The sequence below is a fragment of the Borostomias antarcticus genome, assembly GCF_949987555.1.
Source record: "Borostomias antarcticus genome assembly, chromosome: 16".
Lineage (NCBI taxonomy): Eukaryota > Metazoa > Chordata > Actinopteri > Stomiiformes > Stomiidae > Borostomias > Borostomias antarcticus.
This window is the reverse complement of record NC_140249.1, coordinates 428,349-500,437: the sequence shown is the minus strand read 5'-3', so window position 1 is coordinate 500,437 and position 72,089 is coordinate 428,349. Positions and strand designations below refer to the sequence as shown.

Below are 72,089 nucleotides of genomic sequence, written 5' to 3'. Positions count from 1 at the left end.
CTGGATTCACTGCTAGGCTGTGAGAACAAGGGCTGTAAATGAAGGACCTTTTTCTGAATAGCTGGCGAAAAGTTGCTGGCAGCGGCACTTGTCTACGTGATGAACGAAAATTTGTGGTGGACAGCAAGCTGCCCCATGACTGCCGAAACCAGGGATCGAACCAGGGACCTTTAGATCTTCAGTCTAACGCTCTCCCAACTGAGCTATTTTGGCCCTGACAGGCACCTGTGTTGCCCCATTGCAGGCGTAAAAAGCCTCTGCCAAAACAGGTATTGGCAGAGTTTCCAGATAAAGCACCTTCTTAAGGAACCCTTCTTAAGCAACCCTTTGCATGGGAGCTAAGAAGTACTTTGGAGTTAAGAAGCTCCTTAATTCAGTTAGATTCAGATGACGACTGGCTCCTGGATTCACTGCTAGGCTGTGAGAACAAGGGCTGTAAATGAAGGACCTTTTTCTGAATAGCTGGCGAAAAGTTGCTGGCAGCGGCACTTGTCTACGTGATGAAGGAAAATTAGTGGTGGACAGCAAGCTGCCCCATGACTGCCGAAACCAGGGATCGAACCAGGGATCGAACCAGGGACCTTTAGATCTTCAGTCTAACGCTCTCCCAACTGAGCTATTTCGGCCCTGACAGGCACCTGTGTTGCCCCATTGCAGGCGTAAAAAGCATCTGCCAAAACAGGTATTGGCAGAGTTTCCAGATAAAGCACCTTCTTAAGGAACCCTTCTTAAGCAACCCTTTGCATGGGAGCTAAGAAGTACTTTGGAGTTAAGAAGCTCCTTAATTCAGTTAGATTCAGATGACGACTGGCTCCTGGATTCACTGCTAGGCTGTGAGAACAAGGGCTGTAAATGAAGGACCTTTTTCTGAATAGCTGGCGAAAAGTTGCTGGCAGCGGCACTTGTCTACGTGATGAAGGAAAATTTGTGGTGGACAGCAAGCTGCCCCATGACTGCCGAAACCAGGGATCGAACCAGGGACCTTTAGATCTTCAGTCTAACGCTCTCCCAACTGAGCTATTTCGGCCCTGACAGGCACCTGTGTTGCCCCATTGCAGGCGTAAAAAGCCTCTGCCAAAACAGGTATTGGCAGAGTTTCCAACTAAAGCACCTTCTTAAGGAACCCTTCTTAAGCAACCCTTTGCATGGGAGCTAAGAAGTACTTTGGAGTTAAGAAGCTCCTTAATTCAGTTAGATTCAGATGACGACTGGCTCCTGGATTCACTGCTAGGCTGTGAGAACAAGGGCTGTAAATGAAGGACCTTTTTCTGAATAGCTGGCGAAAAGTTGCTGGCAGCGGCACTTGTCTACGTGATGAAGGAAAATTTGGGGTGGACAGCAAGCTGCCCCATGACTGCCGAAACCAGGGATCGAACAAGGGACCTTTAGATCTTCAGTCTAACGCTCTCCCAACTGAGCTATTTCGGCCCTGACAGGCACCTGTGTTGCCCCATTGCAGGCGTAAAGAGCCTCTGCCAAAACAGGTATTGGCAGAGTTTCCAACTAAAGCACCTTCTTAAGGAACCCTTCTTAAGCAACCCTTTGCATGGGAGCTAAGAAGTACTTTGGAGTTAAGAAGCTCCTTAATTCAGTTAGATTCAGATGACGACTGGCTCCTGGATTCACTGCTAGGCTGTGAGAACAAGGGCTGTAAATGAAGGACCTTTTTCTGAATAGCTGGCGAAAAGTTGCTGGCAGCGGCACTTGTCTACGTGATGAACGAAAATTAGTGGTGGACAGCAAGCTGCCCCATGACTGCCGAAACCAGGGATCGAACCAGGGACCTTTAGATCTTCAGTCTAACGCTCTCCCAACTGAGCTATTTCGGCCCTGACAGGCACCTGTGTTGTCCCATTGCAGGCGTAAAAAGCCTCTGCCAAAACAGGTATTGGCAGAGTTTCCAGATAAAGCACCTTCTTAAGGAACCCTTCTTAAGCAACCCTTTGCATGGGAGCTAAGAAGTACTTTGGAGTTAAGTAGCTCCTTAATTCAGTTTGATTCAGATGACGACTGGCTCCTGGATTCACTGCTAGGCTGTGAGAACAAGGGCTGTAAATGAAGGACCTTTTTCTGAATAGCTGGCGAAAAGTTGCTGGCAGCGGCACTTGTCTACGTGATGAAGGAAAATTTGTGGTGGACAGCAAGCTGCCCCATGACTGCCGAAACCAGGGATCGAACCACGGACCTTTAGATCTTCAGTCTAACGCTCTCCCAACTGAGCTATTTCGGCCCTGACAGGCACCTGTGTTGCCCCATTGCAGGCGTAAAAAGCCTCTGCCAAAACAGGTATTGGCAGAGTTTCCAACTAAAGCACCTTCTTAAGGAACCCTTCTTAAGCAACCCTTTGCATGGGAGCTAAGAAGTACTTTGGAGTTAAGAAGCTCCTTAATTCAGTTAGATTCAGATGACGACTGGCTCCTGGATTCACTGCTAGGCTGTGAGAACAAGGGCTGTAAATGAAGGACCTTTTTCTGAATAGCTGGCGAAAAGTTGCTGGCAGCGGCACTTGTCTACGTGATGAAGGAAAATTTGTGGTGGACAGCAAGCTGCCCCATGACTGCCGAAACCAGGGATCGAACCAGGGACCTTTAGATCTTCAGTCTAACGCTCTCCCAACTGAGCTATTTCGGCCCTGACAGGCACCTGTGTTGCCCCATTGCAGGCGTAAAAAGCCTCTGCCAAAACAGGTATTGGCAGAGTTTCCAACTAAAGCACCTTCTTAAGGAACCCTTCTTAAGCAACCCTTTGCATGGGAGCTAAGAAGTACTTTGGAGTTAAGAAGCTCCTTAATTCAGTTAGATTCAGATGACGACTGGCTCCTGGATTCACTGCTAGGCTGTGAGAACAAGGGCTGTAAATGAAGGACCTTTTTCTGAATAGCTGGCGAAAAGTTGCTGGCAGCGGCACTTGTCTACGTGATGAAGGAAAATTTGGGGTGGACAGCAAGCTGCCCCATGACTGCCGAAACCAGGGATCGAACAAGGGACCTTTAGATCTTCAGTCTAACGCTCTCCCAACTGAGCTATTTCGGCCCTGACAGGCACCTGTGTTGCCCCATTGCAGGCGTAAAGAGCCTCTGCCAAAACAGGTATTGGCAGAGTTTCCAACTAAAGCACCTTCTTAAGGAACCCTTCTTAAGCAACCCTTTGCATGGGAGCTAAGAAGTACTTTGGAGTTAAGAAGCTCCTTAATTCAGTTAGATTCAGATGACGACTGGCTCCTGGATTCACTGCTAGGCTGTGAGAACAAGGGCTGTAAATGAAGGACCTTTTTCTGAATAGCTGGCGAAAAGTTGCTGGCAGCGGCACTTGTCTACGTGATGAACGAAAATTAGTGGTGGACAGCAAGCTGCCCCATGACTGCCGAAACCAGGGATCGAACCAGGGACCTTTAGATCTTCAGTCTAACGCTCTCCCAACTGAGCTATTTCGGCCCTGACAGGCACCTGTGTTGTCCCATTGCAGGCGTAAAAAGCCTCTGCCAAAACAGGTATTGGCAGAGTTTCCAGATAAAGCACCTTCTTAAGGAACCCTTCTTAAGCAACCCTTTGCATGGGAGCTAAGAAGTACTTTGGAGTTAAGTAGCTCCTTAATTCAGTTTGATTCAGATGACGACTGGCTCCTGGATTCACTGCTAGGCTGTGAGAACAAGGGCTGTAAATGAAGGACCTTTTTCTGAATAGCTGGCGAAAAGTTGCTGGCAGCGGCACTTGTCTACGTGATGAAGGAAAATTTGTGGTGGACAGCAAGCTGCCCCATGACTGCCGAAACCAGGGATCGAACCACGGACCTTTAGATCTTCAGTCTAACGCTCTCCCAACTGAGCTATTTCGGCCCTGACAGGCACCTGTGTTGCCCCATTGCAGGCGTAAAAAGCCTCTGCCAAAACAGGTATTGGCAGAGTTTCCAACTAAAGCACCTTCTTAAGGAACCCTTCTTAAGCAACCCTTTGCATGGGAGCTAAGAAGTACTTTGGAGTTAAGAAGCTCCTTAATTCAGTTAGATTCAGATGACGACTGGCTCCTGGATTCACTGCTAGGCTGTGAGAACAAGGGCTGTAAATGAAGGACCTTTTTCTGAATAGCTGGCGAAAAGTTGCTGGCAGCGGCACTTGTCTACGTGATGAACGAAAATTAGTGGTGGACAGCAAGCTGCCCCATGACTGCCGAAACCAGGGATCGAACCAGGGACCTTTAGATCTTCAGTCTAACGCTCTCCCAACTGAGCTATTTCGGCCCTGACAGGCACCTGTGTTGTCCCATTGCAGGCGTAAAAAGCCTCTGCCAAAACAGGTATTGGCAGAGTTTCCAGATAAAGCACCTTCTTAAGGAACCCTTCTTAAGCAACCCTTTGCATGGGAGCTAAGAAGTACTTTGGAGTTAAGTAGCTCCTTAATTCAGTTTGATTCAGATGACGACTGGCTCCTGGATTCACTGCTAGGCTGTGAGAACAAGGGCTGTAAATGAAGGACCTTTTTCTGAATAGCTGGCGAAAAGTTGCTGGCAGCGGCACTTGTCTACGTGATGAAGGAAAATTTGTGGTGGACAGCAAGCTGCCCCATGACTGCCGAAACCAGGGATCGAACCACGGACCTTTAGATCTTCAGTCTAACGCTCTCCCAACTGAGCTATTTCGGCCCTGACAGGCACCTGTGTTGCCCCATTGCAGGCGTAAAAAGCCTCTGCCAAAACAGGTATTGGCAGAGTTTCCAACTAAAGCACCTTCTTAAGGAACCCTTCTTAAGCAACCCTTTGCATGGGAGCTAAGAAGTACTTTGGAGTTAAGAAGCTCCTTAATTCAGTTAGATTCAGATGACGACTGGCTCCTGGATTCACTGCTAGGCTGTGAGAACAAGGGCTGTAAATGAAGGACCTTTTTCTGAATAGCTGGCGAAAAGTTGCTGGCAGCGGCACTTGTCTACGTGATGAAGGAAAATTTGGGGTGGACAGCAAGCTGCCCCATGACTGCCGAAACCAGGGATCGAACCAGGGACCTTTAGATCTTCAGTCTAACGCTCTCCCAACTGAGCTATTTCGGCCCTGACAGGCACCTGTGTTGCCCCATTGCAGGCGTAAAAAGCCTCTGCCAAAACAGGTATTGGCAGAGTTTCCAGATAAAGCACCTTCTTAAGGAACCCTTCTTAAGCAACCCTTTGCATGGGAGCTAAGAAGTACTTTGGAGTTAAGTAGCTCCTTAATTCAGTTTGATTCAGATGACGACTGGCTCCTGGATTCACTGCTAGGCTGTGAGAACAAGGGCTGTAAATGAAGGACCTTTTTCTGAATAGCTGGCGAAAAGTTGCTGGCAGCGGCACTTGTCTACGTGATGAACGAAAATTTGTGGTGGACAGCAAGCTGCCCCATGACTGCCGAAACCAGGGATCGAACCAGGGACCTTTAGATCTTCAGTCTAACGCTCTCCCAACTGAGCTATTTCGGCCCTGACAGGCACCTGTGTTGTCCCATTGCAGGCGTAAAAAGCCTCTGCCAAAACAGGTATTGGCAGAGTTTCCAACTAAAGCACCTTCTTAAGGAACCCTTCTTAAGCAACCCTTTGCATGGGAGCTAAGAAGTACTTTGGAGTTAAGAAGCTCCTTAATTCAGTTAGATTCAGATGACGACTGGCTCCTGGATTCACTGCTAGGCTGTGAGAACAAGGGCTGTAAATGAAGGACCTTTTTCTGAATAGCTGGCGAAAAGTTGCTGGCAGCGGCACTTGTCTACGTGATGAACGAAAATTAGTGGTGGACAGCAAGCTGCCCCATGACTGCCGAAACCAGGGATCGAACCAGGGACCTTTAGATCTTCAGTCTAACGCTCTCCCAACTGAGCTATTTCGGCCCTGACAGGCACCTGTGTTGTCCCATTGCAGGCGTAAAAAGCCTCTGCCAAAACAGGTATTGGCAGAGTTTCCAGATAAAGCACCTTCTTAAGGAACCCTTCTTAAGCAACCCTTTGCATGGGAGCTAAGAAGTACTTTGGAGTTAAGTAGCTCCTTAATTCAGTTTGATTCAGATGACGACTGGCTCCTGGATTCACTGCTAGGCTGTGAGAACAAGGGCTGTAAATGAAGGACCTTTTTCTGAATAGCTGGCGAAAAGTTGCTGGCAGCGGCACTTGTCTACGTGATGAAGGAAAATTTGTGGTGGACAGCAAGCTGCCCCATGACTGCCGAAACCAGGGATCGAACCACGGACCTTTAGATCTTCAGTCTAACGCTCTCCCAACTGAGCTATTTCGGCCCTGACAGGCACCTGTGTTGCCCCATTGCAGGCGTAAAAAGCCTCTGCCAAAACAGGTATTGGCAGAGTTTCCAACTAAAGCACCTTCTTAAGGAACCCTTCTTAAGCAACCCTTTGCATGGGAGCTAAGAAGTACTTTGGAGTTAAGAAGCTCCTTAATTCAGTTAGATTCAGATGACGACTGGCTCCTGGATTCACTGCTAGGCTGTGAGAACAAGGGCTGTAAATGAAGGACCTTTTTCTGAATAGCTGGCGAAAAGTTGCTGGCAGCGGCACTTGTCTACGTGATGAAGGAAAATTTGGGGTGGACAGCAAGCTGCCCCATGACTGCCGAAACCAGGGATCGAACCAGGGACCTTTAGATCTTCAGTCTAACGCTCTCCCAACTGAGCTATTTCGGCCCTGACAGGCACCTGTGTTGCCCCATTGCAGGCGTAAAAAGCCTCTGCCAAAACAGGTATTGGCAGAGTTTCCAGATAAAGCACCTTCTTAAGGAACCCTTCTTAAGCAACCCTTTGCATGGGAGCTAAGAAGTACTTTGGAGTTAAGTAGCTCCTTAATTCAGTTTGATTCAGATGACGACTGGCTCCTGGATTCACTGCTAGGCTGTGAGAACAAGGGCTGTAAATGAAGGACCTTTTTCTGAATAGCTGGCGAAAAGTTGCTGGCAGCGGCACTTGTCTACGTGATGAACGAAAATTTGTGGTGGACAGCAAGCTGCCCCATGACTGCCGAAACCAGGGATCGAACCAGGGACCTTTAGATCTTCAGTCTAACGCTCTCCCAACTGAGCTATTTCGGCCCTGACAGGCACCTGTGTTGCCCCATTGCAGGCGTAAAAAGCCTCTGCCAAAACAGGTATTGGCAGAGTTTCCAACTAAAGCACCTTCTTAAGGAACCCTTCTTAAGCAACCCTTTGCATGGGAGCTAAGAAGTACTTTGGAGTTAAGAAGCTCCTTAATTCAGTTAGATTCAGATGACGACTGGCTCCTGGATTCACTGCTAGGCTGTGAGAACAAGGGCTGTAAATGAAGGACCTTTTTCTGAATAGCTGGTGAAAAGTTGCTGGCAGCGGCACTTGTCTACGTGATGAAGGAAAATTTGGGGTGGACAGCAAGCTGCCCCATGACTGCCGAAACCAGGGATCGAACCAGGGACCTTTAGATCTTCAGTCTAACGCTCTCCCAACTGAGCTATTTCGGCCCTGACAGGCACCTGTGTTGCCCCATTGCAGGCGTAAAAAGCCTCTGCCAAAACAGGTATTGGCAGAGTTTCCAACTAAAGCACCTTCTTAAGGAACCCTTCTTAAGCAACCCTTTGCATGGGAGCTAAGAAGTACTTTGGAGTTAAGAAGCTCCTTAATTCAGTTAGATTCAGATGACGACTGGCTCCTGGATTCACTGCTAGGCTGTGAGAACAAGGGCTGTAAATGAAGGACCTTTTTCTGAATAGCTGGCGAAAAGTTGCTGGCAGCGGCACTTGTCTACGTGATGAAGGAAAATTTGGGGTGGACAGCAAGCTGCCCCATGACTGCCGAAACCAGGGATCGAACCAGGGACCTTTAGATCTTCAGTCTAACGCTCTCCCAACTGAGCTATTTCGGCCCTGACAGGCACCTGTGTTGCCCCATTGCAGGCGTAAAAAGCCTCTGCCAAAACAGGTATTGGCAGAGTTTCCAGATAAAGCACCTTCTTAAGGAACCCTTCTTAAGCAACCCTTTGCATGGGAGCTAAGAAGTACTTTGGAGTTAAGTAGCTCCTTAATTCAGTTTGATTCAGATGACGACTGGCTCCTGGATTCACTGCTAGGCTGTGAGAACAAGGGCTGTAAATGAAGGACCTTTTTCTGAATAGCTGGCGAAAAGTTGCTGGCAGCGGCACTTGTCTACGTGATGAACGAAAATTTGTGGTGGACAGCAAGCTGCCCCATGACTGCCGAAACCAGGGATCGAACCAGGGACCTTTAGATCTTCAGTCTAACGCTCTCCCAACTGAGCTATTTCGGCCCTGACAGGCACCTGTGTTGCCCCATTGCAGGCGTAAAAAGCCTCTGCCAAAACAGGTATTGGCAGAGTTTCCAACTAAAGCACCTTCTTAAGGAACCCTTCTTAAGCAACCCTTTGCATGGGAGCTAAGAAGTACTTTGGAGTTAAGAAGCTCCTTAATTCAGTTAGATTCAGATGACGACTGGCTCCTGGATTCACTGCTAGGCTGTGAGAACAAGGGCTGTAAATGAAGGACCTTTTTCTGAATAGCTGGTGAAAAGTTGCTGGCAGCGGCACTTGTCTACGTGATGAAGGAAAATTTGGGGTGGACAGCAAGCTGCCCCATGACTGCCGAAACCAGGGATCGAACCAGGGACCTTTAGATCTTCAGTCTAACGCTCTCCCAACTGAGCTATTTCGGCCCTGACAGGCACCTGTGTTGCCCCATTGCAGGCGTAAAAAGCCTCTGCCAAAACAGGTATTGGCAGAGTTTCCAGATAAAGCACCTTCTTAAGGAACCCTTCTTAAGCAACCCTTTGCATGGGAGCTAAGAAGTACTTTGGAGTTAAGTAGCTCCTTAATTCAGTTTGATTCAGATGACGACTGGCTCCTGGATTCACTGCTAGGCTGTGAGAACAAGGGCTGTAAATGAAGGACCTTTTTCTGAATAGCTGGCGAAAAGTTGCTGGCAGCGGCACTTGTCTACGTGATGAACGAAAATTTGTGGTGGACAGCAAGCTGCCCCATGACTGCCGAAACCAGGGATCGAACCAGGGACCTTTAGATCTTCAGTCTAACGCTCTCCCAACTGAGCTATTTCGGCCCTGACAGGCACCTGTGTTGCCCCATTGCAGGCGTAAAAAGCCTCTGCCAAAACAGGTATTGGCAGAGTTTCCAACTAAAGCACCTTCTTAAGGAACCCTTCTTAAGCAACCCTTTGCATGGGAGCTAAGAAGTACTTTGGAGTTAAGAAGCTCCTTAATTCAGTTAGATTCAGATGACGACTGGCTCCTGGATTCACAGCCAGTAGGTTCTATTCACAGGCAATCAAAAGCCAGCTAGTGGCCAGTACGGGGATCGAACCCGCGACCTTGGCGTTATTAGCACCACGCTCTAACCAACTGAGCTAACCGGCCTGCATGTGCCAGGGGCTGGCACGTCAATCTCCGGTGGTGGGATTGGATGGTTGCCCCATTGCAGGTGTAAAAAACCTCTGCCAAAACAGGTATTGGCCGAGTTTCCAGATAAAGCACCTTCTTAAGGAACCCTTCTTAAGCAACCCTTTGCACACCTCGTCGGAGGTTTGCAAACTAACCTGACAAGCCAGGTGCAACAGCTGAAAGTGAGCTATTCAATAATAGTCTAAGTCCCTTGCTGTTTGGCCACAAACCATGGGATTCCATGTTCCATGTTTATCATGTTGTCCTTTCTCGTCTTGCCATGTCACCTTTATGTGTTTCTGTTTTTTAGAGTTCGCGCCCAGGGCGCCCTAAACTGGTGTAATTTGGTGCATGTTTAAATAAAAGTGACTACGACTATGACTAGAGTCGCGAGCATTGCTGCTTTCGCAGTCGTTACTTAGGTTTTAACTCTCGGTCAGTTCAAGCCATGCTTTCGTGAACTGTTTGGGAAATTGACTACGCAGCTGGAGAAAAGTTGCTGGCAGGGGCATTTGTCCATTTGGGGCAGCCGAAGAAAAGTTGCTGGCAGGGACATTTGGGGTCACATGTGTACATTCTGGCAGATCACAAATGAGACTGGATAGTTGGAACTGCCCTGTTGCCATATCTGTTCTGGAGATGCAGAGGATGGAACTCGGGGCCTCATACATGCGTTCTTCCACTGACCTTCATCCCCCAGGCACTGCTGTAAAGGTACTCCAAGAGCACAAGTGGAAGCAGGTCAAGGAACACTTCACTACTTGTAGATAGATAGATAGGTGAACAGGTACAGAGCCAGCAGAGTCCCCTACGGACCACCAGTGCTACTCACCACTGTTCCAGAGACACAGCTCCCCAAGAGAGCGTGGTACACTGACGAGAGACGTCCGCCTCATCAACAGACGGACAATGCTGGCACGTCAATCTCCGGTGGTGGGATTGGGTGCTTTCAACGTCTCTGCCTCGGTTCCATTCCCGTTCAGCGAAGGCTTTTCAGCAGTGTCTGATCGTGTGGGGAATTAGCTCAAATGGTAGAGCGCTCGCTTAGCATGCGAGAGGTAGCGGGATCGATGCCCGCATTCTCCAAACACGTTCCCTTTCATCATTTTCTTCGGACCACACAGGTAATCCCCTCCATAACAGTCCTTCTCATAATGACCGCGCTTCAGTCTGGCATAGCTGCTAGGCTGTGAGAACAAGGGCTGTAAATGAAGGACCTATTTCTGAATAGCTGGCGAAAAGTTGCTGGCAGCGGCACTTGTCTACGTGATGAAGGAAAAATTGTGGTGGACAGCAAGCTGCCCCATGACTGCCGAAACCAGGGATCGAACCAGGGACCTTTAGATCTTCAGTCTAACGCTCTCCCAACTGAGCTATTTCGGCCCTGACAGGCACCTGTGTTGCCCCATTGCAGGCGTAAAAAGCCTCTGCCAAAACAGGTATTGGCAGAGTTTCCAGATAAAGCACCTTCTTAAGGAACCCTTCTTAAGCAACCCTTTGCATGGGAGCTAAGAAGTACTTTGGAGTTAAGTAGCTCCTTAATTCAGTTTGATTCAGATGACGACTGGCTCCTGGATTCACTGCTAGGCTGTGAGAACAAGGGCTGTAAATGAAGGACCTTTTTCTGAATAGCTGGCGAAAAGTTGCTGGCAGCGGCACTTGTCTACGTGATGAAGGAAAATTTGTGGTGGACAGCAAGCTGCCCCATGACTGCCGAAACCAGGGATCGAACCAGGGACCTTTAGATCTTCAGTCTAACGCTCTCCCAACTGAGCTATTTCGGCCCTGACAGGCACCTGTGTTGCCCCATTGCAGGCGTAAAAAGCCTCTGCCAAAACAGGTATTGACAGAGTTTCCAGATAAAGCACCTTCTTAAGGAACCCTTCTTAAGCAACCCTTTGCATGGGAGCTAAGAAGTACTTTGGAGTTAAGAAGCTCCTTAATTCAGTTAGATTCAGATGACGACTGGCTCCTGGATTCACTGCTAGGCTGTGAGAACAAGGGCTGTAAATGAAGGACCTTTTTCTGAATAGCTGGCGAAAAGTTGCTGGCAGCGGCACTTGTCTACGTGATGAAGGAAAATTTGTGGTGGACAGCAAGCTGCCCCATGACTGCCGAAACCAGGGATCGAACCAGGGACCTTTAGATCTTCAGTCTAACGCTCTCCCAACTGAGCTATTTCGGCCCTGACAGGCACCTGTGTTGCCCCATTGCAGGCGTAAAAAGCCTCTGCCAAAACAGGTATTGGCCGAGTTTCCAGATAAAGCACCTTCTTAAGGAACCCTTCTTAAGCAACCCTTTGCACACCTCGTCGGAGGTTTGCAAACTAACCTGACAAGCCAGGTGCAACAGCTGAAAGTGAGCTATTCAATAATAGTCTAAGTCCCTTGCTGTTTGGCCACAAACCATGGGATTCCATGTTCCATGTTTATTAATGTTGTCCTTTCTCGTCTTGCCATGTCACCTTTATGTGTTTCTGTTTTTTAGAGTCCGCGCCCAGGGCGCCCTAAACTGGTGTAATTTGGTGCATGTTTAAATAAAAGTGACTACGACTATGACTAGAGTCGCGAGCATTGCTGCTTTCGCAGTCGTTACTTAGGTTTTAACTCTCTGTCAGTTCAAGCCATGCCTTCGTGAACTGTTTGGGAAATTGACTACGCAGCTGGAGAAAAGTTGCTGGCAGGGGCATTTGTCCATTTGGGGCAGCCGAAGAAAAGTTGCTGGCAGGGACATTTGGGGTCACACGTGTACATTCTGGCAGATCACAAATGAGACTAGATAGTTGGAAATGCCCTGTTGCCATATCTGTTCTGGAGATGCAGAGGATTGAACTCGGGGCCTGGCAGAGTTTCCAGATAAAGCACCTTCTTAAGGAACCCTTCTTAAGCAACCCTTTGCATGGGAGCTAAGCAGTACTTTGGAGTTAAGAAGCTCCTTAATTCAGTTAGATTCAGATGACGACTGGCTCCTGGATTCACAGCCAGTAGGTTCAGTAGGCTTTCAACGCCTCTGCCTCGGTTCCATTCCCGGTCAGCGAAGGCTTTTCAGGAGTGCCTGATCGTGTGGGGAATTAGCTCAAATGGTAGAGCGCTCGCTTAGCATGCGAGAGGTAGTGGGATCGATGCCCGCATTCTCCAAACATGTTCCCTTTCATCATTTTCCTCGGACCAGCGGCACTTGTCTACGTGATAAAATCATTTTCCTCGGACCAGCGGCAGTAGGTTCTATTCACAGGCAATCAAAAGCCAGCTAGTGGCCAGTACGTGGATCGAACCTGCGGCCTTGGCGTTATTAGCACCACGCTCTAACCAACTGAGCTAACCGGCCTGCATGTGCCAAGGGCTGGCACGTCAATCTTCGGTGGTGGGATTGGATGGTTGCCCCATTGCAGGTGTAAAAAGCCTCTGCCAAAACAGGTATTGGCCGAGTTTCCAGATAAAGCACCTTCTTAAGGAACCCTTCTTAAGCAACCCTTTGCACACCTCGTCGGAGGTTTGCAAACTAACCTGACAAGCCAGGTGCAACAGCTGAAAGTGAGCTATTCAATAATAGTCTAAGTCCCTTGCTGTTTGGCCACAAACCATGGGATTCCATGTTCCATGTTTATCATGTTGTCCTTTCTCGTCTTGCCATGTCACCTTTATGTGTTTCTGTTTTTTAGAGTTCGCGCCCAGGGTGCCCTAAACTGGTGTAATTTGGTGCATGTTTAAATAAAAGTGACTACGACTATGACTAGAGTCGCGAGCATTGCTGCTTTCGCAGTCGTTACTTAGTTTTTAACTCTCGGTCAGTTCAAGCCATGCTTTCGTGAACTGTTTGGGAAATTGACTACGCAGCTGGAGAAAAGTTGCTGGCAGGGGCATTTGTCCATTTGGGGCAGCCGAAGAAAAGTTGCTGGCAGGGACATTTGGGGTCACACGTGTACATTCTGGCAGATCACAAATGAGACTGGATAGTTGGAACTGCCCTGTTGCCATGTCTGTTCTGGAGATGCAGAGGATTGAACTCAGGGCCTCATACATGCGCTCTTCCACTGACCTACATCCCCCAGGCACTGCTGTAAAGGTTATCCAAGAGCACAAGTGGAAGCAGGTCAAGGAACACTTCACTACTTGTAGATAGATAGATAGGTGAACAGGTACAGAGCCAGCAGAGTCCCCTACGGACCACCAGTGCTACTCACCACTGTTCCAGAGACACAGCTCCCCAAGAGAGCGTGGTACACTGACGAGAGACGTCCGCCTCATCAACAGACGGACAATGCTGGCACGTCAATCTCCGGTGGTGGGATTGGGTGCTTTCAACGCCTCTGCCTCGGTTCCATTCCCGGTCAGCAAAGGCTTTTCAGCAGTGTCTGATCGTGTGGGGAATTAGCTCAAATGGTAGAGCGCTCGCTTAGCATGCGAGAGGTAGCGGGATCGATGCCCGCATTCTCCAAACACGTTCCCTTTCATAATTTTCTTCGGACCACACAGGTAATCCCCTCCATAACAGTCCTTCTCATAATGACCGCGCTTCAGTCTGGCATAGCTGCTAGGCTGTGAGAACAAGGGCTGTAAATGAAGGACCTTTTTCTGAATAGCTGGCGAAAAGTTGCTGGCAGCGGCACTTGTCTACGTGATGAAGGAAAAATTCTGGTGGACAGCAAGCTGCCCCATGACTGCCGAAACCAGGGATCGAACCAGGGACCTTTAGATCTTCAGTCTAACGCTCTCCCAACTGAGCTATTTCGGCCCTGACAGGCACCTGTGTTGCCCCATTGCAGGCGTAAAAAGCCTCTGCCAAAACAGGTATTGGCAGAGTTTCCAGATAAAGCACCTTCTTAAGGAACCCTTCTTAAGCAACCCTTTGCATGGGAGCTAAGAAGTACTTTGGAGTTAAGAAGCTCCTTAATTCAGTTAGATTCAGATGACGACTGGCTCCTGGATTCACAGCCAGTAGGTTCTATTCACAGGCAATCAAAAGCCAGCTAGTGGCCAGTACATGGATCGAACCTGCGACCTTGGCGTTATTAGCACCACGCTCTAACCAACTGAGCTAACCGGCCTGCATGTGCCAGGGGCTGGCACGTCAATCTCCGGTGGTGGGATTGGATGGTTGCCCCATTGCAGGTGTAAAAAGCCTCTGCCAAAACAGGTATTGGCCGAGTTTCCAGATAAAGCACCTTCTTAAGGAACCCTTCTTAAGCAACCCTTTGCACACCTCGTCGGAGGTTTGCAAACTAACCTGACAAGCCAGGTGCAACAGCTGAAAGTGAGCTATTCAATAATAGTCTAAGTCCCTTGCTGTTTGGCCACAAACCATGGGATTCCATGTTCCATGTTTATTATGTTGTCCTTTCTCGTCTTGCCATGTCACCTTTATGTGTTTCTGTTTTTTAGAGTCCGCGCCCAGGGCGCCCTAAACTGGTGTAATTTGGTGCATGTTTAAATAAAAGTGACTACGACTATGACTAGAGTCGCGAGCATTGCTGCTTTCGCAGTCGTTACTTAGGTTTTAACTCTCGGTCAGTTCAAGCCATGCCTTCGTGAACTGTTTGGGAAATTGACTACGCAGCTGGAGAAAAGTTGCTGGCAGGGGCATTTGTCCATTTGGGGCAGCCGAAGAAAAGTTGCTGGCAGGGACATTTGGGGTCACACGTGTACATTCTGGCAGATCACAAATGTGACTGGATAGTTGGAACTGCCCTGTTGCCATATCTGTTCTGGAGATGCAGAGGATTGAACTCGGGGCCTCATACATGCGCTCTTCCACTGACCTACATCCCCCAGGCACTGCTGTAAAGGTACTCCAAGAGCACAAGTGGAAGCAGGTCAAGGAACACTTCACTACTTGTAGATAGATAGATAGGTGAACAGGTACAGAGCCAGCAGAGTCCCCTACGGACCACCAGTGCTACTCACCACTGTTCCAGAGACACAGCTCCCCAAGAGAGCGTGGTACACTGACGAGAGACGTCCACCTCATCAACAGACGGACAATGCTGGCACGTCAATCTCCGGTGGTGGGATTGGGTGCTTTCAACGCCTCTGCCTCGGTTCCATTCCCGGCGAAGTGAATGGAGCTGGAAAGGACTGTTGTCTGGCATGAGCGAGCGTAATGCGACAACAGGACTGAGAAGGGCTAGCTCAGTAGCTGTCTTTTCAATGCTAGCTAACGTCAGCTAATGATCAGACTAATGATTAAGATGATCAGAATGATTATATTACGAATGTGTTCGATAGCTAGCTAAATTATATGAAGTAGCTACTGGCAGTAGATAGCTAAACTTATAAGCTAGTGTTAGCTATGTAGCTAGCTAGCGCTAACGTTACCTAGACAGCTACTAGCACGCCAGACTAATGGGTTTAAAAGCTTCAAGCATCCACGGGAAAAGCATATAAAAGATCGGTCGGGATTTATTAATTTATTATCTTAATTCAAAGGAAGAACAATTTTAAAGCATAACATTTTTTTTTCCAACCGAGCCCTAACATGGGTGCTAGCTAACGTTAGCCTAGTAGTTAGCTAAATTAATGCCATAAACGAGGTAATGTTAGCCGGAAACAAATAATTTGTTAAAGAAATAAATGAACTTAAGCGTAAAACATTGAAATACATATATGTAAGGGTTAGGGTTAGGTTGCATTAAGTGTATTACCTCTCCATTCACCAGACTGCATGATGGTACAGTAGGTAGCTGGGCCCGCCGGTTTTCAAAAGCGCAACGTCTGCCTAACGATCATGCACGCGCACTTGAACTGTTTAACAGTCTGAACGCCAAAGGGATAAAGGATTTGCTAGAACGGTTTGTTCTTCGATAGCCTGAGGAGCTGTGGTGCTGGTCTGAGGTGCTGGAGCTGAGGAGTTGTGGTGCTGGTCTGAGGAGTTGTGGTGCTAAGCAGTGGAGCATGTTATTAATTAATACAAATCTAAGGATATAATGTTTACACTGAGAAGCGTTTTAAAATGTTAGATTATATTTATTCAGAGATATCAGTACTTACCAATGCCTGAGCTGTGATGGGTGAAGGCTCGGTAGGACAGCAGGTGGTGCACGGCTGTGGACCTGGACAACCGCTGCTGGATGACCGGAGCTGGACAGCTGTGGTTGTGGACATGCAGCCATAAATGACACTGCACTGCTTGTTGCTAGACACAGATATCAACCAATATATATGATATATCAATCAATATTAGTCTCTCATTAGTATGATCGAGTATGATAACTAGCAAACTTAGAAACATGACAACCAGGTAACGTTAACTATTCAGAAACAAGTCTCTCATCACAAAATCCGATCGCTAGCTTCCTTTTCTCAGTGTGCAAATCGTGATTGTATATACATAACATTACATACTTGTATGGCAACTAGGTAGTAAACTTCGAAAATATATTAAATGAGAAGTGATATCACCAGATTATGAACGTAGCGAGAGCAAGTTAACTTTGCTTACCATGAAGTGGAATGGAGTGAATGCAGGCGACAATGACAAAAGACCAGTGGCGAAAAGAAGACAGTTGAGCCCACACGAATGCCGCGCGGAACGACGTTAGCTGAAGGGAGAAGCGGTGACCAATCATAGCACTCGAATGCCGCGCATGCGCAGTTACGGGGACTTTCTCAGCAACGCCTGTCATTATGAAAAGAGTCAACATGAAATAAATAAATGTGACATTATGAAATGAAGTGTCCTTCGGAAAAGTACCATTATGAAATAAATAAAAAGTGCAATTTGAAAATAAAATGTGAAATATGAAATAAAACATACATTATGAAATAATAGGCCCTGGTCATCTCCCGCCTGGACTACTGCAACTCCCTCCTCGCGGGGGCACCGGCGTCAGCCATTAAACCTCTGGAACTTGTCCAGAAAGCTGCTGCTCGCCTGGTGTTCAACCACCCCAAGTTCTCCCACACAACTTCCCTTCTCCGTTCCCTACACTGGCTCCCTGTAGCGGCTCGCATCCAGTTTAAAACTCTGGCGCTAACCTACAGGGCAATGAAAGGAACAGCCCCCTCCTACCTCCAGGCCATGGTCAAACCCTACATCCCCTCCCGACCGCTACGCTCTGCTACCTCGGGGCGACTGGTTGCCCCGTCACTCCGAGGCTCCTGCGGTCGATCGACACGGTCACGGCTCTTCTCTGTCCTGGCCCCGCAGTGGTGGAATGAGCTGCCCACTGATGTCAGGACAGCAGAGTCGCTGCCCATCTTTCGTCGCAGGCTCAAAACTCATCTCTTCTAGAAGTACTACAACAATCCTCCCTCCTGAGCACTTATTATATTATATTGCACTGTACTTTAGATTGTGATTCTTGCACTTTGCTTCAGCACTAGATCATGCTCTTAGTCACTTGTTTGTTTTAGAAAGAAGATGCACTTGTGAGTTCTGGCAAGTAGTAGTACATTGGCTCTTCCTACGTTAAATGCAATTATTGTTAGTCGCTTTGGATAAAAGCGTCTGCTAAATGACTGTAATGTAATGTAATGTAATGTAATATTTAATATTAATTGTTTGCATTTTTTTTTTTTATTTAGCAATTTCACAATGTATCTATTTATTTATTTATATTCCTGTATTTATACATATGATTATTTATATAATGAAGGGATATTTATTTATTTAATATTGGCACATTTGGTATTACATACATTGTGGGCCTATAGTAATAATCTAAATGATAACATGTAGCCTAGGCCTACGTAATGGCATGACAAATACGCTCTGCATTCCCAAAATCCAGCCAATGAAGAGTAGCCTACAAAGGATTACAAGGACAATATGAAGCCTATTTTTAACCTTTAGGATAGGCATTGTGGGACTTAGTTCATAAAACAATGACCTGTCCAGCAATCAAAGTCAGCCCTACATCTGACTTCATCGCGTTTGTCCCCTACTATTTTCACGGCCGTACAAACTAGTTGCCGTCTTCCTGCGCTGCGCTGTGCAAAGATGGGTGCACTGGAAAAGAAATACCTTTTTTAACCCATAAAATGGTACAGTTCCCGTGATTCTTTCGAATGATGTTTACACCAGAAATGGACCGCTCCTTGACAGCAGACCGAGACCACCTCGTCCAGGTAGACCAGAGTGTTTGTTTGGTCCGCACCAGAGTTCGATTCCTGCGTTCACACCGCCCAAACGAACCGCAAAAATGTGTAGGCCTACATGTTTGCATTGTTATGGATGTCATTGTAAATTGACCCGTTTATACGTTGATAAGTTAGGCATTTTATTCATGGGCCACCCTGTGAAGCATTAGATTACGTGCAATATAGATCCAAACCCCATTACCCATGCAACAACACTATAGGCTTATAATGATTATCAGTTTGGATATACAGTAAGCAGCCACCTAATAAGGCCTACCGCACTAAACAAATGCCAATATAGCCTGCATGATAGATAATTCATTATAATCTAAATGGGACCACTCAGGCCTAACAGGTGCTCTTATCAGTCGTGCACATGTGAAATCATCGTTCCGAAAAGATCCTTTTGCGGCGTCTCTACCTCGTTGACCAATACCTCCACCTCGCATCGGTAAAATGTATCTTTCTCTTTCTGCCTTTTGCACTCGGCTCCATTGTCATTGCATATGTATAGGCGTATCACTGACCATTTATAGGCAATTGTGGGCGTTAATTGGGGTGTGATCAGAACGCGCGTTCACGTGCGCCAAGTTAAGTGTTGATTGTGATTTATAAAGGGCAGCTGGCGTAGGCATGCCTGAGTGAACATGGGTTGTGATACGCAGCGTTTTATAAATCGGAGATTTTTTGTGCGTATATTTTCGTACTTACTTAGCTAAGCAAACTTAGTTACGTGGATTCTACGCAATGTTTATAAATGAGGCCCCAGGAGAGGAGGGACTGGAGTGACGTGAGACTAGTGAGGGGACAGGTGTCTAGAGCTGGGAGGACACAAACCAACATAGAAGACAAGACAACAGACAAGACAACGAACACAAGACCAAACAAACAAGGAGGCAGAACAAACCCAAGTGACAATGTGACCAAAGTGTACAACAGTCTCTGGGGGGTAGTGCAGGGGCAGTCACTGGGAGGGGAGGTGCTCAGGGTCCAGGAGGGTCCAGGGGGCACAGGAGCTCAGGGTGAGGAAACCAGGCCGAGAACAGGGGGTGAGCAGGGCGAACCAGGGGTCCGGGGCAGGGGCGAGGGTCTGGACCGGGAGCAGGGTGTGAGCAGGGCGAACCAGGAGTCCGGGGCAGGGGCGAGGGTCTGGACCGGGAGCGAGCAGAGTGGACCAGGGGTCCTGGGCGAACCAGGGGTCCGGGGCAGGGACGCGGGTCCAGACTGGGAGCAGGGGGTGAGCCGGGGCGGACCCGGCCCGACACTCATAAAGTCATCTCCACCGAGTCTTGAACCCCAGTCTCCCGGGTGGGAGTCCAATGCTCTCACCACTACTCTGCCAACAGAGAAATGCAGGCCAACATTGTCCGGAGTGACGGAGTAAGGGAGGGAGGGAGTGATAACCGCACAAACGCTTTACTAGGTGTGCTGGCTTACCGCCACGCACAAAAATAGGAGAACATCACCTTATCCCTAGATCGCTTGACTTGTAGCAAACTCTTAAAAGCCTGTATTCATAGCTGACATAAAATAAATCTAAACAGGCCTAGGTCTACGTCAAATGTACATCATATATTCCATTATTTACAGGGACAATGGAACAGACAAAGCAGCTGATTAGGCTGCGACATGCAAATGCCTCTTCACAAAAAAAGGAACGCTGGCACACAGGCATGGGAGTAAGTTATTTAATGATTGATTTATTTGTCTTGGGACAGTGTTATAGTATTCATTTAGTTAGAGTGCATTTGCAAAAACATATTTCCGTTTGGAATTTTGACCATTTCTCATCATACATGTATTTAATTATAGTGATATATTTTTTATTATAAATCATAAACATTTTTCCCATAAATCACCTGAACATGCCATGGTGACGGCCCTGTTCCGGTGGAGTGGGGAGTTCGTCCCACATTTGGCTTTCCATTTATACACCTTCCCCCTCGATTGAGAGTCCCCTCCATAGCTGCGAGTGACACTCGGTGGCGGAGTGGGAGTGGGTAGGGGCTGGTTTGGGATTGGGCCTGAGGCTCCGTTCGCCTCCTCCCGATAGCTCGGTTTCGCGCAATGCATGCTGGTCGATTGAGTCTTTCAAAAATAACAGTGTAACCACCACATTCAGTTTATTGAACTTATTACAAAAAATAATGACATTTTCTGGTTTGGTTTAAGTTCATTGTAAACAAGACACATTAGAGCTTACAAAATCATATACTTCAATTCTCCTTCAATACTTACCCACCAGTACCATCCTCTTTTGATGCTAAAATAATTGATGGAGTTGCTATCGCACACTCCCTGCCTGTTGATATAATCTACCATTGGGGAATATACAGTACCAGTGTCTTCCTGCCGTGGATAGAGGGGGGAAGGGGAAGGGGGGAATTTGGGTGTTTCGGTTTGTTTTTCTCCCCAAACCTGGTGCTGCCTCCCCAGCAGGCAACGGCAAAGAACAGTGTGCTGCTACCACAGACTGGTAGAACATCCGCAGCAGCCTGCTACACACATCAAAGGACCTGGGCCTCCTGAGGAAGAACAGTCTGCTCTGTCCTTTCCTATAGAGGGCCTCAGTGTTGTCCATTCAGTCCACTTTGTTTGTCAAAGGCACGCTTGAACTTTGAAACACTGTCAAAAACACAGTTTCAAAAAGAAGATCAAAACTCATATTTTCCTCCTGCCTTTATCTAGGGTGACTGCTTTAGAGAGTCCTTGGTTTTGTGGTTCTACATTTTATGTTTTTCTTTTCTATTCCTTGTTTTATAAAACAAGGAATAGAAAAGAAAATATATATGTTATGTTGAAATATACAAAGTCCAGTAGGCTGCTGCACCCACAGATGTTTTCAACATTTGCTGAGGCACTGTGGGTAGCCTACATGAAAACAGCGATCAAGCTATATAACTATATATAACTATATATAACTATATAAATATATATATATATATATATATATAAGCTATATAACAATATATAAGTTATATAACAGAAAAGATGGGCTTTACTACAAATGATATGAGTTTCAAATTGATTTTCTGTTATATTATGTAAAGCACAGTGTAAAACTTTGTTAATTTGTTTGAATATTATTATTATTATTATTATTATTATTATAGTAGGCTACCAGTATGTATGTTGAATGAATATGCTTGAAACATACTGTATACATCAAATACATGTGAAGTGTGCAATAGAAGTGAAGTGTCCCACGGGTCACAGGACACAACAAGATGAATCAACACGTGAGAAACACTCAGCCAAACACCACCAGCAACTTGAGATGAGCCTATTTAAAGGATAGCAGGTCAGCAGTGTACACTTAAGTGTCTCTTGACAACATGCTGTATACTCGAGAGCCTATAGAAAGTGGTTTCCGTTTGTGAATTGACCTGTGTCAATTCACAAAAAGCTTGATCGCTGTTGTCATGTAGGCTACCCACAGTGCCTCAGCAAATGTTGAAAACATGGGAAAACATCTGTGGGTGCAGCAGCCTACTGGACTTCGTATATTTCCACTGAGTGTTTACAGCTGTCTTATCTAGCGTTATCTCAGGGAGAGACAGGGTTAATTTAAAGGGTGGTGTCTGGGGGCAGTTATCTCTGATGAATTTCACAAGTAGACCTATTGGTTATTTTTGCGGCGAAGGTGTTGTCGGCTACCCAGGTTGTTGTCACGTGACCAACATCTACAGCGTTTGGATGGAAAGGATAGCCTGAAGTCAAGATGTTAAATTGATTCAGTCTACAATGTATACGAAAAAACAGGCTTCGTGTCCTGCGTGATTCTCCTAATGCCTCACTTCCATCGTTGGCTACAGAGCGCTATGATTTTCCAGAAGAAAAGTTAACTGTGTGTGAACGTGTCGATACAAAAGTGTCCAACTTAAATCCAAGAATCTGATTGGTTCTGGGCATTTGCTGACGTCATGACCTCGGGTAGTCCAGCGCGGAGCCGTGGGCTCTGTCCGGAGGAGAAGATAAACGCCAATTTGAAAGTTTATTTGGGGCGATAGTCGTCCTTGTAACATAATCTGACCATACGTGTCCGGCGAGTCGATAAGGCGCAGAGCAGAAAGCCGCTACTTTCTATTTGTGAACATCATCGGTGGAGACCATGTCAAAACAGAGGGACTTGGCCGCGGCATCAAACTGTTTTCATCTAGATGAGTTCATCGCAGGGTGGATTGGTGGTGAGTGATTTTAGAGTTAACTAAAAGTTATTCCACATCGTCTAGGCCCTTTTCTTTATGCTTCTGAATATTTTAATTTAGCATGAATGCTATTGGGGATTATTTGCGATAATATTGTTTTCTCCTTTTTTTCCTTTGCATTTCACTATCACCAAAACAAGGCCGGCTGTGTGCATGGACATTTACCAAAAAAACACACTCCAATCCGATAAATATACAAATCAAGCACTGATGGCCTGTTATTTTTCGCATGCCGGCTTAAACAAATGTGATGTTGAATTGATTTGATCATGGTGTTGTTGTATTTTTAATGCAAAAGCTCTGCATGCTGGTGGGACGTCCTGTAGAGGCGTAGGCTACTGCTACACTTTTTGTTTGTGGAAAGATGGCAAATATTTAAGTGCCCTATGGTGCTAATGCAACTGAGTAAATATACCTTTCCATGTGCAGAGGTTTTGTGTCAGAGTGCCAATGGCACATTATTCTGTCCAGCCCGAGGTTAAATTAGATTAAATTAAATGTGCTCCCAATTTGCTTCTCTCTTTTTACTTTAAAGGAGTAATAAAGGGAAAATGCATGTTTAGCCCTGTTTTAAGGGTACTTGATACATATACATTGTATCATATACAATGGTTCAGATCAAAACGTTGACAAAACTATCACTTTTGAGAAAGTCTGATAATTGCTCTACCACCGTTTTGGTAATACAATGGATGTGGGTGGGCACCTTGAAAAATCTTTCAAAAACATGTTAAACTCTCGATTTCAGTTATGTGCTATTGACTTTGTCTCACAATGCTGAAATAAAGAAAGCTATTGTTTAGTAGGAAGTAACACAAAGGTACCAGTAGGCCCACTGTTGTTAACTTAAATTACTCTATATCTGTAGGAGCTTCCAGTGTTGTTGTTGGTCATCCGCTGGACACAGTCAAGGTACACTGTTGCCTTTTCTATGTTTCAATACAGCTCACAGCATCAGCTCACAGAACACATGTGTATAAATAACGCAAAGATTGCTTGACCCTCAGCGAAGCTTACTGTGGTTGTCACATTGTTGCCAACGATGGGATTCTTTTATTAGCCAAATACCATGCAATGACCTACAAAACATGTTTTGTTTGGTCTGACAGACTCGATTACAAGCAGGAAAAGGATACAAGAACCCTCTCCATTGTGTTCTCACCATCTACAGAAAGGAATCGGTAAGTGATCTTTACTTAATGTGGGGTCATGCATGTCACGTCAGCCGGCCATCACACCCACCATCCCTGGGGATTCTAATGTTTGTAGTTAAAACATTTTCTGCAATATCACGTTCAAGTTTTGATACCCACATACTGTAGGACTCAAATGCCAACTGAAATCCATGGGCATTACAGGGTCCTTAACATAAAAACAAGACTTGGCAAGCTTAGCTTAGCCGGACCCGACTCCACATAATGTTACTCACAGTCTGCCGTTCATACACATCCACGCCTTTCACCGTCTCTTCATACAAATTCCTTGTTGATTTCATGAAGCATTTCCAGTGCAAAGTTAGCTAAAGCTAGCATGGTAATATGATTTTAGTGTAACGGTAGTACTCTGGTCTGCGTTGTGTTCTTTTCAGTGCCCAGGGCGGGATTTGAACCCATGCTCTTACAGCTCTTCCACTTGTGAGGTAGACACACCGACAGTTGCGCCAATAGGGACGCCCCTCTGGAGGGACTGTCAGCGCTGCTATTGAGCAGTGAGTTTACCAGCTACTCGCTACCACCTCGACTCACTCCACAAGGGTTTATGAGAACTCATGATTCACTCGGTTGCACTCGCCCCTCTGAACTCACTCCACACCACTGGGCCTACGGGTCACGGCACCACTGTTCAGGTTCAGTAGTACTCTGGTCTGAGTTGGTTCTTTTCAGTTCGACCCATGTTAAGGGCTTGCCCAGGGCAGGATTCAAACTCTCTCCCGTTTGCGAGGCGGACGGGTTGACAATTGCGCCAATAGGGACGCCCCTCTTGGAGAGACTGTCAGCGCTGCTTTTGAGGAGTGAGTTTTATTTTACATTCTTTTTTAAGAGTCTCCTGCATCCTGTTAAGGTTACAAAGTCATCATAACAGTTCCCTTCTATTAGTCAAAATAAACATTACAAGACATGTAATTCAAGCTTTACGGTGGTTCAGTCCTATTCCATGAGCTTGCCGTTGGCCGGCCCCAGTGCTGGTTGTAGTCCAGTGCTGAGAGGAGGGTCCAGGCCTCGTGAACAGGTGCTGAGAATGAGAATCGTTTGCTGGCGTACATCAAGACGGGATTCTGGAATGATTTGAGGTCTGCAGTTGATCTATGAAAAACAAAAGTATGTTCATATAAATGTTTGACACTTCTTGTTTGTGTTGTCAACACATTTTTACACACGCCTGAAGGTCAGGTTCTTGTGTACCATCTTCAACCATCGCCTGTTCATGACAATGTCAGTGAGAGGCACATGAGCCATTGACTCTCTCTCCTGCCACTCCTTGGTGGAGCAGCTCTCGGGCGCCTCGTGGTGGCGTTGTCCCATCACCCAGCTATGCTCGTTGGCCCCATGGTGGAGGAGCCCAAGCCACAGTTCCTGATAAAAATGACTATGTTTTATGAAATGAGAAACAAACAAAATGCACTGAAAGAGCAGTAATCTACTCAAATCAGTAACATTATACTCTGGTTATTCAGCTACTTTACATCAATAAACTACTATAAAAATAATTTACTATTATGTGTTAATGTTGAATATTCTGTCTGATTTAAGAGTTTATTGTTCACGTATGGTTGAAACTTTATGGTTTGACTTTTACTGTACATGTGAACTATTCCAATGTATTACAGTAGAAGTATGTAGAATTGAATAGTACTACAGTGCAGACATAGGTTGTACCTGTTTTTAAACTTTGACCCCACTACGGTCACACCCATTTCCTTTTACCTTTGTATATACACCCTGCCCCCTCACATGTTCAGTATTGCTCCTGAAGAAGGCCATTTGTGCCGAAACGTTGTGCCCTATTTATTAAACCCACCGTGGGAGCTACTTGCAGTGTGCGGACATTCTCCCTGCTCTAAATGTTGAACATGCTATGAATTTGTCGAAGGTGGGAGTCTTGTTACACGCCCACCAACAATGATTGACTACGTCTCGGAGCCAAACAAGCAAGCCAGGCTGTTCTTTGATCTGTGCTGCCTGAAGAGTAGATACACAGAAATCACACAACACAGTTTTAGTAATGACACGTTTAGTCACAATTTCTGTTTTCCAAGATAGGTAATACAAAAATATGCAAAAATATATTTTTGGTGAGATTCTTCGACACCTGCCACAAACATGTTTTCTCCAAACGGTCACATTTGAGCAGCTTTTAATGAACGTTCCAAATAGTTCGCAGAAACGCAACAATCCCCATCTGGGAGCACATCTCCAGTAAGCCTAGGTCCATTGTGATCCTCGAACCCCGCGAAAATAGTTCGCTAACGTTCGCTATGTTTGCTGAATTTGAATGCACCCTGACATAGATGCCACACTGACTGCTTGGGTGAATACATGTTTTATGGTTTTCAGACGCTAACATGTATGCTGTACTGTAGATCTGAACAGTGACCAGCTCAACAGTTGTCTCCTCATGTATGCTGTTCTGTAGATCTGAACAGTGACCAGCTCAACAGTTGTCGTCTCATGTATGCTGTTCTGTAGATCTGAACAGTGACCAGCTCAACGGTTGTCTCCTCATGTATGCTGTTCTGTAGATCTGAACAGTGACCAGCTCAACAGTTGTCTCCTCATGTATGCTGTTCTGTAGATCTGAACAGTGACCAGCTCAACGGTTGTCTCCTCATGTATGCTGTTCTGTAGATCTGAACAGTGACCAGCTCAACGGTTGTCTCCTCAGTGTTTCCTCTCTACAGTGGTGTAGTAGGCTGCAGGGTACAGGTCTGTGGGAATACTCATGAAAAGCTGGTTGCTATTTCTATGGGTGGGGGCTAATAGTTTAAAATCAGGACACAGCACACTACCAGTTACCACTCAAGCGGTGTGAAATTAAATTTACCGGTAGCGTTCTTTCAAGGACTTTCAAAATAAAAGTAAGGGAAAACAAATCTACTTTTTTTTACTCACTTGGCATTGGTCCGAATGATATACTGTATACTGAGGTATGAAGTATATTGAATCTGATAGGCCTACCGGTCAAAATAATGATCTAAATGGTTTTGATTTGATTTCGCCTGAAGAGTAGAGACATTTCTAAATCCAGGACAGTTGGGGCTAACTACCAGTCTCACACTAGTTTGCCAGGTTCAGGTTTCTGAAAACGCATACTGCAAGAATAGCCTACATAGATCATCCATCTTTCACTATAGAAACTATATTAGAATATGGCTTTTTACCAGTTATGTCACCTTACTTCATGAGTTGTGGATCATCAGTTTGGCCTGATAATTACATCAGGTTATTTTGTACCTGCCATCTTGTTCCATGTGCATGTGGCAGGCAATTGTAGACATTCATCATTGTTTTCAAAACGACCACATCAGTGGCATTATCAGTCATCAACTGATGTTTTCTGAAGGGTCTGGACAGCTGTGATTGTGCTTCAGGTCCTAGACTGTAGGAAAACATACTGTTTCATTTGACTCTGTGTAAAATAAATAAATAAATAAAATAATTAAAAATAAAAAAAGACCCATACCAGAAGCCAAATCACTGGAACATTGTGTCCTAACTCAAGTGTTGCACTGTTTATTTTCTCCATCCTAATTGTAGTTTTTCATTGGTGCTACTATAGGTTGCCGGCTTCTTCAAGGGCCTCTCGTTCCCTCTGGCCAGCATCACCCTCTATAACTCTGTGGTGTTCGGCTTCTTCAGTAACTCACAGAGACTCATAAGCAATCTGCGCCATGGAGACGGCAGGCACCCGTGCGGCATGCTGGACTTGACGGTGGCTAGCATGCTGACTGGCCTGGTCTCCGTGGTCCTGGGTGCCCCGGTGGACCTGGTCAAGATCAGACTACAGATGCAGACGCAGCCCATTCTAGCAGGTACACAATACAGCGGTCGTATGTGGGCTTATTTTGTCTTGCTCATTTTTTGCCATATTGGCATTAGTACAACTTTTTGAGATGGGTCTAAAATATTGTATGACACTGTATAATAAGATCAAGTATTGCAAATATAGTATATGTAGTATCTGAATTAAATAATGGCTGCTCAGAAGTTGTGAAAGAGGAAGTGTCTGGAGATGACCATACCATTGTGTATTTTAGGCTTGTGGTAACCATTAGACAGAAAAAGACAGAAGAAGAAGGTCATATCTTTGTTTATATTCTTTCACTTAAATCCTGATTGACAATGTGGTTTATTAATCTTGAAATGAACATAGATTTGTAAAAATAGATTTGTGCACAGAAATCTGCTCTTAATGTGATTGCCTTACTTTTGGATTGACGTACTTTGTCTGTGTTTCTGTGTTCAGAGAACTTGAACCTGGCTGGTAATGCCAGTGGGAACATCCGTCTGAGGTCTGTGGAGATGCCCGGCCAGCGTGGCTACAGGGGTCCCATCCACTGTGTCAGCAGCATCCTCCAGACAGAGGGGATTCAGGGACTGTACCGGGGAGCCGGGGCCATGATCCTGAGGGACGTCCCTGGGTACACACTCTACTTCATCCCCTACACACTGTTCTCTGACCTGCTGAACCCAGATGGCAAGACCTCCCCTCACCCCATCTCCATCTGGCTGGCTGGGGGACTGGCAGGTACATATAGAAAACATTGTCTGTTGAGACTATGATCATTTTAAAACAGATGATTTGAACAAATAGCTCTTTAAGTATACCGTTCCCATCATCACAGAGAAGACAGGGGGTTCTGAATATATACCTAGTCACATGTTAAGGTCAATCCAACCAATAAGATTCAAGAGAAATATGGAAAACACAACACCAGTTAAAGCTGCTATGCAGCGATGAGGCGGGGCCAGGCAATTTCAGTCAAGTTTATGAGCAATAAGCGAGAGAAAGAGAATAGGAAGACAACAAGAAAGTTGACATGGAGTTGAGGATTGAACTTGTAACCTCTGACACCAAGCAACATCCTCTATCTCACTGAGCTAATTAGCAACAACTCACATTTGGCTTCACAAATTGACTAAGCCAGTCACCAGGGTGCATGATAAGAGGTCATAATCTGTTTCATCATAAAACACTTAACGTGTGGTATATGTAAAAGCCCACAAAAAGATCTTTGTTGATTAAAGTATACACACTGAAACAAGGGATATAACAATAGAAGGTGCATCATATAATGATGGTATGCCCTTCAAAATGTGGATGAGTGGCTGAAGTGATCAGAGTCTCATAATATACAACAAAGGAAAGAGAAAGCTGTTGAAAGTACTGTGTATTGTAAAACATTTTGATGCATTGTAAGCTCAATTTTGATAATTCAACAATCTGGTCAATGAGTTTGTGAATGACAGTCTGAAGATCCAGTGTAGCAAGTTTGGCGTTAATTGATTGAAAAATGTGAGATGAGATATGTTTATTCATTTTTATAGGCTTTATTTTCTTTTCTTCATAACTGAACATTAACTTCAGCAGCTGTGTGCTCAGTCAGTGGCCAATCAATTAATTGAGTCATTGTAATCCTCGGTGGGGGCTGGGTAGGGTTGCCAATAGCGATGTCTCTGATTGGTGGAGCTTGCGTTGGATTGTGGGTAGTGTAGTTCAGTATGAAGTGTTGGTTTCAGAGGACAGAATTGAACATATTTAAAAAAAAAAAAAAAATTGAGAAAAATCACTCTACCATGTCATGACTATTTTGCCCTGATTTTTCATGAACATTGGACATTTATTGAGCGAGAATTTGTAGTAAATGTACAGTATTTCTAATAGTAAAACATTTTGATGCATCATGCGCTCAGTTTTTGATATTTCAAAAATCTGTCAGGATCGTTTAGTGTGGGCTGTCTGATGATGCAGTGTGTCCATTTTGGTTGCAATTGGAAAAAAATGTGGGAGGAGTTAGGTTTAGATATGTTATTTTCTATTGAACATTTGAGGGTATAATTCAGAATACTGTAAAAAAAAGATTTTTTGACATACAATTCTGAAAGAAATCACATCTTGGATATGTTGCCGATGTCACTTTTTATGAGGATGATCAGACATTCATTTGGCAAGAATTTGTAGGAACTGTATACAGAACTGTTAACAGCAACTTTTTGATGCACTGTGGGCTCAATTTTTCATATTTCAAAAATCTGTAAGGATTATTTGGTAAGGACAGTCTGAAGATACAGTATAAAATGTTGGTGTCAATTGAACAAAAAATGTGGGAGGAGATAGGTTTGATAGGTTTTACAGTTGATGAAAAAATCAGACTTCAAAACTTCAAAATTCCTGCAAGGTCACAGCGTAGGAAAGTTTTGTCTCACTTGGGACTACGTTCACATGGTGGTTTTACAGTAATAGCACCTGTGGCTGATTTGTTATGATTTTTTAAAGTTTTAAACTTTAGACTGTTGCTGTAGCGCCACCTTAAGGTTTATTGACCTACAATGCAGGTTGAGGACTTTGGGTATAGTACTTGAGCTATGTGCAAAGTTTGGCGATTTTTTGTCCACAGGAAGTCAGAAGTCAGAGGGAGATGGAGAATAATAATAATAATAATAATAACTAGAAAGTACATTTCCTGGAGAAAATGTGAGGTGGGCTAGCTGCTGCAGCTGTATGTAACAGCTACTGCTAGAACTAATTCACATAATTAGGGCCCGAGCACTGGCGGTGCGAGGCCCTATTGAATTTCGAAGGATTATTATTAGGGCCCGAGCACTGGCTGTGCGAGGCCCTATTGAAACTCGAAGGATTATTATTATTCTTCTCCTTCTCCTTCTCCTTCTCCTTCTCCTTTACTCCAAACAAATGCCTTTTAGGCGGCCTGAACATCGATGAAAACGGATGAAACTTTGCAGATACGTCAGTCCCGGTGAAAAATTTGATAATTCATGGGTGACGGAAATGGGCGTGGCAAAACGGCTCAAGAGCGCCCCCTGGAAAATCTAAAATGGCGAGCCCCACCTTTCAGTTTGATGTAGGCGAATGAAATTCGGAGGGCATATGTAGTTCATCGAGACGCACTAAAATGTCTCTTGGAGCTATACCCAACATGCAACAGTAAGGCCGCCATTTTGCTTTTAATGTGCCATTTTGTCCTTGTTTTGACCATTTCCATGCCTCGTACTTCGACGAACTCCTCCTACAGATTTCATCCGATCAACTTCATATCGGGTCAGCTTCATCTTAAGGCCTTTGTGATCAAAAGTTATCAAAAAAATTGAGTTTTCACCAAACACCCTTGCCGTGGCGCCCCGCCAAAGTTTGACATTTCGCCATAAAACACGAAGTCCTCATAACTCCTCCATACATTATCCAATTTGTCCGATATATCTCACGCTTCATGACGGTTCTGTCCTGAACACATCTATGTGTCAGTATTGCGTCATACTTATAGCGCCACCTATTGGTGAAACAGGAAGTCCTCATAACTCCTCCATACATTATCCAATTTGTCCGATATATCTCACGCTTCATGACGGTTCTGTCCTGAACACATCTATGTGTCAGTATTGCGTCATACTTATAGCGCCACCTATTGGTGAAACAGGAAGTCCTCATAACTCATCCATACATTATCCAATTTGTCCGATATATCTCACGCTTCATGACGGTTCTGTCCTGAACACATCTATGTGTCAGTATTGCATCATACTTATAGCGCCACCTATTGGTGAAACAGGAAGTCCTCATAACTCATCCATACATTATCCAATTTGTCCGATATATCTCACGCTTCATGACGGTTCTGTCGTGAACACATCTTTGTGTCAGTATTGCGTCATACTTATAGCGCCACCTATTGGTGAAACAGGAAGTCCTCATAACTCCTCCATACATTATCCAATTTGTCCGATATATCTCACGCTTCATGACGGTTCTGTCCTGAACACATCCATGTGTCAGTATTGCGTCATACTTATAGCGCCACCTATTGGTGAAACAGGAAGTCCTCATAACTCCTCCACACATTATCCGATTTGTCCGATATATCTCACGCTTCATGACGGTTCTGTCTTGAACACATCTATGTGTCAGTATTGCTTCATACTTATAGCGCCACCTATTGGTGAAACAGGAAGTCCTCACAACTCCTCCATACATTATCCGATTTGTCCCATATATCTCACGCTTCATGACGGTTCTGTCCTGAACACATCTATGTGTCAGTATTGCGTCATACTTATAGCGCCACCTATTGGTGAAACAGGAAGTCCTCATAACTCCTACATATATTGTCCGATTTGCACCAAATTGCTAACGATTCATGAAGGTCGCATTCTGAACACATCTATGCGTCAGTATTGAGTCACACTTACAGCACCACCTACTGGTGAAAGAGGAAGTACTCATAACTCCTACATACGTTATCCGATTTACTCCAAATTGCTCATGCTTGATGAAGGTCGTATCCTGAACACATCTGTGCGTCAGCATTGAGTCATACTTATAGCACCGCCTACAGGTCAAGCAGGAAGTAATCATAAGTCCTACATACATTTTCCGATTTACACAACATTTCTCACGCTTCATCAAGGTACCGTCCTGAACACATCTATGCTTCGGTATTGAGTCACGCTTAGAGCGCCACCTACTGGTGACAGGAAGTTTCTCTCAGTATTGCACACCGAAATAGCACACCCTTTAACGGCGCCACACCCCGACACGCGTGGGGTGCGAGGGCCCGCTCACTGCTGCTCGCAGCCCTAGTTATTGGGGGCCAAGCAGCGAAGCTGCGTAGGCCACCACTAAGTTTCTACCTTTTCTTATTTCTTTCTTTCTTTATTATTATTATTCCTCTGCCATTGTAGTCTATGGCAGCCCATATAAGCTTATGGTAGAAAGTTATGAAAATTGGCACACTCATTTGGGACAGTGCCCTGACCCTCCTCACCAAGTCTCATGTCCACACCTCACCCTCTCTAGCGCCACCAACGTGTCAAAGTTGGAGGTGCATTTATGCATGCAGCTTTTCTTCAGCAAGTCCAATTTTAAAACTTCAGGTGTCCTTCAATTCCTTGGCTCAAGCCGGATTCAACGCACTCTATGACGTCATTGTGGCCATCTTGGCTTCTCCGCCATTTTGAATGATGTGCAAAACCCTTAAAATGTATCTCTTCCTAGGAACTTTCACCAATTTGCAAAAAAATCGGTGGATGTCATCTATACACCAATGTCTACAAAGAATGTACAGGGATTTTTGATCATCCATTGCGTTCGCTCGTGACAGCCAATCAAAATTGGCAGAAAAGCTGCAAAACAGGAACTGGGGTCATATCTCAGTAATGTTTTAATCTATCAAAACCACATTTGGCACACTCATTCGGGACATACCCATGACATCTGTCACCAAGCCTCATGTTGACATCTTGTGCACTCTAGCGCCACCAGCGTGTCAAAGTTGGAGTTGCGTTTATGCCAGTAACTTTTGAGCTGTATGTCCAATCTTCAAAATTATGGTAGCAATGGATTCCCTGGCTCATGCTGAGTTCAAAACACCCCGTGGTTTCATTATTACTTCATTTGTTTGATTGCAGAATGAAAGGAACACTTTTTGTCTTCTGCACAATTTCACCAGTTTCAGAGTGGTGAAAGGCGCATTTTGGAAAAAGTCACACATTTTCTAAACTGCCATCCCTCTTCCAATTCTCACAGCTCATACACATTTTACATATCAAAACGTTCACACGACTCTTGGGATTAATAAAATCAAAAAAGCTAAGCTCTTCGATGTATATTTTTCACTCTGTGACAGTTCGAATAATGACTCCCCCCCCTCCATTGAAATCAATGGAGCCACGCTCTAGAAAATCTCTCTTCGCTCTAGAATCTCTAACTGTTTCTAACTCTTCACCTCTCCTACACGTCTGAAGACCGAAGGACATTTTATACATGGAAATGTTCGCGTGATTGTCTGGATTCTGAAGAAGTAAATAGTTGAGCTATGCTATGTATACTTTTCGCTGTGTGCCAATTTAAACAACGACACCCCCCCTCTCACTCTACCGAGAGGAAGCAACCCTACCAGCTGATATTAATTAAGTGCTCAGGACTCAGACACACGGGGTTAGGGAAGGCTCACATGCCTTGTGGACTAGGGTGGTTCACCTTCGCAACAGCCTGCGTAGCACAGTGGTTAGCGTGTCGGCCTTGCAAGCAGCAGGTACAGAGATCGAATCCCGTTCAACCATATGTCTGACTTCCGAAAATCTCGGGCCCATCCTTGACCCTTGTCAAACATGTCACCACGTCAGTCTAGCTGATTCCTTGTCTGCTTGCAGTTAAACAGCTTGGCCCCCACATTCCTGCTTGCAGGTATATTTATTATTATTATACTTCTCCTTCTTCTCCTTCTTTACTCCAAACAAATGCCTTTTAGGCGGCCTGAACATCGATGAAAACGGATGAAACTTTGCAGATACGTCAGTCCCGGTGAAAAATTTGATAATTCATGGGTGACGGAAATGGGTGTGGCAAAACGGCTCAAGAGCGCCCCCTGGAAAGTTTAAAATGGCGAGCCCCACCTTTCAGTTTGATGTAGGCGAACGAAATTCGGTGGGCATATGTATTTCATCGAGCCACACTTAAATGTCTCTTGGAGCTATACCCAACATGCAACAGGAAGTCCGCCATTTTGCTCTTAATGTGCCATTTTGTCCTTGTTTTGACCATTTCCATGCCTCGTACTTCGACGAACTCCTCCTACAGATTTCATCCGATCAACTTCATATCGGGTCAGCTTCATCTTAAGACCTTTGTGATCAAAAGTTATCAAAAAAATTTAGTTTTCACCAAACACCCTTGCCGTGGCGCCCCGCCAAAGTTTGACATTTCGCCATAAAACACGAAGTCCTCATAACTCCTCCATACATTATCCAATTTGTCCGATATATCTCACGCTTCATGACGGTTCTGTCCTGAACACATCTATGTGTCAGTATTGCGTCATACTTATAGCGCCACCTATTGGTGAAACAGGAAGTCCTCATAACTCCTCCATACATTATCCCATTTGTCCGATATAGCTCACGCTTCATGACGGTTCTGTCCTGAACACATCTATGTGTCAGTTTTGCGTCATACGTATAGCGCCACCTATTGGTGAAACAGGAAGTCCTCATAACTCCTGCATACATCATCCGATTTGCACCAAATTGCTGATGCTTCATGAAGGTGGCCTTCTGAACCCATCTATGTGTCGGTATTGAGTCACACTTACAGCGCCACCTACTGGTGAAACAGGAAGTCCTCATAACTCCTCCATACATTATCCAATTTGTCCGATATATCTCACGCTTCATGACGGTTCTGTCCTGAACACATCTATGTGTCAGTATTGCGTCATACTTATAGCGCCACCTATTGGTGAAACAGGAAGTCCTCATAACTCCTGCATACATCATCCGATTTGCACCAAATTACTGACGCTTCGTGAAGGTCACCTTCTGAACACATCTATGCGTCGATATTGAGTCACACTTACAGCGCCACCTACTGGTGAAACAGGAAGTACTCATAACTCCTCCATACATTATCCAATTTGTCCGATATATCTCACGCTTCATGACGGTTCTGTCCTGAACACATCTATGTGTCAGTATTGCGTCATACTTATAGCGCCACCTATTGGTGAAACAGGAAGTCCTCATAACTCCTGCATACATCATCCGATTTGCACCAAATTGCTGACGCTTCATGAAGGTGGCCTTCTGAACCCATCTATGTGTCGGTATTGAGTCACACTTACAGCGCCACCTACTGGTGAAACAGGAAGTCCTCATAACTCCTACATACATTATCCGATTTACTCAAAACTTCTCACGCTTCATCAAGGTACGGCCCTGAACACATCTATGCATCGGTATTGAGTCACGCTTAGAGCGCCACCTACTGGTGACAGAAAGTTTCTCTCAGTACTGCACACCGAAATAGCACACCCTTTAACGGCGCCACACCCCGACACGCATGGGGTGCGAGGGCCCGCTCACTGCTGCTCGCAGCCCTAGTTGGTCATAGTGTTCACCTATTCAACGATGTATGCTAATTTTTTTTTACAAAATTCTACTTTTGTTGTAATCTTATATCAAAGTATATAATTTCTTACTTCCTGGAAAACGGTAGGTCACGTGCAATGACGACAACAGGTACCATAGATTTTAGGCCAATAATCTCACGACATCCACCCGTCAATTAATGCTATCCTTCTATGGAATCTGTCTAAAGTTCTTAAAACCCGTCCACTTGTCAATATTCCAGTCAAATTCCTCTAAACATATGTCCCACCCTCATACTGTAGCTTGTTTGCGTTGGAAATACGTCAAACTACGGAAGTTAGATTATCTCAAACGTCCGTTTCAGTGCAACTTTAACTGCAACTTGCATTGTTGGGCGGAGGCATTTAGCCGCTATGCAGTTTTTCTAGTTATATATCAATACTGTACTGTGGAAATCAATACAGTATTGCAGAAAAAATATTGCCATGTATTGCTGTATTGATTTTATTGCACAGCCCTATTACACAGGTGAGGTTTAAGCCTAAAAAGTCATGTCACCTGGAATATTTATGACTGTTTAGCCACTGCATGGGAAATCTGTTGCAAAAAAGAAAAATCTGTTGTCCCTTTTGCCCATTTTCGCCCACTAAACTGACTATTGTTTAAATGCTGTGGGTGGGTCTCTTCTCCAGGCTCTATCTCCTGGGTGACAGCTACCCCGGCTGACGTGGTGAAGAGCAGGCTGCAGGCAGACGCATACCACCAGAGAAAGTACAGTGGCATCCTCCACTGCATACTAGATAGCTACAGGACAGAGGGCTTACAGGTAAGCAGCCCTGGTAAACACACTTTGGTTTTTGGAATCCTTGTTTGAGGCTTGGACCTGTCTGGTGTGTCAGATATACAATGTTTGCATTTTGGGGATTATAGTATTCAGCCCATGGCGGAAGGCAAGATTAATCAAGAACAGAATTATTCCAAAATCTTTCAAACATTAATTTTTATCCATTTCTCAAGACTTGTTTGCAGTAACATCAGTGCACCAACAGCTTTTTCTAAATTGTATGCATAACATGCTTTAGCCTTTGACCAGCCATATATTGAGCCACAGTCTAGTGTATTGTCAAATTTGATATGAGAATAAGTGACTTATTTTGGTTTAAACTTTTGCCAGTACAATTTCATTACCTCACAAGGAGAGTTCAAACCAGGCTAAGGTACCGATGTGCTGTGAACTTCCTAGTTCAGTTTCATGGTTGTGATGTAGCAGAACGTCAAAGGTTCATTGACATTGACAGACTGACACTAAAACCAGTATTAAAATCTCGGTGACACTTTATTTTAAGGGGTCGAAATTACCTAGTAATTTCCTAGTAATAAGGTGGCAATTACCTAGTAATTTCTTAGAAATACGGTTGAAATTATCTAATAATTTCCTAATGTGCTAATTATCAAGTTATTTTTTAGAAATAAGGTGGTAATATACTAGTAATAAGGTGGTATTTTATCAAATAATTTAATATAAATAAGGTGACAGTAAGCAGCAGTAATGTCAAAGTAATGAGGTGATACAACTCCTTGTAAAGTGGAGAGAATTATCATAAGTTAATTTGTAATAAGGTGATAGTTTCTTAGTAATTTCTTGGTAATTTCTCAGGAACAGCCCCCTAAAATAAATTGTGTTCCTAATGCGTAATTTCCAAGTAATATCTAGGTAATGTCTTATGAAGAACCCCCTAAAATAATGTGTGTTTCTATGGCATAATTTCCAGGTAATTTCTTGGTAATTTCTCAGGAACAGCCCCTTAAAATAAAGTGTGCTCCTACTGTGTAATTTCCAAGTAATTTCTTGGTAATTTCTCAGGAACAGCCCCCTAAAATAAAGTGAGTTCCTACTGCGCAATTTCATGGTTATTTCTCATGAACAGCCCCCTAAAATAATGCTCAACCGTTGACAAAGGAAGAGAGGGAGGGGAGGGGCACGGGTGTGTGTGCAGGGTGGACTGGCAGAATTACAACGCATTTTGGGGCATTATTATTACACGCTTTTAATCGAGAATTGATCGATGTCACATGGGCCACATACAGTAGGCCTACACTGTAAAAAAAAAAAAGAAGAAAAAAAGTTACTTTCAAAAGGGCACTTGCCTTGTCCAGAGGGCAAAGGGCAGGTGCTCTAGCACCACCTCGTGTCTATCTGTGCACATCCCTGCAGCTATGCCACTGAAAAGCTAGCTATAGTACAAATACAAATAAAGCTTTGATTGATTGATTGATAGTATACAGTATGGGGTGAGTTTTTGGGGGTGAGTGTAACCCAGTTGAATTGTATAAACTCACTCCACTAGTATAAATAGTTTCCAGCTGGATCACTGAATAAGATAGTTTTTCAGTGGCGTAGCTCGTTAGAACAGTATTTGTCACAAATCCACCCCTGTGCAATAGAAATACACAACGCAGACTAGTTGAAATCAGTCACACATGCATACGGTTTATTAACCTCAAGGCATTGTTCTCACTTTAGATCCGGTACCTGCAAAATGCATCGTAACATGCATAATGAGTGCATAATTAACAGTTAATAAGTATGTATAAGAAACTAATAAGGCTTTTATTGAAGTTCTTAAGCAGTTTATAAACAGTTAATACGTTTCTCAATAAGTGCATTATTAATGGATAATAAGTATGTATAAGAAATGAAAAAGGCTTTTATTAACATTCATAAGCAGTTTCTAAACTTTTTATACGTTTCTCATAGGCAAGGCAAGTTTATTTATATAGCACATTTCAGCCACAGGCAAATTCAAGGTGCTTTACATGAGACATTAAAAGCATTAAAACAAAAAGCAAGACATTATAGACATTTAAACAAAAAGCAGGACAAATAGAATACAGGAATAAAAGTTACAGTGCAGTATACTGATAAACATAGCTCCTCTTAGAAAGCAGTGGCAAAAAGAAAAGTCTTCAGGCTTGTTTTAAAAGAACCAAGAGTTGCAGCAGACCTGCAGTTTTCTGGAAGTTTGTTCCAGATATGTGGAGCATAAAAACTGAATGCTGCTTCTCCATGTTTTGTTTTAACTCTGGGGACAGGAAGCAGACCTGTGCCAGACGACCTGAGGGGTCTGGATGGTTCATAGCATATGAGCAGATCAGAAATATATTTTGGCCCTAGACCATTCAGTGCTTTATAAACCAACAGCAGTATTTTAAAGTCAATTCTTTGACAGACAGGAAGCCAGTGTAAAGACCTTAGTACTGGTGTGATATGCTCCACTTTCTTAGTCTTAGTGAGGACTCGAGCAGCAGCGTTCTGAATCAGCTGCAGCTGTCTGATCGATTTTTTAGAGAGACCTGTATACATGCCGTTACAGTAGTCGAGTATACTGAAGATAAACGCATGGACAAGTTTTTCCAAATCCTTCTGGGACATAAATTCTTTGATCCTTGATATATTCTTCAGGTGATAGTAGGCTGACTTTGTAATTGACTTAATGTGGCTGTTGAAATTCAGGTCCATGTCCAGGTCAGAGTCCATGACTACACCAAGATTTCTGGCTTCGTTTGTGGTTTTTAGCATTACTGATTTAAGTTGAGCACTGACTTTTAATCGTTCTTCTTTGGCTCCAAAGACAATTACTTCAGTTTTATTTTTGTTTAGTTGGAGAAAGTTCTGGCAGATCCAATCATTGATTTGTTGAATGCACTTACTCAGCGCTTGTATGGGATTATAGTCTCCTGGTGATATAGTGATATAAATTAGTGTGTCATCTGCATAGCTATGGTAACATATTTTGTTGTTTTCCATAATTTGAGTTAGTGGGAGCATGTAAATGTTGAACAGAAGAGGCCCCAGGATGGAGCCTTGGGGAACTCCACAGGTCATTTTTGTCAGCTCAGATTTGTAATTGCCTATAGACACAAAATAATCCCTGTCCTTTAAGTAGGATTCAAACCAATCTAACACTGTACCAGAAATTCCCAACCAATTTTCCAGTCGGCCTAGTATGTTGTGGTCTACCGTGTCGAACGCAGCGCTGAGATCCAGTAATACTAAGACTGAGATTTTGCCATTATCTGTGTTTAAATGGATGTCATTAAATACCTTAATTAGAGCAGTCTCGGTGCTGTGGTGTGGTCGAAATCCTGACTGGAAGACATCAAAGCCATTACTTAGTGCCAGGAAGTTATTCAGTTGTTGGAAAACAACCTTTTCAATTATTTTGCTTAGAAATGGGAGGTTTGATATGGGCCTATAATTGTTCATTTGTGAGCTGTCTAGATTATTCTTTTTTAAGAGTGGCTTGATGACTGCAGTTTTCAGGGTATGTGGGAACACACCTGAAAGAAGAGATGTGTTTACAATTTGTAGTAAATCAGAGGCCATGCAGTTGGATACAGTTTTGAAGAAGTCTGTAGGTAGAACATCAAGGCAACAGGTGGAGGATTTCCGATATTGTATAGAGTCCCCCAGGGTTTTATGGTTGATCGGATTAAATTGTGTCATGGTATTGATTTTAAGTGGACACTGTGACGACACATGTCCTGTACCTGGAATGGAGGCACTAACTGCTTGTCTAATTTTCTGAATTTTGTCAGTGAAGAATGAGGCAAATTCATTGCAGGCCCTGGTGGATAGAAGTTCAGAGGCTACTGACACAGGAGGGTTTGTCAGCCTATCAACAGTGGCAAACAAAGCACGCGCATTGTTATGGTTTTTGGTGATGATGTCAGAAAAGAAGGTCTGCCGTGCATTTCTCAGCTCCATATTATAAATGCGAAGTCTCTCTTTATAGATGTCATAATGAACATGGAGATTTGTTTTTAGCCATCTGCGTTCAGATTTTCGACACTCTCTTTTCTATTCTGACCAGCATGGCGTTTCTCCATGGAGATCTTCTCTTACCAGAGACCACCTTCACCTTAGTGGGTGCAACGGCGTCAATAATGTTTGTAATTTTAACATTGAAATTATCTACAAGCTCGTTGACTGAGGCCATATAGAGGGCAGGTGTGGACGAGAAAGCCTGAGTAAATATCTCACTGGTGTTTTCAGTGATGTGCCGTTTTGAGATAACCTCTGATTGAGAATTTGTGTGCATGGAGATAGTACTCTCAACGAAAACACAGGAATGATCAGAGAGCGCACCATCAAACACCTGAACCTTGGAAATATTCAGACCTTTGGTGATGATTAAGTCCAGAGTGTGCCCCTTGTTGTGTGTGGGCTCCGTCACATGCTGAGTCAGTCCATAGTTATCAAGGACACAACCTAGCTCTTTAGTCCCTCTGCCCTGAGGGTTGTCAACATGGATGTTAAAATCACCAACAATAACCACACAGTCAAAGTCAATGCAGACAGTAGACAACAGTTCAGCAAAGTCATCAAAGAAGTTTGGACAGTATTTGGGTGGCCTGTAGATGTTTAGAAATATGGCTCGAGAAGAGGAATTCAACTGAAGAGCCACATATTCAAAGGAACCAAAATTTCCATAACACATCTGCTTACATTGGAGGGAGTCATTAAACAAGATGGCTACTCCACCTCCTTTCTTATGCACTCTAGCCTCGCTCATATAAAGCTGAAGTTGGGAGGAGTTGACTCAATAAGAACAGCTGCACTTTTACCTTGGTCTAGCCAAGTTTCAGTTAAAAACATAAAATCAAGATTGTGGTTGGTGATAAAATCATTGATTAAAAATGTCTTTCCTGTTAAAGATCTGACATTTAATAAAGCTAAGTTTAGTGTGCTGAGGGTATTATCTGCACATTTCTCTGTGATAGTTTGTGGCTGACGAGGAATAGATACTAAATTTGATACATTTGTAGAGCCGTTTGAGTGTTTCCTGTTACTTAGCAGATTCACCATTGTTTTTCTATTACCTATCAAGACAGGAATTGAGGAAGATACCATCACGTTGGGTCCTGGCTTGTCCTGGAAGGGGTCATGAGTGCCATTAGCCTTGTAGCCTGGACCCAGTACATATCAGTTAGAGCTTGCTGTATTTGGTAAACAAGTAACTGAATGTGCTGTGCCTTTACCAGGCTGGGCCCGGCAGGGGGTAAGGGCGGTTGGGAGCGCGTAATACAGCGCGTGAAGGTGCTTCCTGCTGGATGCCGGTGAGAGGAAGCAAGTGAGAGACTCCCCCTCTTGGGGGGGTGGATCCTCGCTGGTGAGTGCTAGTGGGAGGGGGGGAGTGAGAGACTCCCGCTCTTGGGGGGGTGGATCCTCGCTGGTGAGTGCTAGTGAGAGGGGGGGAGTGAGAGACTTCCCCTCTTGCAGTAGCTCATCAATTTGGCTGAGCTTCAGTGTGGCAGCTTTGATGAGACCCTTGATTGGTGAGCGTGGTGGAGGAGGGGAGGGGCATCGTTGGGTTGTTGTCGATGGGGTGTGGTGTGAAGATTCTTCTTCCTGGCGCGGGTGTCTCCTATAATCAGAGCTTTGTTGAAGCAACAGCTCTTCAAGGTTTCTGCCATGTTGTGATATTTCTTCCTTCTGTTTTGGTATTTCTTGTCTCTTGTCCTTGACCATGGCAGAGGGAGCAGATGGATGACGCAGAGAATAGAACAGATTGGAGATAAACAGTTTTACTCCTGACCTGTTAAGGCAGAGTCCATTTCTCTGAAAAAGATGGTATCGTTCCCAAAAAAATGGAAAATTGTCAATGTAGCGCACTGAGTGAGTGGTACAGGCAGTTGTAAGCCATGTGTTCAGTGCCAACAGTCTGCTGAATCTCTCAACCCCTATTCTGACTGGTGGTAGAGGGCTGCTAAAAAACACCTCCGCTTTCAGAGAACTGACTGTGTTCAGCAGATCAATAAAGTCTTGTTTAAGAACTTCCGACTGCTGTTGCGCAACGTCATTTGTCCCCACGTGCACAATGATGTTTTCCACAGTTGGATGTGTAACCCCGATATGCAAGATTTTTTTTGTCATGTCAGCAACCGTATCCTTGGGAAAGCAGAGTATTTTGGTGCTTTCACTGCAGATGCTTCTCACATCTTTTACAGTAAAGTCACCCACAATCAGAGTTTGAGGCCCAGTCGGTAGCTTTCCCTGTAGCCTTTTACTTTCTGGTTTAATCTCAGTCCTTATCCTGCTGTGTGAAGAAGAGATGTGATCCAGGTCATCAGACAGTGGGGCAAATTTGTTCTCCAGTTGTATGGTTGATTGTCGGCGAGATCTGTTTCTGGTTCTCCCTTTTGCGGTTGTCCACGGCGGTGTCCTTCTAGGGACAGGGGTTGAAGAGGCACTCTGCCTGGATGATAATGCAGGCCAGTCAGTCTCATAGTTCTCCAGGGACGGGTCTCTGCCTTGTTCTCCCTTTTCCCTGGGAGGTGAATTTCTCTTAGGCTTTGCACCAAGAGAGTTCCAGGGAGGGTTTGTAGGTTTAGTGCCCAGTACATGGCTCTCCTGTTTCTTGGTAGTCTCCTTGGTGCTAATTAGCGGTGTGTTAGCATGCTCTTGTCTGGTACTGTTTTGAATCCATGGTAAGGTGGTGTCGTTCCCAGTTAGTCCATTGACTTCCACACTCATCTCTAACCGGTTCATTTTTGTTTCCAGCACTGTAATCTTCTGCAGAAGTTTGTGGAAGTCATCTGCAGTGAAAGGGGGCATCTTGCTGCCGTGTTCACGTTATCGTGAGGAGATGATAAAGACGTTGAAATATGGCAACTTAATCTTCAAAAAAAAAAATATATATATTAGAGTCCCCGTGATTTAAAGTATCCAGGAGCCACTGCTCACAGTTTCTTATGGAACAAAAGCAACAATATCAGCTGAAAAATGCAGAAAATGCAAACAAAGGCGAGAGCAAGCAGCAGAAGCGTCTGCACTGTCTGAAAGCACGCACAAGCATCATAAAGGTCTTATATAACTAAAACATTTATAATGCTATTATTAATACGTATACATGTCTTAACATATATTAATGTTAATAGGCATCTTATAGGGACCTTATTACTTATTAACTAACTGCTTGATAAGAGGACCTTGATGTAAAGTGTTACCCAAAACATGATATTTTCCAGGTTTCAGGACATACTGTATGCTCTTGTGCAATGTGTTTTGGCAAACAAACACCATCTTACACAGAACATTTGATCAATGCCTGACAATCATTAGCAAACTAAGGGATGGACATGAACTATAGTAGCATTGGAGAAGAAGATTCATCATCAGTACCATTACTAACCCTGTTCAAACTATCAAGCGGCAATGAAATTGCATTCGGCAACAGTTGGCAAATGTCTCTACAAACTCCCAGAGTCAATACCAAAATCAGTCACTTGTTAACTCACATTTACAACCAGCTAAATGTTGTTGAGCTCTTATGTGGAGCCAGACGAGGTATTTGCTGTGATAGACTAGTCACAATACCAGACCAGCTTACTTCTAAACACAATTTTAAGGACCTGGCAACATAGCAGATCCTCCTCTCTGTATTGTTGTGCTCTGCATTGATCAGTGTGAGGCTCTTGGTTAGAATAAGACAGTTTAACTAGCTAGTTAGCTCTAGCATGGTGTTTACCCCTCATCTTGTCTGCTAGAGTTTCAGCCTGCTCTAATGTCTGATATTTACAGTATTAATTTTGCTTTTCCCATGCGCTCATCTCTCTCCAGGTCTTCTTCCGTGGTGCTACTGTGAATGCGATCCGTGGTTTTCCCATGAGCGCCACCATGTTTCTGAGTTATGAACTTTCTCTGAAATTCTTTAGGGGTCTCTAGTCAGCGCCTAGCAATAGCAGTATACAGTACATAGCCACAGCCCAGAATGAGTCTATCCAATGAGGAGAGCATCATCTTGACAACTGTCCCCTTGAACACAAAAAGGTGTTTCCTGGAAGAGGTTATTTATCATTGCAATGTGAGACTCAAGGGTTAACTTAAAATGTGAAGTCAATTTAATATTAACTGTTAAGATTAAAGAATATAATTTTTGTACATTATATACTTGTTTCTTACATTAAGAATATGGAAGGAACCATAGAAGGAGGGAATAAGCTTAATACATACATTCAGATATGTAATGATTTAAATAGTTTTGTTTATTGTTCTATTTCCACTGCATATATGTATTATATTCATATTGCATTCAACAACATGAGTGCCTCAATAAGGCTTGCCTAATTGTACATATGGGGTGCTTAAGCCTTTGACCAGCCATATTTGCGGAGCCCCAGAGCATGGATCCAGTCTAGTTCATCATCACATTTAATATGAGAAGTATTAAGCAACTGTTTTTGGTTATGCCAACAGGTTAATGGTGATACTAATGTGCTGTGATGTCCTTCTGTTAACCTATACATTTCTACATGGGCCATGCTGGTTATCTCACTGAATCTCTCTAGAATCCACAAAGAAATGAGCTGTCAGTAAGGCTTTCTCCTTCTGTCTCCCTACCTTTGGGACCAGCTGCCCTGTACAGTTACAGATGCTACAGTAGCTTTAGGTCTGTTGACATGTTTAAAACCAGGCTGAATTTCAGATTTTTGATTTTAATGATCCTGATTTTTTAATATAGTTTGGCCTTGTACTGTGATCTATACATGCATGTATTTTGTTTATTGTTGTATAATTTTATTGTTTAGTGTATTGAGACACTTCAGTGTGATTTTGCATTCAAAAAAATGAGAAACTAAACTAATCTGTGATAGACTAGTCAAAACACAACAGTCCAGCAGACTGGCTGAACCTTGCATAGGTTGTTTTTTTTATTGACCCAAAATATTGAGCAGAGTAGGCCTATGTGGTTGTGTCAGTGAAATGGAGGTGGGGAAGTAATTAAATTAAAGAATGACCTAAAACCAACTTTAAAAAAAAAATACCCTGAAGAGAACCCCACTATAGATTGCTGAGGTCTGATGTCATTTTGTAGGCTGAAAGGTTAGCATTGCCACCATTGTGGGGTATTGTCCAAAATCCCTATGCGAACATTGAATGGGATGGTTTATCGGGACTGGGAGTCTCTGTTAAACACTTACTTTCAGCATTTTTCGCAAATCCAATTAATTTTTCAAACAAACCATTTTAAGATGTTATGCCATGTTTATGTGAAATTGTAAAATCGCAACAGATGATTTGTGGTAGATACAGCTTTGTGTAATGCCAGCCTAAAGTTTAAGTAACATAATTTAGTGTGCACATTTCTTACATTAAGAACATGGAAGGAGCCCTTGAAGGAGGGAACATTTGATGGGATGATAGATGAACAGAACATGTGGTGACAATGTCTCTGTTTTTGTTCTATTTACATTGCATTTATGTACTATAGTCATTAGCACTCAATATCAGTGCATCAATTGCCTTGTCTTAATTATATGTACTGTATGAAGTGCTTTGGCCTTTGACCAGCAATATTGACCCACAGTTAACCAGTCCTTAACCAGAACTCAATGGTTAAAGGTGTGATATGTTGTATGTGGATTATTCCCCCCATCTAGTGTCTAAAGATAAGAACTGCAACAAGACAACGTATTGGTTGCCAGGTTCGTTACAACCTGCAGATCGGGTCAAGCGAGCAGACAATTTTCCTTGTGTGTGTGACTGCAACGATTGGGTCACGATCAATGCGCTCATATCACCTTACCAAAAGCAGGTTTTCAATACTCTGCTAATCAACCTAGCTAATGTTAGCAAAAACAAACATGCACCTTCCTGACACACAACAACAGGTAACATAATCTTAGTGGTCTATCACCACTAGCAGTGTTTGCTAGCAAACGATTGCTAGCTAGCCAATTTACATGCCACAAAATGCCAGAGAATGCACTGTTTCATTCACACTGTGATAAGATCTTCACTCCGAGAGGAACATAACGTTACACTAATCAGTAATCACAATCAAGTATTTCAGAGTGCCATGTAATAAGTTACGTTAGATGCTGTAGTGTAGAGATTACGTTAGGTCTGGCTATGCAGATTCCAAGAAAGATAAAGTTAGCTAGTTCGCTATCTTACCGGTCTAGTAGAAAAGTAGCCATGTCACCATGCGACTTTATCCCATGAAACTCCATAAACTTCATCCAATGAGCAAAGGCTGGCCCGATATTTATCAGAGTTTGGCTCCTTCTTCGGTCACTGAGCTTTTGAGATTCGTATCGCACGGTTCGCCAGGGCTCAGGTGGAGAAGCAGGACGACAAAACTCCGCCATTTTATCAAACGTTTAGCTGAAAAGAGTGAGCGGAAGTGGATGGAAAAGCTTCCGTTTTATAGTCGCACACACACTTGATGCTAACCAACATCTATAATGCTGCTAATTCATGGAAGTATAACGTTAGCTGGCTACTGCTAATCTCACAGTGGTGAAGCTAGAATAGTACCTGGCAACCCAGCGCGCAGTACCAACGCTGTAATACTATTGGCTGGTATGATATCAACAGAGTGTCATTGCCGGGCCGTCAAAATTTCATAATGTAATAATTTCAGACAAAATATACTTTTTTATGATAAAGCAATACTTTTACTCTGCAGCCTTCGGAAAGCCCTATGGATGTATTCTTTTTGAAAAAATGTTTATTTTAATCCACATATAACATATTATACCTTTAACTATTCATTATAGAAACAAAATGTCTGTTTTAGTTACCAGGCAATTTTGCTATTTTACGAGCACATTAAGTGTATATGTGTGATGCGATTTATTGAAAAATAATGTAATTCCATATCAAGAAGCTGTAATGTTTATTTTAATAAAGCTTTTCAAAGTTATTTTTTTCTTTTTCTCTGAAACCTTTTTTCAAGTGAATTTCCTACATATGATATGTAGGAACACACCAGATTATACTTTATTCTATGAGCTGAGCAACATTTCAACCGCACAGCTTCACTAGACCACAGACAGAAATGTCTAGAAACAGTTATTGAGCAAACATCAACGTTGTGTGTTAGGCTCCTGCAGGTTGGTGTGCAATTCCTTTTCCAATTACAAAAAGAAAGAAAAAAAAGATAAATAGCTTTGCCACCATCACACCTGAGACAAACATTTTTATGAGTGACATCTGTACATCAAATTGCCTGAAATCAAATGAATACATAATTACAACATGGTCTCTTAAAGGGTTTAAGGTGTATTCACGTTTAGATAATTTCTGTTTTTATGCACTATGAGAATACGTTTAACCACATCTCCAGTCTTCTCCCACTTTTTCCAGTGATGAACCTTATATTGGTTTTAGGTCATAAATATAATATGTACAGCAAGACCTCATGGCATAGAGGTTGAATGGTACCTTAACGGACAAGGTGCTTTATAATGGCCCATTGACACACACATTCACAGCAAACTGCCATGCAGGGCGTTAGCCTGCTCATTGGGAGCAATTTGGGGTTCAATTTCTTGCTCACGGACACTTCGACATGTGGACAGGAGGACCCGGGAATCGAACCGCCAACCCTGCGGCCATTGGACAACTCGCTCTACCTCCTGAGCCACAGCCCCCCCACCTCTAAGCATGTCAAACTGCTTCACATCAAACCAAAGAATACATACAGTATAATAATAGCCATGTGTTTTGCTAATTCGGGATTAGCAACACACATGACCATTTAAAACAATCCTGATAATCCCTTTTGGCTCTCATCCTCCTGTGCAGACACAGATAGGGATAAACCGGCCGTGAACTGAAGACAATACCAGCCGTCTGACCAAGAAACACAAACACAGGCCTGTCTCTTACTGCCTGGAACCATGGCAGCTGTGGACAAAGACGTGGCGGAGAAGTTTTTGGACAGCAACCCAGCGTTTGCCAAGACGTACTACGACAAGATGTTCCGTCCCAAGATCATTTCGGACATGCTAGCGAACAACAAGAAGATGGAGGTGTGGACATGAATGTGTGTGGTGCATCTGAACTATACTGTATGAGTATGTAGGCCTATGGGGCAGAATATGAGTGATATGCAAGGGTTTGCCTTGGAGGAGAAAGATGTTGCAGTCATTTTATGTATTGTATTTAAATCCTATTCAGTCTCGTCCTGTACCCTTTTGCAGGTCGACATCAGCCGTTTCCATGACCTGAACGCCGTGGAGGAGAGTGACATCATGTTTGACCTGGTGAGGGACATCCAGGACAACCTGCAGATGGAGAGGTCCGTCTTCAATCTGATGAGGCACCTCTCCTTCATGATGATGGCCGACAAGATGAGCCTGTTCATGTACCGGCAGCGCAACGGCACAGCGGAGCTGGCCACCAGGCTCTTTAACGTGGACAAGGACTCTGTCATGGAGGGCTGCCTGGTGCCACCGGATAGCGAGATCGTCTACCCACTGGACACGGGCATCGTGGGACACGTTGCCACCACCAAAAAGATGGTCAACGTCCCCAACGTTACACAGGTAGAGAAGGGGTCATGTGGAGGGACGTATTTCGGGTCACTGGAGAGTTGGTTGAGCCGGTTTATCTGGTCATGTGTGACAAATTATTACATCTCAAATGATCACGAGTGTAGACTTTTGGATCCCTCTTTATTTGGATAGAGGTACGGCAGTCAGGGCTCAGTAAAGTTTTTCGTTCGTTTTTAACTGTGGTTAGTGGGTAGGATATAAAACTAGTTTTATTTTTTTCATATTGTCAACACAGTATTATACACAAGTCATGTAATGTTACAATGGCACAGTCAATCAGCAGTATAATGGCAGACTATTTCAGAAGTATTTACTTTTATCTCTAGATGGCAGCATGGCACCATTCTGAATCTACTACTAATTCCCACAAAGCCAGACCGATCTGATTAGACTCAATACCTTTGACATTTGGAAATTATTTTAGGGATTATTCTCGTACCCTGCTTGTCTGCGACGCTGGTCATCGTCCTCAGAGAATGGCTATCTCTGCTCACACCTGTTTTAAGATTATGACACTTAAAGCCAAACAACCTTTTCTTACAATCAATGAAGCACACCCTGCCCTTGGCGAACAAAGATTATAAAAATGCACAGATGATGCTGTATTTTACTTGAAATACAGACCAAAGGACAGAGATTTTATTCTATTCTAGTTATTTTACCCAACGTCATACAGATTCATAGCCAAAATGACACTGATTCATACTACTCAATAGTTTGAAAATCATTGGACACTGTACATATATAAAGGGTGATGGGGTTGTGCAAATTCCACTCATATTAAGACTGCTCTGATGTAATAGAAAAATAGTCCTGCCAGAGCTATTCCTTTCTTACTCTAGCTACTGTGAGTTGCGGCAGCTACCAGTATTCCATTGAGACTGGATTTACAATTAGGAGTGGGATTATAGTTTGCAAGTGGGTGGTTCCCTTCTCCCACCTACACTGCACGGCCTGCTGGGTATGACAGCACTGACTGGGGTTAAAGCCTGCTAATCTGATCTGAATTAGAGCGATCCTGGATTATTTCTAAAGGTCATAGCCCTAAAGACATTTTCACCAACTCAGCAGAATAACGGCAGAACGCAGTTGTACAGTTGAATACGCCTTAGTTCTCCTAGTTATTTTTGGTCATTTTTCACCTTCAGTGCATCCATTAATCACAACACTGTATGGTCTCCAGGGAAGATGACCTAGAATAGAAAGAATAGAATTATTCTCAGCCTCAGTGTCAGATTCTATAACAGATGTAAATAGATCCCTGCTTTAAGAAGACTAAAAAGTCAGTCGCTACTAAAAATAGATTTCCTGTAAACATCCACTTCTCTCTCTTGGGACTGGTATGACAATATTTGGGTTTTTATCATGCCTTTGTTGATATGTTGGAGCAATAGTGATAAACAGACTGAAAGGGTCACAACCTTTAGTAGGTTTAGTGTCAGAAGGAGTGGCAAGCTGCCCATACTGTCTAGACCAGTGATAGAGGTTTGTCTGCTTGCTTTTGCAGGGAATAGTACTGAACTGTTTCCGTGTTGAAGTAACCTTTAGGCACAGCTACGGTTGCAAAGGGTTTCCAGGAAATGCCCATAGGAATGTACAATACCTCAATCTAGCTGAGAGAAAGTGAAGGGCAGTCTGGCAAAGCTAAAAGCTTCTAACATGCAGGAAGGCCTTTGGAATGGACTCATTCCAAATGAGCAAATTCTAAAGCTTTAAAGGATTATTTAGTGTAATAATAGTGTAATGTAAGTGTAATAAGACACTAGGCTGCCTAACTGATGCAAGACCAACATCTGGGGGAAATCTCCCTGTTCTTGACTACTAATTCACTGTGCTGGTTGATATAATGCCGATTCTTTCAGGATTTAAAACATCTAACACAATAAAACATATAGATCATATTTGGCACGGGGTACCAGCATTGGTCCCAGACAGAGAGTGACAGTGCTGGATTTGTAATTAATTTACAGTTACACACAGCACTGCTCTGGTGTACATATCTACTGCACCCAAGTCAAGATATAATGGACTAAATGTCCAATTACTGATTGTGTACTCCAACGGGTATCAGAAATAGTTCCCTATAAAAAGAGATAATGTCTTAATATTTGAAAGATAAAGTCTTTAATTTTGCCTTTTTTTGGTCTCCCACAGAGTCCAAATTTCAGTGACTTTGTGGACACTCTCACAGAGTACAAGACCAGGAATATACTGGCGACTCCCATCATGAACGGAAAAGACATGGTGGCCGTCATGATGGCCGTGAACAAAATCAATGGACCCCAGTTCACCGCCAAGGATGAGGAGGTAACAACCCCCCCCCCCCACCCCAACACCTCAAACAGCCATTACTGATTTAGTTACATTAATCAGCCCCAGATGTGTATTGGTGCATGGGGTTATATGAATCCCTCATTTCAATGCAGTGAAAGTTACTAGGCTGGTACATTCGGTGTTTCTACACCTGCGTGTCTCTTTGTATGGGTCTCCAATGTCTACTTGATCATGCGTCTGTTTTTACTTCTACAGATTCTACCTTTTTCATTCATGTGAAAGCTGAAATGTTTATTAATGTTGGTCAATCCAAATGAAGGGGCCTATTCAGAGTTACGATGAGCAGCGCTGCAGTCCTCTATCCAGACTGATTTTGATCATAACGCACCTCAGCTCAGTACCCCGAGGCGAGTGGGGCAGGGGTTCCCCAAAACAAAGATGTTCATATTCAGTTTAAATCTATCCAAGTTCTGGCGGAGACGAGTGGTATGTTGCAGAAGTGTCTAAACTTGATATGTCACCATTTTATTAGATGGGGCGTCTGTAGCTCAGTTGGTAGAGCAGATCGTTCAATGATCGAAGGGTCAGTGGTTCAAATCCCAGCTCCGACTGTCCACATGTCGAAGTGTCCTTGAGCTAACCCCAAATTGCTCCCAATGAGCAGGTTAGCACCTTGCATGGCAGCTACTGTGAATGGGTGAATGAGAGGCCATTGTAAAGCGCTTTGAGTGCCGCTAAGGTGGAAAAGCGCTATATAAGTGCAGTCCATTTACCATTAGCAGACAAAAAGCCATGTCAAGATTTATCAGCGGTATGACAGGTACAGGTAGGCCTATACCTCTCTTGTTTAATCTTGATGTTGAATTGTGTATTACACTTATTGAATTGTGTATTCACTAGACAGGTATTATCAATAATGATTTCAATCCAATACTAAATGGATCCTAAATCAAACAATCTTATACAATAAACTGAAAATAAACACCCACCGTGGCCCATCAAGTGCAAATATTTTACATTTCATGCTATACTGTACCAGTTCAAGTGATCCTTAAGATTTCTTAGTCTTCAAATTAATTTTGCCAGTTAGGATGTGCCACCCAGTTACAAATATAGGCACCAGTTTATCATATGTAGGTCTGGATTAACTTCGATGACTAAGCACCTGCTTAAATGACCCAACTCTGAATAGGGCCCAGCTACAGTACATTAATAATAATCATAATATATATACAATAATAAATGAATAGATACATAAAATCACTCAATGGCACTGAGAAATCTGTTTTTAATTTTCAGACGCTAAAAAAGTATCTGAACTTTGCCAACCTGGTTCTGAGAGTGTTTCATTTAAGCTATCTACACAACTGTGAGACCAGGAGGGGACAGGTGAGACCGTTAGTATTTACTACCTCTAAAACTAGTGTCAAGGGACAACTTCACCCTACTACTTACATGTACTTACACTACAACTATGTTACCTGACATTCACACAACATTCTAACCCTTCACCCCATGCCTGTGCCCTCTGACCCCTCATTCTAACCCTTCACCCCATGCCTGTGCCCTCTGACCCCTCATTCTAACCCTTCACCCCATGCCTGTGCCCTCTGACCCCTCATTCTAACCCTTCACCCCATGCCTGTGCCCTCTGACCCCTCATTCTAACCCTTCACCCCATGCCTGTGCCCTCTGACCCCTCATTCTAACCCTTCACCCCATGCCTGTGCCCTCTGACCCCTCATTCTAACCCTTCACCCCATGCCTGTGCCCTCTGACCCCTCATTCTAACCCTTCACCCCCTGCCTGTGCCCTGACACCGCTCCTGCTGCAGGTGTTGCTGTGGTCAGCCAGCAAGGTGTTTGAGGAGCTGACGGACATTGAGAGACAGTTCCACAAGGCCCTCTACACAGTCAGAGCTTTCCTTAACTGTGACCGCTACTCCGTAGGCCTGCTCGACATGACCAAGACCAAAGTGGGTAGCAATTAGTTTATAGAGCTCTGCAAGATACGTGTGCGGGCTTTAAATAACCTCATGCCCATCCATGTTGTGTCACATCAACACAATTGTAGTTGCCAGTTAATTGATAGATTTTGTAACTATAAATCACCATCCAAAATAACAAGTGTCTTAAAGGGAAACCTTTACGGTACTAAAATACTCCAATTAATACCAAGGTTGCCTGGTTTGGTCAGCATCGAATGTTTCTGTGTTTTGCAGGAATTCTTTGACCTCTGGCCTGTGTTGATGGGGGAGGTTCCACCCTACGATGGGCCCAAGACTCCCGATGGAAGAGTGAGTTCCTTTTGATTCCCTAACCCTATCTTAGATTATGATATATTTATCGCTATATTTCGCTAAAAGTTGCAAAAGTATTCAGACCCTTGACCAATTCCCACATACAAATAATTGTGATTCATTGAAATGCACTGAAGTTCAAAGCTGTCCAGTAGATTCCTAAGATCTATAGCTTTGGAGTCATCCTTCTTATTAATATGAATATTCACGTCTCCAATCAAGATTGATCTATAATATCTGGTGGTACCAAGTGACGTCAGCTCTGAGAATTGTTGTAGAAATACTCGAGAGCAGGTCAATGTCATTACAAACTGTGTAGAGAAAATGGCTGCAATCCCTCCTCCTTTCCTGTTTTGTCTGACTGACTGATAAAATGTATATAAAAATGTAATAAAAGGAAAATCTTCTATCAGTGTTGCTACATTAGTAGAGTTGTTAGCCAGGTCTCGACTTAAAACATGCAATGCAAATTTCTTTCAGTTATCAGATTATTAACCAGATAAATAAACTTTTTATTTAAAAGGATTTGTTAGACAATCCTCTGACATTAAAAAGAGCTAATGTAACTGTAGAGTTTCTGTGACAGGACAGGAGACTGGCTGTGGCTGAAACATTTCAGTGTTTATCAGTGAGAAAAAACCTGAATTAAATCAATTTCGATTCCATATTGTAACACAACAAAATGGAAAAAGGTTCAAGGGGTTGAATACTTTTTATAGGCACTGTATATATTGTTTGTTGAATATTAACCCAATGTATCTTGACCAATTTTAGTTGAGAGACCCCCTCTCAAATCTAACCCATGTCCTTCTAGGAAGTGATTTTCTATAAAGTGATTGACTACATTCTGCACGGGAAGGAGGAGATCAAAGTCATACCGTGAGTCCAAGCCTGTATCCATAATCTGGAATTGTGTCACTTTGTTTCAATTACAATGTAGGCATAGTATCATTTGCACACTAGGATTTGTTTACAAATCATTGATAAATCATACTTGCATTATGTATCTGCAGTATAGGTATCTAGTGATATGCTAATCGTTGCTCTCCCTTGTCTCTCTCAGGAGCCCTGCACCAGACCACTGGGCGCTGGTCAGTGGCCTGCCCACCTACGTGGCAGAGAACGGACTGGTAAGTTTGTCATCAGAATCACATCATTTTATTGCCATTGTACTTGACATACACAATTTTGTGTGACACTGTGGAGCCAACAACAACACCACAATGGACCAGTGCAAAAACTAGACAGGACAGTGCAAAATGCAAACAGTGCAAAACTAGCAGTGCATTTGTTCTACAAATGAGCCAGTCCCGCTCTGAGCAACTCTGACATTATCAAATTCATAGCATACCGTGTTATAGTGCTGCAGTATTTATTGAGTGTTGCCCATTAATGTCTATGTATATGCTCGGCATCATTGAAGTGAGGTCCCCGTTTCCATGTTTAGGGGTCTGGATCTAAAGGAATGAATTAAGCAGTGGCGTCTGGTGGGTCCAGGTATGCCAGAGCCAGCAGAGCGGCTTCTACCGCGCGTGTGAATTTTTTGCATTCCCTGATGGAAGGTTTCTAGGCAACAGAACGACCCTGATTAACCTGAATAAATCAAGAGCGGACAGCGCAAAAGGTGAGATTGATTACATTGATTAATATTCCCTTCTATTTATTGTGTCACAGCATTCTGATAGACATTTACCTGACAGGATGCGCCATCTATGAATTAAGCACAATATGGTCATCCTGAGGAGGTAGGCCAACTTTTCAGAAGGCCTTTAGAGAGCATGGCACGTGCTTGGCAGTACTGTCCGACATCCAGAGGACTGAAGTTGGTCCTGACTAAATTATTAAAGTGAACCAAATGGCTACGCGGATGCGTCACTGTTGGTTCCTTTGGTTCAACACAAGGATGGGTTGTATGCAGCCATTATGTATACCTGAAGCATGATCATGTTCAAGTTGGCTGTGACACTAAATAGAAGGGAATATTAATTAATGTAATCAATTACACCTGTGTCCACCCTACTCTTCCTGCTTCCGCTTAGGCACTCCACTATACCGCAACACTGTCATGTTTTACCAGAAGGAGAAGTGAAGAAGACGGTAGCTTGCAGTGGCTTAAAGCAGCTAACGTTACGATAATTGCTGTAGCTGTTTTTCTGCTAATGCGAATTTGAGTTTGTCTCCGTTCCTGTCCGAGAAACAGAATTTGCTGCTTTTTAGCCACGTTAATATTATGATATATTATATCGTGAGCTAACTGGCTATCACGGTCTTATCGTGTACCTTCACAGCCTGCTATTAGCAGACAGCACTAAAGTTGACAAAACCACCTTTGCACATCATTAGAATTCCAACCATTTATTTGGGATTCATCATTCAACTGAACATGGAAACGGAATACTACCTGATATTTCAACCTGCTGCCATCAGTGATCGGGTTGTTTACATGATACTGGGCGAATCCGACGCAAAGACGTTCCTTGTAGTGTCTGAAAACTGTTCATCATTCCCTATGTAGTTCACTATACGAGTAACACTACATAGGGAATAGGGAGTGAGTGAACCATTTCAAACACATCTCTAATCAGCTCCGTTAGCTAGCTTCCCCGTCCTGATGCCATATTCCATATGAGAACACTGCTAGCTAGTTACTGTATTAAACCTCTACTTGTCCCATGTTATTCCATATGAGTTAACAGATATAGACCCGACGTCAGTTACAGACATAGATACTATATATAGATAGGCTATTTTCGTTATAATTAAATTACAACCAGACAGAGAACAAGGAGTTTGAGAGCAAGTTAAGCTCATCTATTGTGCCAGATGAGGCTACAGCAACGGGTCAATGAGTAGTATTTCTTCTCCCTCTATGGGAATGCGAGCGGTGGTTTGGAATGCCACAGACGGTGTGTTGAGATCCCGCGGGTCAGGTTACTACTCCCAAGTTCCCCCATCTGTAGATAGTATAGTGCAAACATGCAGGGGGCAGGGGAGAGAGTCAGAGGAGAGCCTTGTTGTTAAGGCTGATGGCCGAAGGGAAAAGGCTGTTCCTGTGTCGAACAGTTTGTCTTTGACGACCGCAGCCTCCTGCCAGAGGGGAGCGGTGTGAAGAGGCCATAGCCCAGGTGGGAGGTGCAGCTGTACCGGGGTCGGCTCACCATTCCGAAATACCGCCATTCCGATCATTGACTTCCATTAATTCGGAGTGGCGGACCTTTTCACTGCTCAGAAAGGTGTCGCCATTCCGAAAGGATATGAGGGCCGCCATTCCGAACGTAATAGCGAACCTTCGGAATGGCGAGGTATATCTCCATTCCGACGATTTTGTCGGAATGGCAGTATTTAGGAATGGCGAGGTGTCGCCAGCTGTGGGGTACCAGGAGCCGTGGAGGTGCAGCTGTTCGTGTACAGTGAGAATAGTAGGGGGGAAAGAACACAGACTTGTGGGGAGCCGGTACTGGTGGACTTGGGGTCGGAGATGTTCTTCCCCATCTTCACGCGCTGTATCCTGTTGGAAAATAAGTCTGTGATCCACCTGCAGGTGGAGTCAGGCACTCCTAGCAGGGAGAGCCCGTGCTCCAGTGTGGTCGGGAGGATAGTGTTGAAGGCCGATCTGAAGTCCACAAACAGAATCCTGGTATAGGTGCCTGGGTGTCCAGGTGCTGTAGGACGTAGAGAAGAGCCATGTGCACCATGTCATCCACAGACCTGTTGGCTCTGTAAGCAAACTGCAGGGGGTCCAGGAGTGGGTCTGTGATGGTCTTGAGATAGGCCAGGACGAGGGGCTCAAAGACCTTCATGACTACAGAGGTCAGGGCGACGGATCACGGGAAAATTGACGCTTCGCGGTGCTTCCTAATCCAGTGTGACCCAGCCGTAAGAAAACTAATATCCACTTCCCATCTCTTCTCTCCTGTTTTCTTCTCCTGTCCTACAGATCTGTAACATTATGAACGCAGCCCAAGATGAATTCTTCGCCTTCCAAGTAAGACCAGTCTACCATGATTCCCTCTGGGATGCTTATATTTTCTTTAAAATAAAGTCATGATCAGCAGCGGGTCAGCATTTCGGCCATAGCCTTCATCAGCATGAAATAGACTGCTGCTTTTTATAACTATTTACAATCAGTATTTACATAAATGTGCCTTTAACATGACATTTTCACAAGAGAAACAAGAGTTTCACAAAATGAAACAAAATAAATAAGAGAGGGTGCCCCTGTAGCTCAGTGGGCTGGGTCGCTTACCATGTAAAAGCTAGTCCTTTCTGCAGCGGCGTGGGTTCGAATCCGGCCCTTTGCTGCATGTCTTCCTCTCTCTCTCTCCCACCTTTCCTGTCTGTCACCTACACTGTCCTATCCATAATAAAGCAGAAATGCCTTAATAAATAAGAGAATGGCTAGAGTGGAGCACTGATGCATATTTAGCAATGAGAACACACTTGCTCCTATGACAAGCTATAATGTCCCTATAAGGTGTTTGTATTTCTATAGCTATCCAAAGGCAGTATAGACACTGCCAGGTCAAATCAAAGATAGATTTCCAGCATTGGTTTGACATTTCTATTCCATCTCCAGAAAGAGCCCCTGGACAACTCTGGCTGGACCATCAAGAACGTCCTGTCTCTCCCCATCGTCAACAAGAAAGAGGAGATCGTGGGAGTGGCCACCTTCTATAACAGGAAAGATGGGAAACCCTTTGATGAAATGGACGAAACACTGATGGAGGTACTGGAGGACTGTGTGTGTGTGTGTGTCTTGTTGTTGAAAATGCTGATTAAAGGGAATTTAGTGTATTAGGCATCAATAAATCTGCCAAAATGTTACAATGCACTGGATACCTTACTCCTGATAATACATGCACCTAAAGCAGCGGTGACCTTGATCTGATCAAATATTCCCTTTTTCTCCCCTTTTCTTGTCTCCCTCGTCCTGTCACCCCCCAATCTCTCTCTGTCTGGGGACGCTAGTCTCTCACGCAGTTCCTGGGCTGGTCGGTGCTGAACACAGACACCTACGACAAGATGAACAAGCTGGAGAACAGGAAGGACATCTTCCAGGACATGGTCCTCTACCACGTCAAGTGCAGGAAGGATGAGACACAGAACATCCTGGTGGGTAGATGTACGTTATAACATTCTGATTTTGTAATTGTTTAAAACTGTTTAAAAATTGTTTTTTTTTACTTTTAAATATGAAAATACAAGCAATTCAAAGTAAAATTGTTCTGAATAGTTCTAAATTCAAAGATGTATTTGAATGTTATTGAAATACTTGAAACAGTATTTGACCCTGGTCTGCTGATAGGTCACATGTTAGTTGTACGGTACAGATGACGTCCATCACATGTATACAGTATAATCTGTCACTGTTACCTATTGACAGGTGTAGAAACCATGTGACCATGGATGTATTAATAGAACTGGATACAGCCACTCCATTCACTGATCGCTATCAAAAGTAAAGGCCTATTGAACCGCGCCATCTTGACACATTCCGCATCGTTCTGAGAAAAGCACAACTGCGCAAGTACAAAAGTTACCGGACATACGTCAAACGACGTGGAAGATGGCACGGTTCAATAGGCCTTCACTTTTGAGTTCGAACCCTGGGGGCTTGGGCTGCACAGAGATAAGTCACTGGGGGTTTCAGGGAAACGGAGCGATTGATTCAGTTCAGTCTCCTCCGAGGTGAACGTTGGTGTCACCTTTCAGAATACACGGGAGAGGTGGGGGAAGGAGCCCGACGAGTGCGAAGAGGACGAACTTCAAAAAATCCTGGTAAACAATTACCGTACAATCTGTTGTGTGTTACAAGTACCTCGACCCCGTCTTCCCTCAGTGTGGCATGTGCTTCTCTTCATAGACCTAATAGGAAGGCATTAGCGGCCATGCTTACTGTACATCAATGTATTGCTCTGGGGAAAGTATAGAGCTACAGTATTGACAGTACCTGTCTGGTTTTGTAGTCTCACTCTGCCATGTCTCTCTTCACCTTCAGTCTGAGGTGCTGCCCAACTCCAAAACGTCAGAGATCTTCGAGTTCCACTTCTGTGACTTCGAGCACAGTGAACTGGACCTGGTCAAGTGTGGCATCAAAATGTACTATGAGCTGGGAGTGGTGGATAAGTTCCACATCCCTCGAGAGGTGAGGGTCACCTGGAAACAGCCCCTGCTCATTCAACTTTGAAATGTAGTGATTTCCGGGAAATGTAGCCCCAGTCAGGCCACGAGCCGACGGTGAGATGGAACACTTTCAGTTTCGTTTTGTACGCGAAATGGACGGGCTTTCCGATTGTGAATAATAAACTCCCGGTGCTCCCGATGGCCAGTCCGCCCCTGATAGCTATAGACAACTAAATAATACTAATTAATAATTAATTTTATTTACAAAGCACTTTTCATTGTGAGACCTCAAAGTGCACATCTACACTATTGTATTAATCATAACAATTTCCATACACTTTTTTTATACCCGGTTTAATACGTAGTGTGTATAACTATTTGAGAGAAAGGTACACAGTGTAATGTGTGTGTTTCTATCAGGCTCTGGTGAGGTTCATGTACTCTCTTAGTAAGGGCTACAGAAAGATCACCTACCATAACTGGAGACATGGCTTCAACGTGGGACAGACCATGTTCACTTTACTCATGGTGAGTGTGCTGCCATCACCTCCAACACTGCCAACACCTCCATGATCTCTGCTGAAACTCTCAGCTAGGAATAAAACACCCCAGTGTGCCAACAAGGCATACAGAGCGTGAAGGAAAGCCCCTGTTAATTGTCTCCAAACGTTCTTAGACAGGTGGCTTGAAGCGATACTACACTGACCTGGAGACCATGGCCATGGTGACTGCAGGATTCTGCCACGACATTGATCACAGAGGCACCAACAACCTCTACCAGATGAAGTAAGACCAACTGTCAATAATCTGGAAAACTTTACAAATCCATCAACAGTTTGAAAATATGTTTATACATTGTCATTCTGACAGTTAAACTTTTTTTTTTTCAGTTCAAGCTACCAAAAAAATAACTAAGTAATTTAATGGATTTTACTAGCCACTTAAATTTGATGTTGCAAAGGAGTTTCAAACAAATAGTGAGTCAGACACTTGATATTTTTGATAACTCATGTGGTAATACATCTCACTCTCTCCTTCCCTTGGCTGGGTGTCTCAGGTCTGGCAACCCTCTGGCTAAGCTGCACGGGTCGTCCATCCTAGAGAGACACCATCTGGAGTTTGGCAAGACGCTGCTAAGAGACGAGGTCAGGACAGACAGTGGAATGACAATCCTTTTACTCATCCATTATTATATCAGTGTATTATCACAAAATAGGGAGAAAATCGGAACTAAATTGTTGCTGATAAACCCATTAGGACACCGGTTTATCAAATATAGTCAAATTATACAAAATATTGTCCAAAAGGAATTGAACACAATACATTCACTTGTGAGTTAATACAATATTCAATACAGTCAAATTCAAGTCAAGTCAAATTTATTCATAAAGCACATTAAAAAAACAACTCACGCTGACGAAAGTGCTGTACAAACCAGGGCAGGCATGTATTCATTATAGCGTAGCCTATTCTAGACATTGATAGCATTATTCACACACATTTTCATTCATTCTAGGCCCTGAATATTTACCAGAATCTGAACCGGCGTCAACATGATACGGTCATCCACCTGATGGACATCGCCATCATCGCCACTGACCTGGCTCTCTACTTCAAGTGAGTGATTTAATAATAATAATAATAATAATAATAATAATAATAATAATAATTACTCTGTAGTAATCCCCTTGGGAAAATTCGCATCTGCATTTGACCCAATGCTGGGCTGGTGCGTTAGTGTCCGGGGAAGCAGTTAGGGGTTCAGTGTCTCGCTCAAGGACACTTTCGACACACTGCCGATTCCCAGACCTGTAGGTTTTTCTGCTGGTTCTCCCTCATCCATTTGCCCTTTCTTTTGCTCAACTGAAGTACGAAAATGAGAAGCCCTAGAGGTTATGCGTGTTGAAGATATTTTCTTGACCTCAAGAGTCTAGTTCTAGGTTGATAGGCTCTAGTCAATCTTTGAATAAATATTCCAGAGACCAATGTACATTTAGGTAATTTTAATTACAAGTTTACATGTATGTATAATCTCCATAGAACTGGAAACAAAGAAGTAAAAGATGTGCTCCAGAGACACAAACATACCAAAACCGCAAAGTGACATCAACAGCCTCTCCCAACCATTCCTTATATTTTTTTTTGCCTGCTCATCCTCTCAAAAAGGGGGTTCTCTCCTCTCCCCCAGAACAGGCACACATTCCACAAAGTCACCACCTGTGACCATACATGGCTCTGTCTCTCTCCTACATGTGACAATATGACAGCTATGCAAACAGAGGATTTTGCCCTTGCCCTCACTTGCAGGAAGAGAACCATGTTCCAAAAGATTGTAGACCAATCCAAAACCTACGAGAACTGGAATGACTGGACCAAATACATGATGCTGGAGACCACTCGCAAGGAGATTGTCATGTGAGTACTAGCAACGTGCATCCCCACCTTATGGGAATGGTTATTAACACAGAACTCACAGATCAGTTATTGCATTACCTATTGACCTTTCAAGTAAAGCACAGTACTCAGTTCTACTGAGAGATATACAAGATAGATGGATGGATGGATGGACGGATAGACAGACAGACAGACAGACAGATGGCTGGACAACCTCAACATCAACCCCCTGGATGGAAACTGGGGCCCACAAGGTTCGGCAATGGTGTGGTGTTGTGGCGGTTCAGGTATCGGCCTAGACCTTCACACACTCTGTCTTGTCTGTCTGTCCCAGGGCCATGATGATGACTGCCTGTGATTTATCTGCTATCGCTAAGCCCTGGGAGATCCAGAGCAAGGTGAGTTCAGTAGATAACTGTTGAAAATTACCCACTGGGTTTCTCATTCAACATAGATTCACACAATTGTGTCAATTGTCATTCCAAATGAAGCTATTGAGCAAATAAGAATGTAGTTCTCAATTACAAAATGATTGCCTTTCAAACAGGAACAAAATATGTATTACTGTATGTAGTTGTTGAAAATACATTCGAATACAAAGTATTTGAAAATACTTTTGAAATATTCAGACACAATAATGTCCAATAACATTGTTCTAGATTTGAGAATAACTGAAATACTTGCAAGAGTGTTTGACCCAGGAGTGCTCTGCTGCCCTGCAGGTGGCGCTGTCTGTGGCTGCAGAGTTCTGGGAGCAGGGTGACTTGGAGAGATCGGTGCTGGAGCAACAACCAATCGTAAGAGGGGAGAGATGAAAGATGGATGACACTGAGAGGGGGAGCGACGGAGAGGAATGAGGGAAAGAAAGACAAAAAGAGAAAAAATAGTGGAAGTGTGTGAGTGTGTTTGAAAGAGGAAGAGTGGAAGTAAGAAGAGGAAGAGTGAGAGAGAGAATGATTAGAAGAGAGAGAGAGCAATAAGGATAGGAAATGTCTGACAGGGAATGGTGGTGATGTACAGCCTATTATCTGGTGCAGTGAGACAGAAGGAGCGTCCGTCATTGTGGTTTAGTCGTCTGGCCCGGACCCTGACTTACACATTTTACACTTTGCTACACAGCCTGATTTATAATATCCATGAGATAGAGACCTCCATCTTAGATCTAACTGCTTTAGTTCTTTTTCAAATATTTGTCCGGTATCTCACTATGGGAATAGCTTTGCCAGCCAGGTTATGACAGTGCCCCTGGGGTCCTGCCCCCCTTGATAATTCACCCTCAGATCCTCACAAGTCATTCTGATCCTCTTCAGCACGACTGGATTGCTTAGTGCCTGCTTAACTGCTCAGACGTGCCGTCATGGATTCTTGTTCGCTGAACGCAGCTTTCAAGTACGTCCTTCTCAAGCTGAGCGTCATTTTCTCTAAGCCTCGGATTTGCCTCCAACTTAGTTCTTGAAAATATTGAATTAGCTACGCATTGTGGCGGGCTATTCATGTGACTAGCTAGCTCAGGCTTACTACCTGTTAGCTAGCCAGTACTTCGGGCTGCAGCGTTGGCTAACGTGTTGTGACGAACTTATTTATCTATGCCGTCATCTCTGTATTTCCCTGACTATGGCCTCTCTGTCTCAAGGGAGTCTCTCCCTCGCCCGGCTGTATGTGGCTCTATGGGTTAAGGGAAAGATTTGGATGAAGATCAAATTGATCTAAACATTATTTAATAAACTATTGGGAACAGTCTATTTTTCATATGCGGATTCTACTCCTTTCCTCTTAAGGGGAGACACTACAGTTGAATAGGATTTTTTCCCCCTTTAAAATCACACAGAAACGGACGTTTGAGATCATCTAACTTCCGTAGTTTGACGTATTTCCGACGCAAACAAGCTATAAGGGTGGAACATAATGTTTAGAGGAATTTGATTGGAACATTGACAAGTGGACGGGTTTTAAGAACTTTAGACAGATTCAATAGAAGGATAGCGTTGATTGACGGGTGGATGTTGTGAGATTATTGGCCTAAAATCTATGGTACCTGTTGTCGTAATTGCACGTGACCTACCGTTTTCCAGGAAGTAAGAAATTATATACTTTGATATAAGATTACAACAAAAGTAGAATTTTGTAATTTTGGGGGCATACATCGTTGAATAGGTGAACACTATGACCCATGACCATGGTCGGGGCGGCTGTAGCTCAGTTGGTAGAGCGGGTCGTTCAGTGAACAAGGGTCAGTGGTTCGAATCCCAGCTCCGACTGTCCACATGTCAGTGTCCTTGAGCAAGACACCTAACCCCAAATTGCTCCCAATGAGCAGGTTAGCACCTTGCATGGCAGCTACCGCCATTGGTGTATGAGTGTGTGTGTGAATGGGTGAATGAGAGGCCATTGAAAAGCGCTTTGAGTGCCGCTAAGGTGGAAAAGGGCTATATAAGTGCAGTCCATTTACCATTTACCATTACCAATTATGTGAACCAAAATGGGACAGAATGCTTATTTCATTTCTGTGCGCCTTCAAAATATTCTCGTACCGAGTGACGTCAGGTACTGAAAAAAACTAATTTTAAGAAAATGGCAGATAAAGATAAGCATTATGAATTCATATGCTTATTTCACAGATACAACCATTTGAAAAATAGCTGTTTTTAATCAATTCTCGCCATTTCTTTGTTAATGTAGTGATAGTATACATGTTATAGAAGAAGAATATTGAAAAATCTGAAAATTGAAGTTCGGAAGAAAAAACACAATTTTGACTGTAGTGTCTCCCCTTAACGGAAAGATTCTCATGATCTGAGCCTGTCTTGGAATCAAACATGCTTGGGCGTCGATTACAATGGCGTCCCACACACCAACATATGTGGGTGTAGGCTACTTAAGAAAGCCCCAGGAGCAGAAAGCACCGGTGAGCTAGCCAGATGTATGGAGGATCAGGAAGACTGGAAGCACCAATGGTGGGCTCGTCCAAGGAAGACATAGAGAGATGTGAGCACATCCTTCACTAACCCGAACATTGCTCTTCCATGTGAGAGAAGACTCTTCAAAGACGAGTGCATGTCGCTGCCACTCCGAATGAAGATTTCATTTCATTTCAAACCTTTATTTATACTCGGAAACCTTGGTTATGGAAAGTAAAATGGCCGCCACAAGGCACTTTTGCAATGGCTCCATATCTCAACATGTTCAGGGCCCCAAACTGTCCCAATTTTCATGCTTTTATGAAAAAGTGAACGTTATTTTCACATATCACCTGGACTATAAAGAAAGCTTATGGTGTTTACTGTTCTCTCCCAGCCCATGATGGACAGGAACAAAGCGGCAGATCTGCCAAAAATGCAGTGTGGTTTCATCGACTTCGTCTGCACTTTTGTCTACAAGGTGAGTCCCTCTATCACCCTCACCCCGCCATCATTATAAGTCATTCACTGCACTGATTAGTGTATTGCAACCATTTGAGTGACATGAAATAAATGTACCTGTACATCTGTGTGACACTTTCACCATGGTAGTCAACAGATCTATTTCCCCCTCATCTCCCTCCTATTCTCTTGGATATTCATTAAATACAGTATTTTAAACTGCATACTCTACTAACAGATTATTTTAAATAACTATTTGTATTCCATCTACAATTATTGTATCTCTGGGCTACGACATTGTATGGAAGATGCCTTGATCTATAACACCACCATCCACACCTGTCCATGTTCTTCATTCCTTCAGCCCTTAATTCTTTCCCTCCCTCCGTTCCGCTCCCTCCCAGGAGTTCTCTCGTTTCCATGTGCAGATCACCCCCATGCTGGAGCGCTTGCTGAACAACAGGAAGGAGTGGAATGCTCTGAAGGAGGTGCATGAAGCCAAGATGGCCGTGCTGGAGGAGGCTAGGAAGGCCAAGGAGGAGGCTGCTGCTGCTGCTAAACAAGGTACAGGAACACTCACACACATGCACACAAATACACACACACACACACACGGTACAAGCTTGCCATCCTGGAGTTTTGTTGCTGCTATTTCTGCAAAAAAATAAAAAGGATAATGCAGATAAAAACGGATACAATGTGTCCATATCCATAACCTTACGCATGATGTTTTCTCTCTCTCACACAGCAGCACAGCCCCCCCCACAGTCCAAGACCTGCATCATCAACTAGAGAAACAGCTGGCAGACACTCCTGTTAGTTGGCAGACAGTCCTGTTAGTTGGTAGATGGTCCTGTTAGTTGGTAGATGGTCCTGTTAGTTGGTAGATGGTCCTGTTAGTTGGCAGATGGTCCTGTTAGTTGGTAGATGGTCCTGTTAGTTGGTAGACGGTGCTGTTAGTTGGTAGATGGTCCTGTTAGTTGGTAGACGGTCCTGTTAGTTGGTAGATGGTCCTGTTAGTTGGTAGATGGTCCTGTTAGTTGGTAGATGGTCCTGTTAGTTGGTAGACAGTCCTGTTAGTTGGTAGATGGTCCTGTTAGTTGGTAGACGGTCCTGTTAGTTGGTAGATGGTCCTGTTAGTTGGTAGATGGTCCTGTTAGTTGGTAGACACTCCTGTTAGTTGGTAGATGGTCCTGTTAGTTGGTAGATGGTCCTGTTAGTTGGTAGACGGTCCTGTTAGTTGGTAGATGGTCCTGTTAGTTGGTAGACAGTCCTGTTAGTTGGTAGACGGTCCTGTTAGTTGGTAGATGGTCCTGTTAGTTGGTAGATGGTCCTGTTAGTTGGTAGACAGTCCTGTTAGTTGGTAGATGGTCCTGTTAGTTGGTAGATGGTCCTGTTAGTTGGTAGATGGTCCTGTTAGTTGGTAGATGGTCCTGTTAGTTGGTAGACAGTCCTGTTAGTTGGCAGACAGTCCTGTTAGTTGGTAGATGGTCCTGTTAGTTGGTAGACGGTCCTGTTAGTTGGTAGACGGTCCTGTTAGTTGGTAGATGGTCCTGTTAGTTGGTAGACGGTCCTGTTAGTTGGTAGATGGTCCTGTTAGTTGGTAGATGGTCCTGTTAGTTGGTAGATGGTCCTGTTAGTTGGTAGATGGTCCTGTTAGTTGGTAGATGGTCCTGTTAGTTGGTAGATGGTCCTGTTAGTTGGTAGACGGTGCTGTTAGTTGGTAGACGGTCCTGTTAGTTGGTAGACGGTCCTGTTAGTTGGTAGATGGTCCTGTTAGTTGGTAGACGGTGCTGTTAGTTGGTAGACGGTGCTGTTAGTTGGTAGATGGTCCTGTTAGTTGGTAGATGGTCCTGTTAGTTGGTAGACGGTCCTGCTAGTTGGTAGACGGTCCTGTTAGTTGGTAGACAGTCTTGGACTAGAGCGACTGTGTCAGTACAGGTAGATGAGGCGCAGCATACACAGCCTAAAGGCATATAATGTACATAACATAAACTGGTCCACTAGCTGGCTGACATTAGCCAAGTGTAGCCTAGACACTGTGTTGGACTAGAAGACGTGTGTGAATGTCCATGTCCAAAGGACAGAGCAACATATGGACAAACTGATTCAATTGTAAGATATTAAAACTAGAACATGATGAATTCATGGATGATCATGTATAAACCATTGCCTTGTGCAAGTTGTGGTAAAACAGAAATATGATTTTGTCTTGATCTTGTAAATACGGTAAAGAAATATTGAATTATATTTAACAATCCTTTCTAGAGAACATTATGTATTATCCCTAAACCCCATCAGTAAATAGTTCAAGTCCCCAATCAGTAAACATGTTTTAGACACTGAGAAATGACTTGACAGAGTTGTCTAATTGCTCTTCCTGAATCAATAAATGTTTTGGAAAGAAGACTACTACATCCTTGCTTTTTGATGGGACATCGATTGCTTTATCTTATCATTAAGTACACAATTAGAATGTTTCCCTGTACCAGCAAAACTTCCCTGTGTGTGTGTGTGTGTGCATGCGCATGTGTGTGTGTGTGTGCGTGCACGTGTGTGTGTGTGAGGGAGAAAAAGCAACATCTACTGTATAATGTGTTCACTGTATGTGTGTGCCAGATGGTGTATTAACTGTCTAACAGTGCAGCAGTTTTACAGAACAGAGCAGTGGCCTGGGGGAGGAGCGACCTACTTTCATGGGAAACATGAGAAGGGATTGGACTGGAGGGCTGGACTGGTGTGACGGGCCTGAGCTAGTCGCGTCACTAACCCACCACATGCTACACAGTCTCAGCCACGGCAGTGCGCTGACGTCAACAGCATATGGTGACGCATCACGCCGCCTCTATCCTGAGAGCGGGACTGCCGTATTTGGTCGTGATGCTCTGCCATGCTCGCTCATCCATGCTCTCTCATCCATGCTCGCTCATCCATGCTCCCACAGAGGAGGCCGTGTGCATGCAGGAGAGAGCTAGGGATCCCATTCAGAGCTCGGGATGACAAAGGAGAGCGCTGTCATTTTTGTCGGAGCAGAGGCCATTGGAGAAAGAACTGTAAGCGGAGGCCATTGGAGAACAGCTGTTCCAACCTCATACATGGCTCCCCATTATCAGTAGCTGCCACCGCTCCGCGTCCTAGGGTTAGGCCTAGTCCTAGGGTTAGGGTTAGGCCTAGTCCTAGGGTTAGGGTTAGGCCTAGTCCTAGGCCGCCCTGTTACAAAAGCCAGAAGGCCTGTATGTAACAACCACCTTGAGTAGACGCCAAAACATAGTGTTCCTCCTTGATGCGAGGGAGGGTGTGGCTACAGTCACTCCTCATCGCTGTCTAGAGGGAACAGACATCAAAATGAGAGATGCATGCAAGGCATGCATGGCACATTGGTGCAGGGGGGGGGGGTGCCTATTTGGGTGAGAAAAACCAAGCCATTCCTGCTGGAATTGGGACCTGTGTCTCTCATGACCTCTGTGTGGGTGGGACCGGTAGGATAACCCCTACTGGGTCTTGATGTGTTGACAAAAATCAATTCATCCCTTCATTTCCAACAAGGGAAAGTCAAATGGAGTTTGAGTCGGGTAAACAAACCTGACCTTGCAGAGTTGCCAATCTGGGCAAAAGACAGAAATGATTGTGGGCCTTTGCCTGTAAAGGCTAGATTACCTGCATTGCATTGCATGATTACGGATATTAAATCCGATTTAGTCACATGTAGCTGTTGTTTGAATCAGAATTACAAAACTGTAATAGTATAATCACTATTATAATGATTAGCAAACAGCAGTATGAATTGTGTTCATTAGAATTTTATTTTTGGGAGGCAAATCAATATATAAATGTGTGTATATATATATATTCACTCATATATATATACTCATATATATGTTTTTTACAGTAAATGAGGAACATTTCTACAGTTTAATAATGTAAACAATCTCTGAAGAGAAATGTATTCAGTTTAAAAGGAAGTCATAGTCTTCATTTTTAAACAATTTACATGAATTAAAATATAATTTATAACATCAGATCATTTCTGGTATAGATAACTATCTATGAAACTAGATTTTAACAATTCAAAAATACTGAAATGAATGTATCCACATTCTCAGACATGAAATCACACAAAACAGAAAACACCACTAAACATCCTAACTAAGTGGTGTATAAATAATAAAGAGTAAATACAAAATAAAACAAATGTAAAAATATAAAATCTTACTAGCAATATTTACCTTTTACCAAAGTTAAAAAAGAAAATAATTTTGTGAATTTGATAGTCATTAGATGTAAATAGACAAAATCAATAGAAATAATAATAAAAAGTAAAAAGTATGCCCTTAAATATTTATATTCATCCATCAGAAAACCTCTTGCAGCTATCAAGAGTTTGCAGCAGACCCCCAAAGTGCCTATGTCATCACATCATGACATTTTCAGATTGTTTCTGTGTATTTACCATTGAAATACAAACATCTTAGACACAAAGGACACTGGCAAGTGTAGTGAAGAAAAGTACCAACCACCTACATCTGGAAACTACTGAATTTAAGATGCCAGATTAGGATCAGTATTGCAAGCACCTCTGTCCGTCTGATGATTTAAATATTGTAGTGATTTTAAAGAGACAAAACATTTTCCAATCAACAACAAAACACAAAATATGGGTTTCAGTTGGCCAAGTACTTTATAACATCTATGAAATTAATCTGATGAGTCCCAAGTTCCGATTTGAAGCAAACATTAAATCTCCAGTTTTTGGTCTGTTTTCCCTCAAGTTTCTTGCCTTTTTGAAATGAAGAGTGGAACGAAAATAGGCTATTGTACTGACGAGGATTTCCCTTTAGAAGGATAGTAAATTGGATTTCTCTCAAATTACAAACTCAAGATTGACAGCAGTTTGAAATGTGTCAAAATGGTTAACATCAAAGTTTTCTCTAAGAAAGTATATAATCTAAATATCTACACAAACACACAAATATATATATTCATATATATACTGTATATACCTTTTATAATATGGCTGTAGTGAAAAAAGCTTTTATTACTTTAGTAATGAATAAAACACATTGGATGTGAAAGAGTCAGAACAGTAATAGCAGAAGCTAGTGGACTTGTGTTCTTCCCTTCCTGTCCTTAAGGCTCCAGAACTGGTGGTCAGGTGTTACTCAACTCTCCTGATGGAAGCACTGGGGTCAGGGTTCACCCTAAGGGTTAGGGGTTAACCCTAACCCTAACCCTCACTGGCATCAAGTAGTCTGAAAATAGTTCAACAGGTTTTAAAGCACAACTCTTTCCTTTGCAAAATCAGAGAAATAGATGTGTTCATAAGTTACCAATCATTATACAACTCTTCTTTCCTTTCAAAAATCAGAGAAATATATGTTCATAAGTTACCAATCATTATGCAAGTGTCTGCTAAAACTGTCAGATCTAAACAAGCCATGGTCTATCAAAATGTGGTAATAATAATATTTAGCTCTTCTCATGAAAGGTTGTGAACATATATTTCACTACTTTTTTTTTGTGTGCAACAGTATTGTGTTTTTTTGATACAAGTGTTGTGTCTAAATGTATGACATGACTGACCATATTACTGTGTCATGTTAATGTTGTTTTTGTTTTACAGCAGTCTACATTGTACAGTCCAGTACATAATGTGTATTTCAAGGATAACCCGTTCATATTTTCAACAATAAACCACTTAAATAACCCTTAGCTATCCATCTTTGAGAAAGGCTGTCTCATAGATACTGTATGTATTGCATCTCAATTGCTTTAAAAAAAAAAATAAAAATTGTCATTAAAAAAAAGAAATAGAACTTCCTAATATATCTATCAAACTTTATATATATATATATCTAAAGGGATTATTTTTCACAACAATGTTGTACAGTCATTCTGACAGATTCCCTTCTGTGTTTTTCCTTGTATACTGTAGTTCCAACTTGCATTTTGAGCATTATGACCTCTGCCTGGTCTGGACTGGGAAGCATTGGTGCCACCCGCCACCTTCACAGCGTGCATCTACCAATCACTGTAGAGACACAATACATTTCCTGTTTACACAAGGCATAGTGCTATACACACATATATTATCGTTTTTTATGTAAACCAGCACATTCCCTCACTTTTTAATAGTATACATACTAAGCACAAATAACTTTCAGCTTTTCATGATAAGGTAAGTTGTTTTTAAGATGACATCTTGTTTTTCAATCAGTAAATACAGCACTAAATGGTTTAGTTGGTTAACTTCAGTAACCTATAAGGGTAAGCCAGGAAGGCACATCCTGATAGGCTACTTTATTACATACTGAATAAGGCGTCTTTGTACTTAGTGTGCGTTCTAATAAATTCGGAGAATCCAGTGATGTAAACATTCAATGTCATGTGTGATACAGAGGAGTAGATTAGATATGGGGGGGGGTCCCTGAAGAAAACAAGTAAGACATAAGTAGGGGAGAGGGATGAATGGTTTTAACTCCCAGCACGCCCACCACCACCTACTAGAACCGACCAGGGCAGCGACTGCC

General features: G+C 43.5%; 2 protein-coding genes across 3 annotated transcripts; both read left to right on the top strand.

Annotated features, from left to right (window-relative positions):
• Positions 1 to 22,282: 22,282 nt before the first annotated feature.
• Positions 22,283 to 47,477, top strand: slc25a48 (solute carrier family 25 member 48). 2 transcript variants are annotated; one of them, XM_084450966.1, is made up of 7 exons: positions 22,285 to 22,648; positions 23,538 to 23,581; positions 23,779 to 23,850; positions 27,446 to 27,698; positions 28,133 to 28,414; positions 36,459 to 36,592; positions 44,390 to 47,477. In XM_084450966.1, the coding sequence occupies exons 1-7, from the start codon at positions 22,573 to 22,575 to the stop codon at positions 44,492 to 44,494; spliced, it is 966 nt and encodes a 321-aa protein (XP_084307092.1). In that variant the 5' UTR covers positions 22,285 to 22,572; the 3' UTR covers positions 44,495 to 47,477. The 2 variants fall into 2 exon arrangements, with proteins under 2 accessions (XP_084307093.1, XP_084307092.1); XM_084450967.1 differs by lacking the exon at positions 23,538 to 23,581 and having other exon boundaries at positions 22,283 to 22,648.
• Positions 47,478 to 48,456: 979 nt separating this feature from the next.
• pde6a (phosphodiesterase 6A, cGMP-specific, rod, alpha) lies at positions 48,457 to 66,519 on the top strand (the record flags this gene model as incomplete). The annotated part of the gene is made up of 23 exons (XM_084451219.1): positions 48,457 to 48,588; positions 48,760 to 49,104; positions 51,268 to 51,420; positions 52,687 to 52,776; positions 53,222 to 53,362; positions 53,609 to 53,683; positions 54,501 to 54,565; positions 54,750 to 54,816; positions 57,624 to 57,671; positions 58,263 to 58,412; positions 58,655 to 58,798; positions 59,399 to 59,464; positions 59,685 to 59,831; positions 60,230 to 60,337; positions 60,486 to 60,595; positions 60,867 to 60,954; positions 61,326 to 61,426; positions 62,117 to 62,224; positions 62,538 to 62,601; positions 62,926 to 63,000; positions 65,498 to 65,581; positions 65,967 to 66,126; positions 66,311 to 66,519. The coding sequence occupies 23 exons, from the start codon at positions 48,457 to 48,459 to the stop codon at positions 66,352 to 66,354; spliced, it is 2,565 nt and encodes an 854-aa protein (XP_084307345.1). The 3' UTR covers positions 66,355 to 66,519.
• Between the last annotated feature and the right edge of the window lie 5,570 nt (positions 66,520 to 72,089).

Excerpts from the sequence above, each read along its gene's own strand:
- slc25a48 (XM_084450966.1), top strand. The coding sequence starts at position 22,573 with ATGTCAAAACAGAGGGACTTGGCCGCGGCATCAAACTGTTTTCATCTA. Across the intron at positions 23,582-23,778 it reads ATCCGCTGGACACAGTCAAG|ACTCGATTACAAGCAGGAAA; the intron begins GTACACTGTTGC and ends TTGGTCTGACAG. Across the intron at positions 23,851-27,445 it reads CCATCTACAGAAAGGAATCG|GTTGCCGGCTTCTTCAAGGG; the intron begins GTAAGTGATCTT and ends GTGCTACTATAG.